Source organism: Lactuca virosa, chromosome 9 (assembly GCF_052849685.1).
Source record: "Lactuca virosa cultivar CGN04683 chromosome 9, Lactuca_virosa_CGN04683_v6, whole genome shotgun sequence".
Taxonomy (NCBI): Eukaryota; Viridiplantae; Streptophyta; class Magnoliopsida; order Asterales; family Asteraceae; genus Lactuca; species Lactuca virosa.
The window spans coordinates 116,653,604-116,725,692 of record NC_136434.1 but is presented as its reverse complement, the minus strand read 5'-3'; the positions used below and the strand labels follow the sequence as shown (position 1 = coordinate 116,725,692).

The window sequence follows — 72,089 nt, the reverse complement described above, 5'->3', positions numbered from 1 at the left end:
ATGTATGTGTGTGATTTTATGTGCTTTTGTGATGAATATGCAACCAAAAGGAGTGATAACTCGAGATCTATGACATGAGAAAGGAAACAAACATAATCTAAGTAATTTTACACTAAACATGTCAAGAATAATAGCTTACAAGGTTATGATGAACATATTCTAACATAAAACTCATTTTAGGGCTTAAATTGTCAAAATACAAAACTTGGGTTAAAAATTGTCAAATCACGGTTTCTTGAGGGTCAAAAGGGTCAAAACAGTTTCTATAATCATTTTTCTGAATATTAGAATTTACAAAGGACTTGAAATGTAAATTTTTAGCTTAATGGGCTAATTTTGGGCTTTTTGGCCCAATAAGCCCATAATTGCGAAAAATGAAGTTTTGAAGGGGCTGAAATGAAACTTTCTGCAAAACAGGGGATAAGAAGCATCATAAAACTATTTCAAAGGTCAAAAATGCTTTTCAATTCCAAAAGGGACTAAAAATGTAAACTTTTTGGATTTTGGGCCAAAACTGTAAAAGTTGCGAAAAATGGGGTTTAAACCGAGAAATACTATTCTGTAAGGGCTGAATCTGTTAACAAAATAAATTTTGGGTTAAAACCATCTTTTCAACAAATTTATGATGCAAAAGTGTCAAGAAATTGTTTTAAGGACTAAAAATGAAATTCTTTTATTTAAAGGACTTAAATTGTTATTTTTATAAAGAAAAGGAAATGAAATGGTCAAACTTCTATTTAGACAAACTATTTCATTAAGTCAAAATACAAACTACGACTACCGACAAACCAAAAGACGAATACACATTATCTCCAAATATCGTGATACACGAAAATCGATCGGTCTCGAATCGATACAACATAACAAACGCTAAGTCAAACCTCCAAACGATACGCGATACCTACGATAAGTAAACTTACAAACTTTGGGCCTATGAGTTTCAAATCACGCTTGTTGGGCCTTGCAAGCCCATCAACATGATCTTTTGGCCCAAAGGGATAACGCTTATATGTTATTGGGCCTTCAATGACCCAATATTTTATAAAAGGACTTTCAATAGTTTTATGGGCTAGTGGGCCAAAGTGTCCCGTTAGAAAAACTAGTAAGGTCACAGTAATCAAATGCGAGTTAGACCATCGTGTCTTTCGCATCCACGACAGCCTCAGGTACTTACGATAGTAGTAGGACATAGTACTCCACTTCTCTTCGTTCGCTAAGGCTTACTATTGTTAAAAATAGACGGAATTAGGACGATATCCATTCGATACGACAATACAAGAACTAATAACTACTAATACCTTTCGATATCGGAAAACGTCGGGTTTTCCGGGAAAATCAATACTACTCGCTCGAAATTTCTATAACAATAATACAAAACACCTTTCATATATATATGTTTTGAAATCATTCATGCATCAACTATGGATCTTCACACTTTGATAAACAAATGTCTTTTCAGAAAATATCGGATTTTCTGGGTTTTATAAACTTTACAAATCATTTTATTTACAACTATGCTTATGAACTCACCAACATTCCATATGTTGACGTTTTTCCAAAATAACTTGTATTCTCAGGTAAGCAGAAGGGTAATACCAAGTATGTTAGATTATTTTGTGTTGGAAACTCTAAAACAATTTGTGTTATGAAGTGTAATATTGGAAAACAATGTACTGAATGTAAACAATATCAGTTGTAATGTGTTGATGCATGGTGATGTTTGTGTTATGATTCATGTATATTCATTGTGATGGTATTCAATTTAAGTCACACGAGCCCCCGGACGTTTCCGCCGTCTGGTTTCGGGGGTGTGACATTACAGGACCCTTAAATACCCGCTTCATATGAAAGTTTGCCATAATAGCAACTTTAGTCCCTCTCCACAATATTCTTTCAATAAAAGCCCATAATTTACCTTTTCAACCCTACCCTCTGAAATTCTTTTCAAGACAAACCCAAAACTTAACCTTTAGCCCCTGACTCCATAAAAACTTCACAACATGAATCTCGAAATTACATTTTAACCCTCAGAAATCAAAATTATATCATTTGGCCTTCCGAAACCAACACCCCACTAATTATTAATTAATTTTGGGCAATAAATAATATAAAATAACAATAAAAATTACTACTCGGATTTCGGGTTTATTATTTAATTATTTTATTTTAAACGGGATGTTACATTACCCATTTAACCCTGGCTTTGGAAATCTCTTTCAATTTAAATCCAACATATTCCAAACAGCCTCTGTCTTCAAAAATATTTACAAACTAAATCCGGAACTTACACTTTTAACCTCCAACTTCTAAATTCTTCACAAATTAGTCTGGGACTTACATTTATTAATTTATTTAAATAAACGGGGCGTTACACTAGGAGCCGATTTTGTGCCTCTCATCCCCTCTCTTAAAGATCATCTCCTTGCCTTGGTGTTTGTAAGCCATTAGAGGTGTGACAATTGTGACACTAAGCTCCAAGGATTGAAGATTCTAGCCAATTGAGCAAGGTAACCATCTAGATTTGATTTATTAGTCAATTTCGAAATATACATGCTAGATCTAGGGTTTTCAAGTCTTGGATGAATTGCATGTACAATAGAGAAACCTAGATCCAAGCTTTAGGGTTTTGCATGTGCACATAGGAATGTTGTTTTGTGTAAAACCCATCAGTATTCTATCGTGATTTATGAATGGGGAAAAATTCAACAGTGATGTATAGGTCTTTAATGAGCATTATGTAACATCCAGTACTCATAAAAAAGGTAATCGTATCAGAAATTAAACGGCTCCCGATAAACCCTTGCGGAAAAATCTACCCAGATCATTTCCATATGGGTCAAACGATCTTGACATAATCTTCAACAAAAATTCGAAAAGATTTGGTTATTCGTTTTATGTTATAAATTTGAAGCGTGATGAGGTGGACGAGATCACAGAGCTTGAGAAGGAGTCCAAGAATGATGGAATTAGGTTTTCAATCAAAGTTTACTAATACAGCTGTGAATGATATCGATCTTGATGATGTCGACGTCTTGTACATTGAATCAGGTAGCATGAAGATTATGATTTTTTTTTATTTTTTTATGAACGTTTGAGTTTAGGGTTTTTCGTCGAGGGTTTTGTGAGAAATTAGGGTTTGTTTGTTGTTTTTCGGTATTGTCGAAGTTCGTCAGTAACAAGTATTTGGTATTGAATGTCATTGTTTAATGAAAGTAGGTTTGTTTTTTCAATTTAGTTGTAGTTAATTGATAGGGTCTTGACTGTGAAAGATTTTGTGTGTGCATGTGTGTATTATTTGAGTCAATATTCCGTTTGTAATGAATTCATATTCAAATGTTAAGTAAGAGTATGAGATAGAGTTTTTGATTATCGTATTTGGTGATGATTATGAAGGATGTAAACAAATAATGCAATAGATTATGAAGGTTGTAAACAGTTGAGCATATAAACAGTGAAATTGTTGAGATTTGTTATGCATTAGGGAAGTTTAATTCATATGTGAGTATATGGAAAACATTAGTATGATTGAACTTGGAGAAATGGAATAGGTATATGATTAAATGGTATATGGTAAAGCTAAGTTGCTTCAAATTAAGAAATTATGTTTTGTATATTTAATATTGAAAACTGTATTCATCTTAGTTCAATACTTTGAGTAATATTCAAAACTGGTATTCCGCTTGTGTGTATGAATGTGTACTATATGAGTCAATATTCTGTTTGGAATGGAATTATATTCAAATGTGAATTAAGAGTACGTGATAGAGTTTTTTTTTTATTATCGTATTTGGTGATGATTAGGAAGGATGTAACAAATAATGCAATGGATTATGAAGTTTAATTCATATGTGAGTATATGGAAAACATTAGTATGATTGAACTTGGAAAAATGGAATAGATTAATGATTAAATTTTATATGGTAAATCTAAGTTGCTTCACATTAAAAAATTATGTTATATGGTTAATATTGAAAACTGTATTCCTGTTTGGCCCATACTTTGATATTGGAAAATAAAAATTGAAGCGATATGGATGCGTGAGTGAATGTTTAATGTATGAGTAAAAAATTGTGTTGAGTATGGTACTATTGAAGTTGTTGATTTTTTTTTTAGTTTGATGCATGTGTATTCACTTATGAATATGTGCAGTTTAATTTTATAATTTGTTTGAAAAATGTAAGATTGATTATGATGATAACAATGTACAGGTTCATCAAGTGTCCGTGTACTTGAAGGAAACAATGTTATGATGAATGTAGGTAATGAAGGGATAGCTGGTGGGGGACGAAAGCTAGAATTACCAAAAAATACTAATAACGGAAAATCAAAGAAGAATGACAGCAGTGATGATGATTTTGTTGAGAGGAAAAAGAAGATGAATTATGGAAAGAATGAGAACAAAATGAAAAGGAAAAGGGTTGAAAAGATAGTTAGGGATAAAAAGGTTGAGCTGAAAGGGAAAAAGGTAATTAGATCTCAGGATAAATGTAAAGAAAGGAAGGTAGGAACAGAATTTCAAAGGTTGAGTACTCGTATGTCTCCAAACTCATTGTATCTAGCAATTAAAAGTTTGTCAAAAAATCAGCGAGAAATGGTATGCAAGATGGGTTTTGGATCTTTTCTGGGAATGAAGATTGATACACTACCCGGAAAGCTAGCATATTTTGTTGTAGATAGCTTCACAACTAGTTCTTGCTCCATAAGGGTTAAAAGTGGTGAAGTGCCCATAACAAACGAGACAGTTGAAGCTGTGTTTGGACTTCCGAATAAGGGTTTGGATTTTAAGACACTGGGTGAATGTGATAAGAATGATCCATTGCTTGAGGCTTGGAAAGCACAATATTGGAAGGGAAATTATTATAATGGGAACTATTTGAAGAATATAAGGAAAACAAATGTTGCGGATGAGATGTTTAAGCTGAATTTCTTGACGAAGACCGTTTTTACCCCTCGATTAAAGATCTATGGGTAAGGGAGACACCGATAAACTTTCAGCTCGACCGGACCATGTTTACCCCTCGATCCAATCACTTTACGAAGACCACACAATGCTACCAAATTTCCAAAAAAATCTTTAAATCACTTCATTTTATTTCTTTATCGTGGATGTTGTTAGGAGACTTCAAATGTGGTTGCAAGGTCTTCCATGTGACTTCTATTGGTCCTTGAAGATGTCATTACCCGCTTACATAAATCTGCAATAATTAAGCTTAAACGAGTAAAATTGTCCCAAACAAACAATGTAATAAAACGTATGAAATGCATGCTAAATATATACAATATGTTGCGGAAATGATGTGTAAAATATGATAAAATGATGTTTAAAACTGAACCTAACAAAATCTCCCCAAACTTAAACCTTTATTGTCCTCAAGAAAGAACGAGTCGGGAATGAACCGGAAAGAAGAAAAAAAAATAAAACTAATAACTAAACTTCTCAAAACTATGCATGGAAAACAAAACATGATCCAAATCATAACCTCATCCATATCAAACAATTAAGAGTATGTAAAAACACCACATGTCTTGAACCAACTTGCTCTTATCATAAGATTAAACATTACAAGATTAAGACTTAATTACTCCTTAGCACGACCCAACAAAATCAAAAGTTAACAACACTTCTTCACGGTCACCGGTATTGAGTTAGCAAATGAAACAAGACAACCTTATTTTTGTCGAAAAGATATGCCATAAAAACATGCTCAACGAATTTTGTTTTGCAAATTATATCAATGACCAAACCCAACTATTTTGTTGACCAATAACAATCTTTTTCTAAAAAATCCCTAAAATTTACCTAGATTTGTTACGAATTTCAAAGTACTTACACCAGTCAAAGTAGTTAGCAGTCAGTCCCAATGTCATAGGTTCAAGTCCAAGTCCAAAGGAATCTTTTGTCAGCTAAACATTTTTTCTAACTTGAGTACATACAATGATGCACATTATTCAATTAGACTATGACTAACATAAATATAAATATATATACCATCTAAATATATTTTCTTATAAATAAAGCTCATGACTTTCTATGAAGTCCATGTAACGGACTTCCAACCAACACATCCAGACCAGACGACCTTAGTGTGCTAGATTTAAAGGAATCCATCGGGTCTACTTGTCCGTACTTCAAAGGTCACGGAGTAGCTTTATTTGAATCACATATTTTTTTTGTTATTATTAAGTTCATGACTTTCGATGGAACCCGTGTAACAAACTTTCAACCCAATCAGTCCCAAACAAGTCGACTTTAGGCAATTAGGTACACCCCTCGGGGTTTACTTATTCGAATCCCAAAGGTCACAGATTAACTTAATAATATTTATTTTTATTTTTATTTTTATTTATTTATTTATTTTAATTTATTTTCTAGGCTTATCTCTTTATATTTTCGTCATTGACTTTTCTATTGTGGACATCTCACGGTCTATTACCATGAGAGGCTTTTAAGACAATTTTATCGGGACTAATGTTAACACGCAAGGACCCGTAAGTATAGTTGGAAACTATGTCCCCAAGCAGTATACTTAGAAGGGAATGGGTAGAAAATACTTTTTAGATCGCTGGAAAGTTCGAGTTACTGGAATATTCTATTATTTTTATGCTTTCCATAGATTGAGTTTAGTTCTAATTGAGCATTTATGAACTGTAAGACCTGGTTTCCATAGGCTAACTTATACCAACAATTATGCTTTAGTATTGAAAAATGAAAACTTTTTCATTTTTCGTTTTCCAGGGGTAGTTTCGAAAGGTGTGTAAGTGTGTGAGAATAAACAACAATCATGCTTTAGTATTGAAAAATAGGTTATTTTTCAAATACATCATGCCCTCAACGCTTTCGCCTATGTAACAACCATAAATTTCACACAAAATTTAAACTTTTAAAATCAACCAAAAGAACCCAAGTATAATTGTTTACAAAACATTTTCAAATAATGAACCATCAGAGTGTCCCAAAACAGACCATAAGGATGAGGAGCGGTACGGTCACGCCTTCGCCTTCCCACGATCTCCTGAAGTACCTGAAACAATAAACTGAAAACTGTAAGCCCGAGGGCTTAGTGAGCTACCCCCAAAATACCAATACCACACTGAGATACCATATCAACAACAGATCAATCAACAACATGCATACTGGGCCATTGGCCTGACTGGACCGCCCTACAGGGCCTATAGTCTAACTGAATCTCTACCGAGCCTTCGGCATGACTGGACCGCCACGTGGGCCTACAGTCTCCTCGGACCGCTCATAGGGTATGTTGGCCTTCATCACAAAGCAGGACCGCCTCCACCCAACCAACAAACAATTAACCATGTGCGCATAAAACATATACTGGCATAAACAAGTATCAACCTGTCTATCATACTGATCATCGATCATAGTAAACTCACATAACTAGAGCACCGACCTAACAGGTCACTAATATACCATTCCCTACGAAACATAAGAGCATAATAAAGATGTTTATCCTGTTACCGATCTAACAGATCATAATCACATATAGCATACCATCATACAGATAACAACTAAAGGGCCGGCCTTGGTGCCGTAGACCATATCGATATAGTGAGGATAACTCACCTCGCAGATGTCAACTCGAAAGGTACTCAGACTCTCGGATCACGCGACACCGGATCCACCACCTATCATCATAGCACAATATAATCATGAGCCCTTATCCTTATAAGGTACTCCTTAACCCACTAGTCAACCCCTGACCAAAGTCAAAGTCCTTAGTCAAGGTCAACAGTCCATGTTGACCTCAACTCGTCGAGCACCCTCAGCTACTCGCTGAGTTCCTTAAAGTACTTTCCAACTCGCCGAGTCGTCTAAGTGACTCGTCGAGTTCCTTCGATTATCGATCACTCTAAGGCCACCCGTCGAGTTTCCTCCTCGCAACTCGACGGATACACACGAAAACATGTCCTGGAGTAAACTCATCCGACTCGCCGAGTTGTTCCTCAACTCGTCGAGTCTTATGGCAATCTTCCTCGGACTCGCCGAGTTGTTCAACCAACTCGTCGAATATACGGCTATCTTCATGTGACTCGCCGAGTCAACCTTGCGACTCGCCGAGTCCATTCAGTCCTTTTTCCATACAGACCTATTTTGAGCCATGCAGCGGCTCCAAATCACAGATCCAAGCTTTTAGGGCATGCTTATCACGTAAAGTTGCAAACTTTACGTGCATGCATGGCTTTAAAGGCTCTAAATGCCTATTCTAAGCTCTTAATGAGGCTTCATGCCCAAGAGGGTCCTCAATCACGACCAAGACTGTGACTTTATGATGCTAGAACTCAGAGAGGGTCCAGATCTGAAGTTACAACTTCAGATCTAGCCTATAGCTCAACTTATCAACCTCCAAAATCCATAAAAACCCTAAAACTCAAACAATAGAAGAGGTTATAGGGAGAATGACGATTTGAGTACCTCTGGAAGATAATAACCGAGATAGTGTTGATTCCCACACTCTAAATGCTTCAATCTTCTTCTCCTCCAAGACTTCTCCCTCCAAGGATTCTCCCTTTCAAGCTTCACACACACATACAAGGCACACACACCCGATTAGGGGATCTCTAGGACTCTTTGAGACTGTAAAGAGGTCCAAGGGAGGCTAAGGTCTCTTTAAATAGGGGTGAAAACCCCTGGAATTAGGGTTTCGTCTGCCAGCTCCTACTCGCCGAGTCCCAAAGTGGACTCGTCGAGTAAGTCACTAAATCTGCGATCTCAACCCGCTGCTACTCGACGAGTAGGGCAACCAACTCGTCGAGTAGGTCTTAAACCAAGAAATCTATTTAAATAATACCTGAGTAATCGGGGCGTTACACCTTTTTTGCAATTTTTTTTTAATAGATAATTAGATTTAGTTCGATTGTGTATATTCTTATTTATCATCCTACTCAGAAGATTAATACAAATATCAAAATCAAAAGATTAAGAAAAAAAATTAATGTATTCATATGTCATAATCTTGTATCAATAAGAGAATAAATAAATCATTTGGGTTGTGGTGACTTGGTAAGGCATGTAGAATATATGGTGGATAACATATTGACCCATGTTCAAATCCTGGCACCACTCAGCCCTTGTGGCCATGGAGGTTCGCCTGCAGTGACTCCAGGGCATGAGGCAAAGTCTCATGTTTGCAGCGAGGGATTAATGAGTGCGCGAAAGGTGGCCCGGAAACCCTCGTTAAGGAAGTTCCTTTTAAATAAAAAAGAGAATAAATAATAAGAGGATAAATAGAATGAAAAATATAAGAATATTTAATTTTTCAAATAGTAATAATCTAAATATCTCATATTCTTTAATTTCGAATAATTCACCGTAGGGCTAATTTATTTATTTTTAAAAAACCACTATCTCGAACCACACAATAGCCAAATTAACCCGCTGACCTGGTCTTTTGGATGTAACAATGGTTAACAAAATCAATCAATCATGTCTCATGCAAGGAATTCAACATCAAAACTTTAGAGCATTGGGTATGGGCCGGTGTTATAACGCCTTCTTACATGCCACATCAACCTTAACACCACCATAATACCATGTAGGAAATGATGTTCCAATGTTATAACTTGTTAAGAGGTAGAAAAAGGTAGAAAGAAAAAGAGAGAAAGAGAGAAAGAGGAAGAAAAATGATTTTGATTGGTTCTTATTCCCGTTTTGATATGTTGTAACGCCCACAAGATGCAACACAACGAGAAGGAGGGGCAGTGTACAACGAGATGCAACGTTGTTTTGGGCGTCCACCTCAGCCACAACGAGTCTCAACGAGACCCATACACTTAGGGGTGAGCATTTGGACCGGTGGACCGGACCGGACCGGACTGTTTTTTTGGACCCCCGGGCCGGTTCTCGGTTCTAGGAATCCATCTCGGTCCGGTCCGATTTTTACCGGGTTTAGAACCGGTTGGACCCGATTTAAAAAAAAATTGTAATCTGTGAAAATTTTTAAACAACCATAACTCATTCGTTTTAAATCGGATTGACACGCGGTTTTTTCCAACGTTTAACTTACAGTTTGTAGATGAATTTAGACTATAATTTTCTTGATTTTGGTATAGTATTCAATGAGTTACAGACTTTCAAAGTTGAGCTATCAAAGCTGAAAATTTTCAGCTTTTTAGCAACATTTTTAAAATTTTGTAATCTGTGAAAATTTCTAAACAACCATAACTCATTAATTTTAAGTCGGATTGACATGTAGTTTTTTCCAACGTTTAATTTACAGTTTTTAGATGAATTTAGACTATAATTTTGTTGATTTTGGTATTATATTCAATGAGTTATAGTCTTTCAAAGTTGAGCTATCAAAGTTGAAAATTTTCAGCTTTTCAACAAGTTTTTTAAAATTTTGTAATCTGTAAAAAATTTTAAACAACCATAACTCATTCGTTTTAAGTCGGATTGACCTAAAGTTTTTTCCAACATTTAGTTTACAGTTTGTAGATAAATTTAGATTATAATTTTGTTGATTTTGGTATTATATTCAGTGAGTTACAATCCTTCAAAGTTGAGCTATCAAAGCTGAAATATTTCAACTTTTAACTATCATTTTATACTATAATTTTGACTTTTATGTATCTTTGATAGATAAATCATATGAAAGAGATCTTGGTGAACTTGATTTATATGTCAGTTGATTTTATTTGGAAAATTAATTTTGCAACTTATAATATTATAACATCAAGGTAGATTAGTTATGCATGAAACGGAAACATAATCATTTTTATAAGTTGTATCGTATCAAACCTAAAAACTTATTTTAACGACTTGTACTCTATGCAATTAAAGTTGTATCGGTCCAAACGAGTCCAAGAACCGGAAAACCCAGACCTGGACCTGGACCCGGACACGGACACGACTCATCCAGTCTGGTCCATGGTCCACAATATTCTCCATAACCGGTCTGGTCGGAGTGCCGGTCCGGTCCGGTTCGGTCCAAATGCTCACCCCTACATACACTCTTAGTTTTCATGCTAATATATTAAAGTAATCTCGTGTGAGAGATGCAACAGTGAAACATTATTAAACAATTTTTTTAATGAATGATTAAAATTATAATTTTTATGTAAACACCAAATTATTTATAATTATTTATTTAGAAGAACAATATTCAGGGAACTCAACCATTATGCACAGTGGCGGAGCTTCAATATTTCATTTGGGGGCCGAAAATATAATTTGTATAAAAATTGGTGAATAGAAGGGGGGGATAGTCAAAATTTTATATTTTTAGACTAAATATGTATAAAGTTAAAGCATAGAGACTATTTATGCCAAAAAAAATCAGGGGGCACAGTCCCCTAGCCCTTGAAAAGATCCGCCCCTGATTATGCATGCAGTCCATATAAAAAATTCAAAAGCTTTGACTTATTTTGTATTTTTGTCGCAACTAATATAAATGGAACATGTTTAATTTAGTTAGTCAAAATTCATATATCGTTATTGCAAAAGTAGGAAATATAAAATGAACAAATTACAAGAAAATCATTACAGGGGATAAAATTAAAAAAAAAAAAAACATTAACGTGCCGTAACAAGCAAGTTATCTCCATGGGAATTGTCCGTCGGTAAAACCATCATATTCGTTCACCTCCATTTTCCAAAACATTGAAAAAGATCCCATACTTTCTAAATTTGGCAACATATTTTTAATAAAAGAATTACTAATCTAGCCATTTTTCTTAATTATCTATCTAAAAATAGCCAAAAAAAAAAAAAGAAGATTTTAGCTAAAAATAGCCCCCCGAAGAATAGATGGCTAGCGTTAACTACGGTCAACGGGGTGAAGTCTACGGTTTTAAGGCAATGGTTACTGTTTTCTGGTCCGTCTACTCTTTCAGGGCCCATCGGCTCATACTATATAATGCATTGATTTTCAGATTAGGTCATTTTTACTACTTTTTCTTTGGTTTTTTTACTGTTTTCTCTCAATTGAGCACCCGAAGAACAACGAAGTACATCTATTTTTTATCGAAATTTTACCGTATTCTTGATTAGAAGTAGTTTTTGTACAAAGGGATAACTTTAAAAAAAAAAAAACGACAAAAATAGTAAAACCGTAGGTTTCAGAAACATACGGTGTACAAGTCCACAATGCACAATTTGTGTAATGTGGACTTGTACATTGTAGGTTAATATGTATAAAATTGTATATATGTTACGATTCATTGATTTTTTTTCTAAAAACAAAAAAAATTACCGAAACCATAGACTACGGTTTGGGAAACCGTAGTTCGTCGAGAAGAAATCGTAGGTTATAAAATAACTTACGGTTTTAGATTTTCAAAATGAAAAAAAAATAATAGTTATAGTTAACCCAAAATAGTAGACTATTTGGCGAAACAGTAGCCTATTTTAATTACCTACAGTTTCGTGGGCTATTTTTGGATAGATAATTAAGGAAAATGACTAGATTAGTAATTCTCTCTTTTTCACTCCAACTTTTTAAAATTACTATTTCTTTGGATATAGCTTTGATTTATATTTATTAATTTTTTTTAATATACAAAATTGAGATATTAACATAAATAACCATTTTTTTTTTTTATTTTTTGAGATTTTTATCCATTTTTTATTTTACGAAATGATCTCTTAGTTAGTGTATACAAATTAAAATAATTAAAATATACAATGTGCATTTTTTGCATCATTTTTTTTGTAAACTCTCCATTTTTTTTTGTAAACTCTCTGTTTATGTTCAAAATGGTCATTTAAGTGTATAATATGAACAATTTTCCAATCAAATGAAAGATACAAATCTTATTGACTTGATTAGCAAAAATTCATAAGCCACATTATTATAAAACAGTAACCAAACACACATATTAGACGATGTATTGACCAATCCTCCCAATAAAAATATTGATCTTGATATTGACCAATTTGTATGATTTTCTAATGTAGTCAGACAATCCCAGTAAGTGATCATCAACCAAATCGTGTATGAAGAAACTCAAATGATCCTGTAATGGTTAATTCCAAGAATCTTGAAATACAGAGAAAGAAAATTGATTTATCTTCGAGTCATTGGCAGATTTGTAAAGAGAATTCTTATACACTCCAAAGAATTCAACATCTTTTCCGATTCTAGTTAATCAAGTCGCCATAAATTAAATTCTAAGAATATTCATAAATGTGATCATTATGAAATTTATTAAAACACAACCAATTATATATGTATAATAGAAAATTTACTATATTATTTTTACTTTTAGAAAACCCTTTATATAAATTTTTACCTTTAAAATTTTTTTACAGGTTTTTAAGAGAAATGATCGTTTAAAACCTAATGTGGCATGCATTTTTGTTTTTCTATTACGACCTCAATATTAATTTGGCTAAAATCAATTAGTTAACGATGGAAATTAAATGTAAAGTTCCGTATACATAACACGATCAAGAAGAAAGATATGAAAATAAATATAGAGTTCGAGGTCTTTACATGCCATTGAACAAATGGAATGGGATATGTTTGCTAGTTGATATTTTTTAAAAACTTGCAATTTGTTTTTCTTTTTTGAAAGGTAAAAATTAAGTTTTTTTTTTTTAACATAAAGCATACTATACGAGTTTTTCTGGAATATGTATGTACAATTCGTTGTGTGTATGTATTATTATTTTTTTTTATGTATTTTGCTCTATTGAATATTAAAGTAAATGACTCAACTTTTTTACATTTATCGAAATAACCACGAACTTTGAAATGAGGCATTTCCATTGTCCGGATGAATATAATTTGTAGTTTCTCTCGCTTGCAAAAAACCCTTGAAGTATATTTCTTTTTCTCTTCAATCTTAGATATTTTACTATTACAAGTTATACGATTATGTCACATTTTATGACCTTGTATTCGAATCCACTTAGGTTTGGTAGTTTTTTATATTTCATTATTAATGTACCATTTTAGAGAGGGGAATCCCATATTTCGTATTTGATAGTCGTTTATTGGTTATGTTATAGTATTTATTCCGGACTTTGAATTGTTAAATTTCGTACTCTAAAATGTGGGAAAGAAAGGTTAAAATGTATTGAGTTGTATATAATCACTGAAATGACAAAAAAAGTACATTTAAGTTTAAAAATCATTTAAAATATTTGATTTTTTATAGGGCTAAAAATCTCAGGTTTTGGAACACATTCGCTGAAAAAAAAATGAAAAAAAAAACGTATAAAAAAACTAATTTTTTTTTTCAACGATTTCATATAAAAAGTAGTAATTTTTAATTGTGTAAAGTCAAAAAAAAATATTAGATATCTTAGAATATTTTTCTATATATTTTTAGTTTTTTAGGATTTCTTTTAGGTTTATGTATTTTCTATTGATCGTTCTTTTTTCTCTCTATCTCTCTCCCTCCTACCCTCTCTCTCTCTCTCTCTATATATATATATATATATATATATATATATATATATATATATATATATATATATATATATAAGTTTCAGCCTTAACATATCAAAAGGTAATGTCAGAATAAAATGTAAAAAAAAAACTTATTAATTTTTATGTGAATATCCCTGTCTTAATTCCTAAAAATGTCCTATTCATACCAAAGGGAAAAAAAAACCTATATATAAACCAAATATCAAATTACCTAAAAGTTAAAAGGTCATATTAAGAGAGAGTAATGACTATTAAAATAGTTGGAAGTTGATAGGCGTTAATGTAGAAGCATTGGTTTTGAGACATGACAAAATAAAGATCGAGTTTTTATGTTGAGACACAGAGACCTACAAGTTATTAGTGTACTACGTATGTTTGGGAATTCACTATACATGCATTTTCAATGCCATCCTATTCGCATTTTCCCATAACAATTACTCCGTAGTTATTTTGTATATAACATAGACTTTAAATTTTATTTATTTTCACTAAACCAAAACGTTTACCAATCAATATATAATTAAACGAGCTCGAGCACGAGCCTATGTCACTAAGCTCGATTAGGCTCGCGAGCCTAAACGAGCCTTTATATAATATAATTTATTATTATTTTCATATATTAAAATAAAAACATATTTGGGAAATTAGGGATTTAGGGTATTAGTAAACGAGCTCGAGCCGAGCTTAAGCTTATTTAGGCACGTCAAATGAAAAACAAGTCGAGCCCGAGCCTGAACCGAGCTTGTATAGTTCTTTACGAGCTCGAGCCGAGCTCAATACAAGAAAGCTCGAATCGAGCCGAGCTCGAGCTCGAGGCTCGTTTGCACCCCTAATTGTAGTAATATGTTTTTTTAGGAATTTTCTTTATACACACCAACCTACTCTACACACCAATCTAACGTGTGACCTATTTTTAATGATAGCCTATTTTCACAAATTCCTATTCATATCCACGTGTGTCCGTGTTTGTAATTTCATTTTGTGATTTTTTTTTTCTTTTTATATCATTGTTTGACCTTTTACCTTTAATCAAATGACAAAAAATACCCCATTCATTATAGTCCTTTTTTCTTGTTTTTTCTGTTGCTCAAACATGTTTTTTTTTTTCTTTTTCTTCACTTGATGCAATTTTTTTTTTATCGTTACTCATAATTCTCTCTAACTTTTATAGTTATATTAACTATGTTAATAACGTCACTTTTTTTTTTATTTATCTAGTTTTTTATTTTTTATTTTTTTGTGTTCATATGAGATTTTTTATGAAGAAGTGAAAGAAAAAAATCTTATACCATTTTTATTAATATTAACGATAACATTTTAAATTCTAAATTTAAGAAACTTTTTATATTTATATGAGTTTTTTAAGGTTGAGACTATACATATACCTCTCTTTGTTTAAATCCTATCCCCTATTGTTTTTATTATTTTTTTAGGGTATTTTTTGTACACACCAATCTAATGCACACCTATCTAGTTTTAGCCATAGAATTTTTTGTACTCTAGAATCTTGACTAGTTCTTATTGGGAACCTCATGAGTCTGCCGTTTTTTTTTGTCTCCATTTTTTTTTCTTGTTACATTATTTACCCACTTTTTCTAATAATATAATTCTCTTTTGTTTTTTTTTATATCGTTGCTACTTTTATTTGTAATGTCCTTTTATAACTATTTTTTATATATTAACTATGCTATACTTTATAACATATTTTAACTACGCATATATAAAAACTAAACGGAATACGTAAACAAATAATATTAAACAGTGGTCCGACAAGGCGGCAACTCGGTAGCTGAGGGTGGTCCGACGACGACAATTTGGTGCTTTCGGTGGTCTCGAGAAACGACGACGTCATATAATTTCTAATCTTTAATTTTTTTTTATATTTCAGTAAAAATAAAGTTGCAATATAATATGTATTTAACTCAATATTATTAATATAAAATTATTAATACTAATTAAGTTAGTAAAAAATATAATTATTAAGTGATGATTTATTGATTATGTAATAATGAACTAATAATAAAAGTTGGTAAAATAATAATTATATTGTTATATGATTTAAGAATTAAAGTCATTATAATTATATGATAATAATTACTATCGTTCACCTAAAAAACAAACGTAATATATAGGTTGGTGTTTTGTAGAGTGGTTTGTCCAAAGTATAACCCTTTTTTTTATAGGCGTTCTTGATGACCTCTTGAAACTATGGAGAATTTTAATCTTAGATATTTTTCATTAAAAAAAATTAATTCAATTATAGGCCTGGGGCAGTGGGGGTAGCTGCCCCCACAACAAAAAATAATAATTAAAAAGTAGTTTTTTTTTTCAAAAAATATTATATTTTAACCATTCAAAATTATATATTTTGACTCTTCAAAAAAATTTACCCCTATAAAAAGTTATAAAACAAAGTTTTGCCCCCATTTCGAAAAAAATTTGGGTCCGCCCGTGATTAGGGGTGTTTACGGGGCGGTTCGGCTCGGATACTAATAAAATTGTTAACCGTGACCACGGGGCGGATACCTTGCAAACACTAACTGAAACCGAACCGTATTGCTAAAAAACCCGAACCGTATAAAGGCGAGTAACCACGGTTCGGTTCACGGGTACCCGCTAATTGTAAAAAATAAAAATTATTCAAAACTACAAAATCCTTTTCAACCATTTTATTCCTAAAATCAAAAACTCACATAAATTAATAAAAAAATAATGCTATTAAAACATATATTTTACGAATAAGATAAATAAAGTTGATAAAAAAACCATACATATACACTTTAACATTTATGAATCTAATAATTTAATAATCGCGTCTAATTGAGTTGCAATCCCTAATTTTCGTGAGGATTGTGTGGGCAGTGGACAATTGAGTTGTATTTGAAATTTGCAATTGTTGTTTGCTTAATGCATTAATTTGAATCTGGATAATGGAAATTAAACAGAATTATATATATATATATATATATATATATATATATATATATATATATATATATATATATAACGGTTCGGTTCGGATATCCACGGATATCTAAATATCCAAACCGAAACCGACCCGTAAGTACACGGTTTTTTCGGTTTTGGATTGGCCGGATCGGCTCGGTTTTGCGGTTTTTTTGCACACCCCTACCCCTGATTATAGGGTAGTAAAATATCATAATATGGAAATATTAGTTAATTAGATAACGAGATTTTTTTTTACAAATTCTATGTTTAGTAATAAATTAGTTAAATAGTATTTTACTTTGGTTTTTTATTTTGGGTTTATGGTTGTCGAGTGAAATTTCATACATGATGTTTATGATAAAAACCTTGATACAATGAAAATATGTATAGTGTTTCGTGATTGACCTCCCTAATAGATTTATGATAGGTTGACATGGATCGTTTAGATGATATTGTTTACTTTTTTTAGGTGTTTGTCGATTATGTAGGAGTAAACTGCAAGAATGATCATTATGGTTAGCAATTTTTCATGTTATTATTTTTAAAGAAAAAAAATAACACTTTTACCCTCCATTTTGCATTTATATTAGTTTTTATTATTAGTTACTTATCTTATTGAATGATATATATAACATCCTTTCAATAAACCACACCAAACAGCTTACTTTTTCTCTTCGTATCATTATTGTGCTATGGCTACTCAAAATGTAGGATGCTACTTGCGAAATATATTTGCTATCAAACATATTGACAAACGAACTTTCTTGTTTTGGTTTGTAATATGTTGGTTGATTTTGTTCGGTATAAATTTAACAAACTTAATTAAGATCATATACTTATTTGACATTTACGTGATTGTTACACTCAAGTTTATCAAATTGTTTTAGAAATTGACATTTGTGACTCTTATACTTTTTTACCATTTTTTAAACTATCATAACTTATGATTTTAATCGATTATAATTAGATTGTGTGATAATGTTCGATACATAAATAATTAGATAATAATAGAATAATAATCATATTAATGATATTTGGTACGAGTAATTTAGTAAATTTAACCTAATTTACCAGATTAAAACAAACGTGTTAAATCCATAGATCTAAGGGGTGTTTGTAATGCTTATTTGAAAGGTTTTTAGTTTATTACGGTATTAGTAATAAAATGTTTTAAGTATTTGAAAAAAAAAATCATAAACAACTATTACTTTAAATAATAACTATTTGATAATTTATTTGTTTATTACACATATAAACATAATTGTTAAATATTAAAAGTTAATTTATTAGTTTATTATATTTTAGTATTAGAAAAAATAATAAAAACTTTTTTTTTAAATTCTATTTTGATACAGATATACTGATAAAAACTTTTACTGGGGAAAACATATGTTGATTTACAATAAAACCCTATAATAACAGTGTTTTAAACAAAAATCTTTCAATAAGAAGAACCATACCAATAAATAAATAACTAATAATAATAATAATAATAATAATAATAATAATAACCATGACGTCTCAAGACCACACTTGCAATTTACTCTAAAATCAATTAATAACCATTCATTTTCGATCTTTACACTCTTTGATAAGTTTATTTCTTTATTTGAACCAGGTGCATTCGTTCTTTGGTAATAAGTTTCATGAAAGGTGGCTGATAAGACCGAGATTGATCAGCAGCGAATTCAAAGTGTTATCTATGGATCAAAAAGAGTTTCTGGATGCATCAATCTCACAAGTAGAAACAAAGTAAGCGGTATGGGACTGCAGTGGAGATAAATCCCCCGGTCCAGATGGATACACGTTTAAAGTGTTGAAAAATAAATGAGAACCGATGAAATATGACATTTGTAGATTTGTACACCATTTCAAGTCCTGTGGAATATTTGCTAATGGCTGCAACTCATCCTTCATAACCCTCATTCCGAAAATGAAAGATCTGTTAAACCTTGGAGAATATAGACCCATAAACCTTATCGAATGTATGTACAAGATTGTGGCCAAAATTCTTTCCTCAAGACTCAAACGTGTTGTGGGAGCGGTAGTGGACGAAATACAATCAATATATATTGAAGGTAAACATATCCTAGAGGGTCCTTTAATCATAAATGAAGTATGTTCATGGGCCAAGAAAGCAAAAGAAAAATCTTTTTGTTAAAGGTGGATTTTGAGAAAGCCCTTGATTCTGTGAATTGGAATTACTTGGACTCGATCATGGAACAGATGGATTTCAGTTGTGAACGGCGTGGGTGGATACAAGGTTGTCTCACATCAGCTAGAGCATCAGTGCTAGTCAACGGCTCCCCAACGGAAGAATTCTCTATCACCAAAGGGGTACAACAAGGTGATCCACTCTCTTCTTTTCTTTTCATTATTGCAATGGAAGGACTCAACATTGCATTGAAAAGTGCATTAAAAAAAGACATCATTCAAGGTCTTACGTTACCGCATAATGGTCCTACTTTATTTCACCTAACCTATACTGTTGATGATGCAATTATGGTGGGTAAATGGCCCGAGGTTAACATAAAGAACCTGGCTAGAATTCTCAAATGATTCCACATATGTTATGGTCTGAAAGTAAACTTTTACAAGTCACGTTTATTTGGCATTGGTGTGATGGAATCTGTCACACCCCCAAACCAAGGATGGCGGAAACATCCGGGGGTGGCGGACTTCATTTGTAGTATCATGGCAACGAGTATATAGGTGAGCATAGTAAATACAACCAATCATAAATGTAATCGGAAAAAGGTTACATGGTTTCAAGGGTTACATGTTTCATCAATTGATTACAACATAATGTCAAAATAATTGTTTGACGCCTTAGCGTCCCATCCTCAAAAGCTGTTGATTGTCTGTTTCACTGATTTCTTGAGAATACAAGTAGTTTTGAAAGAGTGTCAACAATTAAGTTGGTGAGTTCATAAGTATATATGTTTGAAAGCTCTTTATTTATTCTCTTGAAATAGTAATCATGATTGTTGTTTCAGAAAATCCAATATTTCCTAATATAACTGAAAAGTAGTTTTAATATCATAAAACCGTTCTGTGTAATTACTGTTCTACTATATAGTAGTGTAATATAATTTAGTTTATAATAAAACTATTAGTATAGCCCGGTACTTTGTAGTTGTACCCCTTTAATGAAAACCCGGTACTTTGTAGTTGTACCCCTTTAATGAAAACCCGGTACTTTGTAGTTGTACCCCACTTAATGAATAACCCGACACTTTATAGTTGTACCCCACTTAATGAATAACCCGACACTATATAGTTGTACCCCACTTAATGAATAATCCGACACTTTATAGTTGTACCCCACTTAATGAATAACTCGTCACTTTATACTTGTACCCCACTTAATGAATAACCCGACACTTTATAGTTGTACCCCACTTAATGAAAAACACTTTTTGTGTAAATGAAGCCTTTATTAATGATCTTGTAGTGTAATGAAGCATAAACTATACCTATTATAGTTTATAAAATGTTTGTAATGTAGTGAACATAACTATGCCTATAACAGTTTATCAAATGTTTGTAAGGTTAGAAATCCTTTTGTTTTCTGTTTAATACCTATTTCCAAGGTAAAATGATTTGTAATATAACAACACATATTCACATATTGATGCACACCTTGCTCAACAAGTTACAAGGTGCAAATGAAATTGTTACCATATTTCTGCCTAATGACTTTTTTGTCCCTAATCTTATAAAAATTATAGAAAAATCATCAAACATCGAAATCATAATCCGTAAATTATGAGAGTTTGGAAATTGGGTCTAGCTTGTTCATAATTTTTGTTATGATTTTTAGTGACCTCTAACTTGTGTGAAAATGTCCATATTCACAGACTGGTCCGAAGTGATTTCTGAAATGATAGGCAGTTTTGTAAAAATCGCCATAAATTGTAGAAAAATCATATGGAGATGTACAAGTAGTCATTTTAAAGGTATAAACCTGAACTATTTGTATATAAAACAGTTTTGAAAACTAAAAAGTTTAAGATGTTCAAAATTGTCCGTGAATAAAACCAAACTTTTCTGTGAAAAGCTGATGAATGAGTTTAAGTTATATTAAGGTGTTTTAACTTGTATCCCCCCCCCTAAAACTAGAAGAAAATATGAAAATGTAGGGGTATGAACTCACCTTTATTGATTTCAGTAGTTGGATGATGAAGAAAGGAAGTTTCCAAGTCAAGAACACTTGGGAAATGCTTTGAAGATTTGAAGATCTAGCAACAATTATGATGATATTTGTGTAAGGAATCCACGACTTGAGTGAAGAAGTGTGAGATAATCGAGTGAAGGATGAATCTACTTACCGAAATGTGGATGAAAAGCTCAAATTCCCTGGAGAGTCTCAAAATTTTGGAGAGAATATGAGAGAGAGAAAAGTGCTTAGCTTAATGTGTAAGTGAAAGAGGGTTAGAAGATGTGAGAAGAATATGGACCCTTTGATTGTGTGGGGATTAGTGAAACTTGTTGGGGAAGGTTTAAGGGTACAATGAATAGGTGAGGGCTGATGTGAACAGTGACATAAAGCATCAATAGTAAGCTAAAGGTGTCATAACTTTAAGCAAAAGTCAAGGAGGGTACCTTTTTGTACTATGAGTTTATACTAAACAATTATAAAGATTTATGTGTAAGAAGAAAGTGACTACACACTCACTTGCTAAGACGATGATCGGACAACACCTCGTCTATTAAAATAATTTTCTGCGGTGAAACCGGGACGTTTTCTCCAAAACCGGGCTTCACGCGGGCAGAGTTTCGGCTCGAAAACTATTTTTCTCGGGATCTTCGGGGCTTCGGGACTTGCTTCGGGTCTCGGGATTAATATTGGGGCTTCGGGGGTAAAATTTGCCAAATAGAAGAAAGTATAAGGGGGGAAGAAAGAAAATTGAGCAACAACACCTGGAGGTCTCGTGATCATTTTATAGGGCTGAACACTCGAGTTACGCTGGGCGTAACTAAAGATTACGCTGGGCGTAATCTTTTGTCGACATGTACGTTGGGCGTACGCCTGGTACGCGGGGCGTACTGGGTGGATCAGATCTGCTGACTCACGGATTCGCGTATTATCCGAATTTATATTAAAATTTATATATTTTAATGATTTAAAAACTTCAGAAATTCATATCTTCCTCATATGAGCTCCGATTTCGACGTTCTTTATATCCACGCGTAGGTGAGACTATGCTCTACAACTTTCGTTTAGATTCCGTCGACTAACTTTGAATTTATTTTTAATATTATATTTTTAACAGGCCGGGACATGAAATGTCCATTAAAAATTCATAACTCCTTCATCCAACGTCCGTTTTCGTCTGTCTTTTTACCGTTGCACTACAATCAACGAGACCCTCGATTCTCGTTTAGATTGTTTCGGCTAGAAATCATTCCATCTCATATTCGAGTTTCGGGCTGCATACTGCTAAGCTGAAACTTAGAAAAATCATAACTTCCTCATACGAAGTCAGATTTGTACATTCTTTGTATGCACGCTCTCGGTTTAACGAACTCTACAACATTCGTTTAGATCACTAAGGCTAAATATCGCTCTATCGTAAATTCACATTTTACGTCGCGCTGTGTCATGCCGGTTCTGTCGCGAAACTTCGACAAGTCATAACTTCTTCGTTATAACTCGGATTTCAACGTTCTTTATAAGTATGGAATCCTTGTAACATATACTACAACTTAGTTAAGAGTATTCATTCTAAATAATATTCTATCAAAAAGTCATTTTTGACGCTTAATGTCTCTAAATTGACTAACTCTGATCTACGGGCGTTACAATTATCTCCCCCCTTAGGATGATTACGTCCCGGAATCATCAACGAAATAGGGCTTGGATAATGATTTCATACGTTATCTCTTCATCCTAAGTACTAATCGTAACTTCTATGTTTCCTCGAAAGAGTATTTAACTGTAGGGCTTCTTGACTGCAGACGATGCTCAATCATGCATCTGCTTTTCGTACTATGTTGGACTTTCAATCCTAACCTTCAAGTTACAAAACAAGTTCTTATTATGGACTCCTTCTTCTTCTTAGGATAAATACTTTCCTTTATCTATTGTAACAGACCGATGGGTCGTGCTCTACTGACCTCTCATCGTACGATGCGATGCTTAGATTCGGTCTTTTTAGAGTTAAATTCCAGAATGGAATATACCTTCCTTCATATTCTAATGTGATATAATCACCTTTTAGTATGTAGCATCTCTAGCTACAAACTTCTTTAATAACGAACGCGATACTATCGATCACATTAATTTCAACCTTTTGACTTAAGTTAGATGTTACATCGAACTTGGTTCTATGAACCACGTAACATACTCATCGTAGTCGGACTCAATTTGATATGACCACTAGGGTCGGAATAACAACCATCTCACCAGTCATTACCGAAACAAGGGTAATGACATACTTGAATAAAACGGAATCAATTACTAGTTTCTTGGTAACCTTGTGACTTTCCCTGATCCAATTGTGAGTCATGTGCTTCCGGTAGTATATGCATCTACTACCTTTCACACCTACTCGTACTCGTCCCAAGTATTGTCTCGCAGTCCCCAAGTCCTAAAATCACAAAACAATTTAACACATACGAAAGTGTCCAAATAATCATAAACAATTTCCCTAGACTCTACTAGGACTTCTTCATTGCGTATCTTCAATCATCAGTTCTATTTCAACTCGATTAGTGATGGAAATACCAGATGATGGGGCGACTTTAAGAATTTCACCAATCGTTCCATCATCCTGCCAATCGAAGGTGTACTTCCGACGTACCGTACTCCTCTAAGCGTACTATTATAAGACATATTCTAAAGGCAAGATACCACTCTTACGATATCTTCCGATAGGTGTCATTCACTATCATAAGCCTTTTCATTTCCTCCATTTACTCAATTCTCTACGTGTCTTCACCATAGCCTTTTGTACACCCGAGCAGACGTTCGGTGTACTAAGTGAGAATTCAAGATAGGAAAGCTTCATTTACGATAAACGTATAAATCTCATTATCACTCTGAAACGTTTACATGCTAGTTCTAATATCGTAGTCATACGCTTAGAATCCTACACACATAAGGTTTCCAGATCCGGTCGGAAACAGACCATGGATCCGAACAAATAATAGCATCAATATAGCTATCACACAAAACATTTAGCACATAAAAGCATTTTAGGCATCATTCCTAAAATAAACTAGTGTTTGTGTCAATTTAGGTGTACTACCTAACATATTTTAGACACACTCCTTTCGATCATTACTTAGCATTCTAAGTTTAAGTCTAGAAATTTCCTACAAATTCCTAGTTCGCTTAAACTAATGCTCTGATACCAACTGTAACATCCCCAATTTCACGGCCAGAAAAGACCGATTTGTTTATGCTTTGTTTTTAAAATAAGAGAAATCTTTTAAAGAAAACAGTTGCGGAATTTGTTCCCAAAACAAAATATGATAAGAATTTATCAAAGCATTTCTGTAAAGAAATGTATTTTCATTATATAACAAAATCTCGGGATGTCCTTTTCAATACAGACCAAAAGCATAAACAGAACAAAATAGACCTTACAACAGTTATTCATAACTACTGGCCTATAATCCAAAATCTCTCGTTATGTTAGCCAACTTATGCTCTCGTGCCATAACCTGTAATGCAAAGAAAACTGAGAGGGTCAGGCTTGGGAGCCTGGTGAGCATATAGGGTTTTCAACCCACAATAATATAATTATTATATTTAATTATCAAAAAATCAATCCAATTACCCACCCCCATTATCTTCATTTATTTCATAAAGATTTACCCTAAGAACCGATTACCCTTCTCCCATTCATTCCTAAGGATTGCCCTAAGGAATTGGCACAAAGTTTAGTACTGCCAAGGTTCTTAGATTACCTCTGGTGAACACGCAGTTCACAATAATTAATGAACGCCTAGTTCAAAAACACCTAATGAACACTTAGTTCAAATATTCATGGTGAACACATAGTTCAAAACATCTAGTAAACTCTTAGTTCAAATATCTAATGAACACTTAGTTCAAATATCCCTGGTGAACACATAGTTCAAAACATCTAGTGAACACTAAGTTCAAATATCTAATGAACACTCAGTTCAAAAACACCTAATGAACACTTAGTTCAAATATTCCTGGTGAACACATAGTTCAAAACATCTAGTGAACTCTTAGTTCAAATATCTAACGAACACTCAGTTCAAAAACACCTAATGAACACTTAGTTCAAATATCCCCGGTGAACACATAGTTCAAAACATCTACTGAACACTAAGTTCAAATATCTAATGAACACTCAGTTCAAAAACACCTAATGAACACTTAGTTCAAATATCCCTGGTGAACACATAGTTCAAAACATCTAGTGAACACCAAGTTCAAATATCTAATGAACACTCAGTTCAAAAACACCTAATGAACACTTAGTTCAAATATCCCTGGTGAACACATAATTCAAAACATATAGTGAACACTAAGTTCAAATATCTAATGAACACTCAGTTCAAAAACACCTAATGAACACTTAGTTCAAATATCCCTGGTGAACACATAGTTCAAAACATCTAGTGAACACTAAGTTCAAATATCCCTGGTGAACCCAATCACCTAAGGAACACAGAGTACGAAAGCTCTTAGTTCAAACAATGTGATAATAATGTATATCTCGATCATGCAAAACCACTAATATTATTAACACATATAAATCATATTTCTAAAACAATCTATCTCATCCCGTCGATCCCCACATACTGACCCTATACAATGATCTTACGACATCTAGCCTAAGGAATCGATATGAACCACAAACTGACGAGGCTGCTTTGGAAATTCCCTAGCAGCAAACGAGGATCAATAAAGACATCAAATGAGGGGAATGGAATAAGTTTCACCACGAACCTTCGTTCGTAAAAGAAAGAACCACAAGACAATTAAGTCAGGGGTAGTTATCTAGATAACAATGCCTAGGCGTGGTCCGAATATCGTGAGGTATTTTACCCCCAGACTCTCCCTATCCAGCATCGAACTTTGCCTAGCAGTGGTCTAAATATCATTAGGTACTTCACCCCCAAACGCACCCTATCCGGCAATACAACACCATACATACCTAGTAGTGGTCTATTACCGATACACTTTATTCGGCAGTCTACGAAGTTCCCTTAATTACTTTGTGAAAGGAAACGTTGACACATGAAGCTCGTCCGATCACTTCATAAAAGAAACGTTGACTCCAAAGCTCTTTCAACATAAACAGTATGGAGAAATACTAATAGAGTACTCCCGTACGCTCCCGTAACCGGCACACATTAGCGTCAAAAAGACTTTGTACATGATAGTACTTCTGGCACATTATAGTACTCTGGTATGCGAAGGACTCATACCCGAGAACATAATAGTACCCTGGCACAAGCAGCACCCAAGACACAAAGCTTTAAAAAGGACTTCGTACATAAAATGTACTTCTGTACGTAGGACGTACTCCACCGATCATCAATCTCACCCCACACGTACTCTTAATAAGAGACTACCCAAAGTCCAAACTTAATTGAACTAAACATCCCATTTTAAGTCTTAACCCATCACTAGGCAAACCTACAATACTTATAATCAATTTCCGATACTATCTCCGTTTAGGAAATGCTAACTAGTGTATACTTAACACAAAGTTTTAAGTAATAATATCATATATACATATCTTAACACATATTGGACCATAACTGGTTCGCACGTTGTATATCATCAATTATATATATAACACATGTTTTGAGCAATAGCAAATATTTCACACACACACACACACACACACATATATATATATATATATATATATATATATATATATATATATATATATATATATATATTTCATACTTTAATCAATACTCGTATTAAAATCACGTTCATAAAAGGGACTATGCACATGATACCTAATCGGATGAACACATAGTTCAAAAATACATAATCCGTACTCCCGGATCTTAAATTTACCTCATTACCCAATCCATATTCCCGGATCTAAAACTAACCTCTTGATCTGATCCATACTCCCAGATCTATAACAAGTTTATCTCTTTACCCTTTTATCTCATGATCCAACCCATCTTTTATCACATACCAACAATCTCATCTACCCATGTTCTACCCAACATATTTGCAGATATAAAATAGATATACAGTTTAACTCATTAAAACCTATATAATTCGTCCATTCCACAACCATCTCAAATTAACAACAATATATACACACATAGCACGTATTTCATAGCAAATACTTAATATTTATGTGTAAGAAGAAAGTGACTACACACTCACTTGCTAAGACGATGATCGGACAACACCTCGTCTATTAAAATAATCTTCTGCGGTGAAACCGGGACGTTTTCTCCAAAACCGGGCTCCACGCGGGCAGAGTTTCGGCTCGAAAACTATTTTTCTCGGGATCTTCGGGGCTTCGGGACTTGCTTCGGGTCTCGGGATTAATATCGGGGCTTCGGGGGTAAAGTTTGCAAAATAGAAGAAAGTATAAGGGGGGAAGAAAGAAAATTGAGCAACAAAACCCGGAGGTCTCGCACTCCTTTTATAGGGCTGAACACCCGATTTACGTTGGCCGTAACTAAATATTACTGTAACGCCCCAATTTCGGTATGTATTTAAATATCTACTTTTCAAGTTTTCAAGAGGAACTCGACGAGTTAGTAGCCCGACTCGTCGAGTAGAGACGGGATAAGCACGTGTTTGGAACCGGCTACTCGGCGAGTCCATATGCTTGGACTCGGCGAGTCCGCCAGTCTGGATGAAACCCTAAATCTAAGGGTTTGCACCCTATTTAAACAACTTTTTGTGCACCAATCAGCCTCCCTCACCCACAGAGAGTTCCATACTAAAACCCTAGTCGTTCCTTGTCATTTTTGGTGTGATTTCTCATATTGTGCAAGTTGTTGGTGCATTTAAAGCTAGAAGAAGAGAAAAGAAGATGAGGAATCAAGGGGGAGCAAAGTAGATCCGATTTCCTTGTTGTATTACAGTCTTCCTTGAGGTATCAAGCTCAAACCTTTTTCCTTCTTCAATTAGATCTCTTATTTGGCTTGTTTTTGCCATTTTTGGCTTGGTAGTAGTATAGAGAACATGTGGTGATGAATAGCCATCAGATCTACCCATGTCTGAGCTCTAGAATCTCAGATCTGGTGCCTTTATGGGACCATTCTTGTATAAAATCCCTAGATCTACACTTTTGGTCCCTTTAGAGCCTTTAAACCTTCATTGATGCATAAACACACGTAAAATTGGAAACTTTACTTGTGAAACAAGACGTAGGAACCCAGATCTATAAGTTGAATGCAATGGAATTGATCAGAATCGACTGTATAGTGTTTGCATGCAAGCGACTCGGCGAGTTGTTCTTCAGACTCGGCGAGTCGAGTCGCGAGTCCCCGACTTTTCCCCTTTTGAGTTATGCCGAGTGGAACCAGTGAGTTGGAGGTGGAATCAGTGAGTCGGAAGTCAGACTCAACAATGGAGGGACTCGGCGAGTCAATGCCCTGACTCGGCGAGTCATTGCCCTGACTCGGCAAGTCCAGGGCAATCTTCTTGCCTCAAGAACAGCCTCGACGAGTTGTTCATACTCCTCGGCGAGTCAGACGAGTTGTTCATACTAGAATGCTCTTATAATGAAGGAGAACTCGACGAGTTGTTCATACAACTCGGCGAGTCAGATGAAGATAAACTGTTTATTTGTATCGAGGAGGAACTCGTCGAGTCTATGCCAAACTCGACGAGTAGAAGCGGGCATGAATGAGAAATAAGAGTAGGGACTCGACGAGTTGGCGGCCCAACTCGACGAGTCGGGTCAACTGTACGTTGACTTTGGCCAGGAGGTTGACTTTGACCAGGGGTAAAATAGTCATTTTACCCTCAGAATAGTTATCAGTAGTTGATTGAGTGTGTTTATGGGGATTGTAGCCGGGAGAGACCGGAGCAGCAACAGACAGTTCCCGAGTAGAGTTTCAGCAGCCAGCTTTCGAGGTGAGTTCTCCTTCCAGTAGGAATGGGTCTACGGCCACAATGTCGGCCCGTCTAGTTAGCAGTAGTTCAGTGTGCTTGATGTCTTTGTGATTCAAGCATGTCCTTGTGTTATGTGTTCCGAACTTCGGTCCGATGTAGTGTGCAATATATGTGTTTGTGCTAGTTGATATGTTTATGCTATGCTATGTTATGCTCAGTCAGTTTCCGGACTTCGGTCCGATGCAGGGGACAAGGTCCCAGTTAGTTCCGGATTTCGGTCCGATGCAATTAGTTCCGGACTTCAGTCCGATGCAGGGGACAAGGTCCCAGTCAGCTTCCAGACTTCGGTCCGATGCAGTTTCCGGACTTCGGTCCGATGCAGAGGGCAAGGCCCTGGTTAGTTCCGGACTTCGATCCGATGCAGTCTCCGGACTTCGGTCCGATGCAGTGGGCAAGGCCCAATATGTGTTTATATGATTGTATGGTATGTGGTAGTCTGGGGGAGCTCACTAAGCTTTGTGCTTACAGTTTCAGTTTTGGTTTCAGGTACTTCCGCAAGCAAAGGGAAGGGCTCGGGATGATGACATTGCACACACCACAACTTCAGTTTTTATCCTGGGAGTTGGTTCAGTTTTTCTTAGATAGGACTTGACACAGTTTTGATACAGTTTTTATCACGATATTTTATTATGGTTTTGAGATATTGACGTATGATTTTTATTTTATGACATTCGATGTTATGGTTTTAGTATTATTTAAACAAAAATTTTTGGGTCGTATTTTGGGTTGTTACAATTACGCTGGGCGTAATCTGTTGTCGACATGTATGCTGGGCGTACGCCTGGTACGCGGGGCGTACCGGGTGGATCAGATCTGGTGACTCACGGATTCGCGTATTATCCGAATTTATATTAAAATTTATATATTTTAATGATTTAAAAACTTCAGAAATTCATATCTTCCTCATACGAGATCCGTTTTTGACGTTCTTTATATCCACGCGTAGGTGAGACTATGATCTACAACTTTTGTTTAGACTCCGTTGACTAACTTTGACTTTATTTTTAATATTATATTTTTAACAGGCCGGGACAGGAAATGTCCGTTAAAATTCATAACTCCTTCATCCGACGTCCGTTTTCGTCTGTCTTTTTACCATTGCACTACAATCAACGAGACCTTCGATTCTCGTTTAGATTGTTTCGGCTAGAAATCACTCGATCTCATATTCGAGTTTCGGGCTGCATACTGCTAAGCTGAAATTTAGAAAAATCATAACTTCCTCATACGAAGTCAGATTTGGACATTCTTTCTATGCACGCTCTCGGTTTAACGAGCTTTACAACATTCGTTTAGATCACTAAGGCTAAATATCGCTCTATCGTAAATTCTCATTTTACGTCGCATTGTGTCGTGTCGGTTCTGTCGCGAAACTTCGACAAGTCATAACTTCTTCGTTATAACTCGGATTTCAACGTTCTTTATATGTATGGAATCCGTGTAACATATACTACAACTTAGTTAAGAGTATTCATTCTAAATAATCTTCTATCAAAAAGTCATTTTTGACGCTTAACGTCTTTAAATTGACTAGCTCTGATCTACGGGCGTTACATATACTTTTAATTAAGATAGGTAATTGTACAATAGTAACGATAACGTAAACCCTAATATACAAGGGTTAAATGAGTTGACTGGTTTGACTTATTGACTTTGTTTGACTTTAGATTGACCGAAAATTGTCGTTTGTCACAGAATCGGAGCTACATTCCCAAGCTCAAGTGATAGGTTGCCTCAAGAGCTCATTACCTTTCAACTATCTTTGAGTGCCAGTGGGTGCAAATGTGGCGTTGAAGAAGAATTGGAGACCGATAATAGACAAAATTTAGTCAAGGCTTTCCACGTGGAAAGCAAATACTCTATCATTTGCTGGTAGACTAACGCTAGTCAATTCGATGCTCAACAGTCTTCCATATTTTTACTTCGCTCTCTTTAAGGCGCAAAGTGGCATACTTGAGGAGCTTGAAAAAATGAGATGCAAATTCCTGTGGAGTGGTAATGATTCAAACTCATGGATACATTAGGTGTCATGGACTAAAGTCGTTGCATCCAAAAAAAGATGTAGGTTTAGGAGTCGGGACGCTAAAAGCCCAAAACATGGCTTTACTGACCAAATGGTGGTGGAAACTTTATGAAAGAATAGATGATTTATGGAACAATTACATCAAGAGCATACACAATCTGGAACGAAAACTTGTCACTATGTGATAGCAAAAGTATTGATGTGTGGGGTATGGAGCAACATAGCTAAAATCATTAAAGCTCTTCCTGAAGTTGACATAAACTATTATGAACTATTTACACTTTTGCCCGGATCCAATGTAAGGATATTATTTTGGAAAGACCGTTGGTGCGGGCCTCTAACACTACAAGAGCGTTTTCCTAGATTATATGAGATGGAAACGGCAAAACAGTGTTTGGTATGTTGTAGCATCAGGTTTTCTCGCTGGCACTGGAAGTCACACATTATGGATAAAGAGATTATGGATGATCTAGCAAACTTATGTGACATGCTTCATGGGGTCAATACGCAACCAACACAAAACGGATTCCGCTTCAATTTAAGTGCGGATGGTAGATATAACGTTTGCATTTTACTCAATAAAATTGATCTCAATCTTAATCCTTGCAATGGTTATAAGCTATGTAGGCTGAAAGCAATACCATTGAAAATCAGGTGTGTTGTTTGGAGGGCGGCTATGAACAGGATACCTGTAGCAACAAACATGGAGGATAGAGGAGTTATAGTCCAATCGAAGATTTGTCCCTTATGCGATATGGTTTCGGAATCTTGTGATCATTTGTTAATTAAATGCAATGTGGCGGTGGAGGCTCGAAAATGGATCCTAATTAAAATGGTGTGGTATTCTTGATTTTTCGTTTGAAAATGTTACTGTATTCCTTAATTTCGCTGCGACTTGGGGGAATTGCCCCAGGAAGAGAGAAAGGGTAACAGTGGCGATATATGGACTTTTATGGTTTATTTGGTTGGCTAGGAACAATAGAAGGTTCAAAGGGATTCACACTAATCCTACAAAGATTGTTGATGAGGTAATTTTAGAAAGCTACTCATGGTTCAAGTTTAGAATTAAGCTTGTGAAATGTAGGTGGATAGATGAGATTAGCTTTGTTACTCATTTCTATTTCAGTTTTTTTTCGCTTTGTATTGTTACCCTCGTTTTAGTTACCTGCTGATCGAGTGGCTTTTAATATATATATTTGTCGTTTCCAAAAAAAACAATTTCTCAATGAATTTTAATCCTTTCCCCTTTCTCAATTCTTTTTCTTTTTTTTTTTGAAAAATCTCTTGTAGGCTTTTTGCTTTAATTTCTATTTTGCTAACACAGTAACACGTAAACATGAATTGAATTGTTAGAATTTCGACTAATCATGGCAAATGAATGTTAAAGACCGAAGCAAACTTAATAATCTAATTAAATACTTAACACTAAAAATGTCACGCTCAAACTTTATAATATGATAGTAGTAACAACAATAAAATCCAAAATCCATAGGAATAAATGTCGTGTATGATCCAATGTTTTAAAAACCGGTTTGAACCGGCCGGTCGAACAAGTTGGACCGGAAATCGGTGGAGGGAACGGTTCAACTATCACCACTTTTATGTCGATTTTTGAACCGGATTGAACCGGCCGGTTTTTAGAAAAAACCCGCTTGAACCGGTCAAAATAAACCGGTTGAACCGGTTAAATCGAATAAAAATGCATGAAAAAAAAATCATTTACATAATAAACTTTGGAAATTTTTTTCCAAATATATTTAGTTTTCTCTAAGTAAAAAGATATGATAAATGTTATAAAGTTTTTTGATATGTTTGTATTCAAGTAAAACTATATTTTGTTTTGGTATATATATATATATATATATATATATATATATATATATATATATATATATATATATATATATATATGACGTATATGGATTGCTGTAAAATACTAAAACTTATGACTATGTATTATTTTAATGTATTTTAATTCATCTACAACTTATTTTTATTTGTATTTTAATGTTTGAACTTGTAAACATCAAATTAATGATTTATATATGTATGTATGTATAAAAAAATAAGAAAAAACATGAAAAATATTGAAACCGGTTGACCCGGCGGTCGAACTGGTTAAACCGGGATCCGGTCATCATCCCGGTTCAACTAAAAAACCGGTTTTTAAAACATTGGTACGATCAATCCATGAGATAGAAAAATTGTTTTTATAGATGATTTCGGACTTATAAAATCTTAATCTTTGAATTAACAAGTAAGATTTACCATATCCGCTTAAGAAACTTTAATACATATCCGACACATGCTATCAAAATTTTAAAAGGTAAAAAGCCCAACATCACATGGTTATTCAAAAATTTATCAAATGACCATGTTTGGTTATAACTTCCTGACTCTTAAAATGGTAATTATATCAACTCGTTTTAATGTCAACATTAGAGGTCAACTTGGAAATACTATCAATAATTTAACATGGTTTGAAATTTAGTCCTTCTATATGGAATTTCGTATCTCAATCATTAGAAAACTCAAAAAAAAAATGTTTAATAAATTAGTTAACTTGTATTTCTTATTGGATACATATTTCCATATTTTTTTAATTTGTGGAACAATAAAAATAAATAAAGAAATGTTTGAAACTCAACAACTAACAACTTGAAGTAATGAGTGTAAGTAAAAAACTAAAAATGCAAATCAATATATTACATCTTTTCGAAACCTCATATAAGATTTTTAGAACAGAATGAATACAATTAATTAGTTGGGAATATTTATTTTTCCATTTGAAACTAAAAATAAAAAGCATTGAAAATAAATGATAAACCCCACAAGTGGAGCGGAGATCATCAAATCTACGGTGTTTTTTTGGATCAAGGGGATATAAATGTCGGCATATGGAATGATTGGATGGTGTCCCGTTTTGGAAATTTGTAATACCTTATGTCCTGTTTTGTTATTTCTCTCTTTTTGTTTTTGCTAGACTCTGTCCTTTTGCTAGTTTCTGGCTAGTAGGTTGGATTCTTTTTTAATAAATTTAATAAATTTGCCGTTTTCAGAAAAAAAAAAATTAAATAAAAAATAGTTTTTATGTAGGGGATGATTCATTCACTGAGTTTTTTTATCAATCCAAGGAAAGAATAATATGTGGACAATTTTACCTTTATATTAAATTTTAGATGTTAAGAGATAAATAGCCTTATTTTTAGAAACTCTAAACGGAGGCATACCCTACCACAATTATATCATCATTTATTAATTTATAAATATTAAAAAAAACCAATTATACCTTTTCTATCATGTGCTTATTCTTTGTATTTGTTTCTTATCTAGAGTTTTATACCATTTATTTTAGTATTTAATTTATTTATTTCTTCGTTACCTATTGTTCACGTGTTCACATCACTAACTCAATTTTTAATTAAAAGTTTATACATATTAATTATAAAACTACTACACAATGAACAATTTAATATAAAAAAAATATAACATAAAAATAATGTCTAGAAAATACCAATCAAATATTCAAACTAATAATACATATCAAATATTCAAATTAATACATATCAAATTTTCAAACTACTCATATGTCATATCATCACTTGAAAAGGTTGGATATGTATTTAAATCAAATAAGTTGTTTTCATTATTTATATAACTAATATTATCATATACTTCAATGTTAATTCGAAAGACACCGGTAGAACTCGAAGTTTTTGGTGTTTGAGATGATTCCACAAGCTCAAATCTTGAAGGGTCTCGTGTGGTAGAACTTATTCCTTTTTTCTTTTTTGATTTTGGAGGTCTATCCTTCGGTCGACGGATCATGAGCTCAAACAACGTATCAAATTCAGTCAAAAGCTTATTAATCATAGAAGTAGCAAATTCTTTCTTACTTAAAGGCCACATTTGATATCTTGAAGACAACTCAATAAGCAACTCATCAAATTTGTTAACGCCATCATTATGTGAATCATCTTCTGAATTCAAGCGCAATGTATCAATCCTCCAATGTGGATGAATGAGATCTAATGAAAGTTTCATTCCCTGCAAATGTTGTATCTTATGAGCGCAAAGGAAGACCCATGGTTGCCATAAAATGGCCAGTGCAAGGAGCCATTGTACCTAAAAAACAAAAATAGTTATTAAAGGTTAATGTAAAACTTAATGTCGTGCAATAATGTAAAATTATACTCCATCCGTCCCAAATTAATAGTCCATTTTTCCTTTTTTGTTTGTCCCAATATAATTGTCTACTTCTAAAAATAAATATCATTTTTACCAAAATCCCATTTATTATTAGTAAAATTACAATGAAATTAAATTCAACTACCATAGAATTAAATGCAACAAAAGGGTATAATTGTCATTTCATTTAATAAAGTTAATGGTAATTAATGTTTTCTTAATCTGTATGTTTTTTGTTTGCGGACAATAATTTTGGGACGGAGGGAGTATATCCTTTGTGAACATTATCTTTTTTTACTTTTTCATATTGTATATGTATCTCCTTTAATGCAAAATGAGATACATGATATAAAAGCTCTCTAAAAACATTAAACAGGTGTGTCACACTTAAGAAGAACTTTGATTTTCTCATTTACGAGTTTCACTTTAATCTCACTGAATTCATGTCTGATTGCAAGACAAATATTTTCTGTAACACCTTCAAACTCTTCAAATAAGGCACTAATCATTGATAGATTATTCAAGTTGTATGTGGTTCGAGAGACTGTCGGAAGGTTTTGATTTTTCTGACGTAAAGAAGAAAGAATTTGTCTTGGGGGTATGCCAGAAAGCGTCATGTTTTTGACACTTTGTACGTCCTCCGGTGATAATCGACGGAATGATGGATGACCAGAGACATCTATAGCCAGTTCATGATTGTGAGTCAAGTTTTTTGCCTTAAGCACCCAAACACCATCATTTCCCTTTTTACCTGCAATCTGGAAGGGGCATTTAATCAAACGAGATCCAATGTTCTTCTTTTTTTTATAGCCAGTTCATGATTGTGAGTCAAGTCATGCACTTTCATGAACTTACGTAAACTATGAATGAACATAAAGTTAATAATGGTTTAATTGTTTTGAGATGAAAGATAACAATTAAAGTCGAGAAAAGATACAATCGTAATTCCTTTGTGGCAAAACAAAATCAAAATCAATAGTCATGGTAAATATTTTGACAGAATTAAATCAAACATCAATTTTAGATTTACCGGTTGAGAGTGGGTTGAAGAAGAAGTCGGTGAAGCAACAGCGCCGGATGAAAAAGTGTTGGCTGAAATAACGTTGCCGAGGGAAGGAACGCAAGTTGAAGAAACAGCGCTGTCATATGTTTTTTAGAGTTTCCAAACATATGCGTTTTTTTTTGTCTCTTAATTATATACCTAGAAATTAAACTGAGGGTATATTTGTCCATAAACTTTTATTTTTGTGGATGGATTAGAAAAGTCCGTGGATAAATCAGGCGCCTTTATATAGAACAATTAAAGTCGAAAAGACAAGAATTATTTCCCACAACTCTCGTGTGTCAAGAAGACAAAACCTCATTTATGCAATACTTCATCTTTCGACACACTATACAAAACCCAAATTAGACCGGAACTTGCCATTGTCCGGATCCAGCTGGCAATGTCAGTTGGAGCAACACTTTAAAGACTCGGTCAACGTTTTCTATTTTATAATTATTAATTTTTCTTATAATTAATTTGCTACTATCCATGCAAAGAAATATGGAATAAAATATCCAATTCACATATATATTTAAAAATTACGAATCTACCACATTAGTAAAAACTATAATCTAATAATTCCATTGAAAAATTACGGAATTATAAATTTATAATTACCTATTTCCAGTGTACGAATTGGATCGTTTAAGAGCTGGAAATGGTTCCCTTTTTGTCTCAATTAAACTCCCACTGAAATATTCTTTATCCTCCGTCACAATCTGTTTTTTAATTCTTCGGTTTTTCCTCAAAACGACAGCGTCCTCTACTGTTGCTTCCTCTGATCCGGTGTTTCTCACACGTGGCAGCATCCTTGACTTGTAATGTGAAATCAACGAAAAACCCGGGTTGTCTTTTCCGTATTGATCTCCTTCGTCTTCTTCTCTGATTATTGATCTCCTGCGACGGCGTTTATCGTCAGTTTGAGTTGAAGCGTTGGCCGCGAGTTTACCGGCGGAGGAATCGCCGGTGTAGACTTTATATTCGTGGAGGTCGATTGCGCTCCATGACTGATTCCTCCTACGCCTAACAACCGGGAAATCATCATCACCGGATTTTCCATAGTCCGGCGATAGCGTGTTTTTCGACATGGATGACACATGTGCCTCAGATTTGGAGTTCAACGAGGCTTCACCGGCTACAACGAGCTCCGATCCTTTCAGAACGTACTCTTGGCCATGTGCTGGGTAAATGTAATCATTCTCCGCCAAATCGTGCCATACGAATCCGTTTTTGTAACTCCTATAACACAGAATTTGAATGAATTAGCTTTCAGGAAGCAGTAATTACATACATATAGCCAGAAACTCATGAGTCATAATCATTTTCAGGGTCTACACATATCGTTGAACTAACCTGAAGACCATGAGTACAATGCTGCAATTCCTTTTCCTTTCCACGGAGGGAATTCAGGCGATCGATTACATCTGCAAGACATTTCCCGAATATTTTCAGCAGATTAAAATTTTTATCATAAGATAACTTAAATGCAGCTATTCCTTCTCCTCAGAGAGAATTGAGGTGATTGATTACATCCAGAAGATTTCACCAAATCTATAAGAATACATCAGATCACAACTTATTCTCCTTAAACCTCTCTATGGAGCAACTCAAATAACAAACAGTTGCTAATTTTTTGACTCACCTCTTGCAGATAAAGGCCGTCGGAGGAGGAGAGAGGAACCTCGATAAAATGAGGATGCTCAAGGTTACCATTCCTGGAGAGATAGTAGACGACGGCGACTCTACGTGGTCTATTTATTGTTCGGAGGTGGTTCCGTCCAAACTTTGGTGTGTTCAGGGCTGCGTTGAGCACTTTTAGGATCCTTCCATTTCTTAGACATGTGGTGAAGCTCCGTCGTAGTCCTCCCGGACCTCGAAATCGCCTCCATTGAAAAATCTTCTTCTGGAAATGGGTGAAAATGGAAGAAAGAGAGATGTGTTTATATGTGTCTCTTGTGTGTGTGAAAGGAGGGAAGGTGTGCGATTAATTCAAAATTGGCGATGCAGACGACAGACTACCAAACAAAAAAGGACTTGAGGAAGGCCGTGGCTACTCTGCTCTGGTGCAACTTATTATTGTTTTTAAAGGCGTATAGTTACAGAATCCAGAAAGAGTATGCTTTAGCTGTTTGTACATTGTGAATTAAAAATTGTACGGGATTTTGTGATGGTATTCTTTGAGGTCTGGCTCATAGGCTAACGGCCTAAATGTTTTGCTTATTTTGGCACTTTATTTGATTTACAAGATAATTTCTCAGCTGTTTAAAAACTATCCAAAAATTCAAAAAGATGTTTAGATTCATTAAATAAGTCAAATCATTATGAGGGTATTTATTTATTAATTATACTTACACACATTGATTAGATTTAAACAAAAATATAAAAGATATAATGTATATCGCCCATAAAATATTATAAAGTAAAATTTTAATATCATATTTAAACTATATGCTTTAAACTTGTAATTATATAAATAGTTTTTTTTAAATGACAAATACAAATATTATAATCTACTCCTAAACTAAGGGGTCGTTTATTTACCTCTTAATTGCAAAATTAAGAAGTGATGTCTTAAAATTTCAGATTCAGAGCGTTTGTTTGCGTATTATATTTTACCTTTTAAACTTAAAAATACCTCTTATTTTTTCAGATGTTAAACAAAGTCTGAAAAATAAAAGAAACACCCGTTCTTTCTATTTGCCCTAATCGACCGCCTCCTTTCTTTCCTTCCCACATCGGCTGCCATCGCATCTTCTCCCCTCCATTCTGACGCCTGCGACTGCTCCCACCGGCGACGCCAGCGACGCCGCACACCGACGACGCCAGCAACGCCGCCAGCCTCCGCCGCCGACTGCAACTTGTTTTCTTTCTTCCGCCGACTGCAGCAGGTTCGGTTTCTTCCTTCTGTTTCTTCCTTTTTTGCGCTGGAATTCATTGGTCTTGTTTGTTCCTTCTTTCCCTTCAAAATTGAAAATCAAAAATCGAATTTATTATGCTATAATTTTCTGATTTGTTAAACCAAAATTAATAGTTGATGTTTTGCTAGATTTTGATGTTATATGCTCCATTATGATGTTATATGCTCGATAGTGATGTTATATGTTCCAATCTGAATGTGTTCAATGGATATGATCAAATATTGATGCTGAATTTTGATGTTATGTTTGATTCAATGTTGATGCTGAATTTTTGATGTTATATGCTGAATTTTGATGTTATATGCTGAATTTTGGTGTTATTTTGATGTTAAGTCTAATGTTTTCATGAGTATTATGCTGAAATTTTGTTGCTGAATTCTTACTTCTCTTTGATGTTCATGAAATATCCATTACTTTTTCTATTGTGCATTTGTTTTGTTGAAGTAGTTGTTGATAATGTGTCTTTATATTGCTTAAATTGTTGTTGAAGAATGTGTATTTGCAATGCTTAACTTGTTGCTAAAACATACATTTTTTTGTTGAATTGATCAAAGAAATGGGAGAAAAGAAGGATATGATTAGTTGGAAGGTTGAAGGTGTAGAGAAAGCGTTTCTAGAAGCTTGTTTACGTGAAGTTACAGTTAATGGATGGGAAAGAAGTAGTTTGAAAGCACTATCTTGAAGGAATGTTGCTGAAACATTAAAAATTGAACATAACTTTATTGTCGACCAAAAACAAATGAAGAACCGCTATGACTATCTAAAGTCAAAGTTTGGTGTTTTTTTGAAGTTAAAAAATAAAACCGGCAATGTATACAATTAAACAACCAACACCTTCAATCTTTCCAAAGAAGAATGGGAACTAGAATCGAAGGTATTTTGTTTAGTTATAAAAATTATATTATCATTTTTAAATAATAAAATATTTGATCCAAACAGTCAAACAAACATGCGGATTCTTTGAGACGCACGACACTACCGTACCCCGACCTTTGCACACAGTTGTTTGAAGGCGCGACTGCGACAGGCATTCATAGTTGGGGGCCAACTTCTACCCTTCCTCGTCCTACTCAAGAGTCAAGCCAATATAGTTTGCATGACTTTGATGACATTGATTGCACTCAACAAGAAACTGTAGGTCTCAGTGACGAGTCATCCGCTCAATCAAAAAAACAAAAGACTACAGATACGACAAAGAGTCAAAATAAAAGTAAAGATAAGGGTAAAGATAATGGTACATATGCATCCAATTCAAGATTGCTTGAAATCGGGGAAGATATTGCGCAGTTGCTAAAATATTTGTGGAAAAGCATTCTTCTTCAAATTTGGATGCGTGTATGGAAAAATTGGAGAAGTTAGGATGGGGAATATTTGATCCAAGATACACTACTGTTGTTGCTCTTTTTGGTGAAGGTGCGGATAAGAGGCACGTGTGGTTAACCATTGATCCAGCTATTTGTGAGAATTGGGTCAAGACTGTTAACCATTGATCCAGCTATTTGTGAGAATTGGGTCAAGACTGTTGGAGCACATTATGGAATGTTTCGCTAAGTAGATTTTTTGAATGTTTAGATGGTTTTTTTGGATAACTAGATGTTTGGTTTGAACAAGATGGTTTTTTTGGATTACTTGATGTTTGGTTCGAACTAGATGGTTTTTTTGGATTACTTGATGTTTGGTTTGAACTAGATGGTTTTTTTTGGATTACTTAACATGAATGACTTGATGTTTTGGATTAATTTATGTTTTGGATTACTAGATTTTTATATGATATGAATGACTTGATGTTTTGGATGAATTTTTATGTTATATGTTGTTAATATAATTGTTATGTATTTTCAAAATAACAGATTGCTTATGGATTCGGATGAAAAATTTGCATTTTTCATGTTACTATGTTGCTATTGGTTGAATCTAGCATCCAACATAATTGGAAGGGCAATTGATAATGATTCGGAAATGAGCGGTCATCAACATACACAAGAATTGTTACATGGAACATCTACACAATGTCATGAGCTGATGCGTCTTTCACGTGAAGCATATGTACTTTTATTCAATCAATTTAGACGAAACAATTGGTTGCAAAGTAGTAGGCATATAAGCGTTGAAGAAAAGATGGTTATGTTCTTGACAACTATAGCACATAATAAACGGTTCAGGAGTATCAAACGAAGGTTTCAACACTCCACAGAAACAGTTCATAGATGCTTTCATGAGGTGCTAAATGCAATGATGATTTTTGCGAAAGAAGTTATAGTGCCAACGAATTCTAATGCAACCATGAATTCCTCAGAGAAGCATCGTAAGCTAAAAGAAATCTTTCCTGGAGCAATAGGTGCGTTAGATGAAACTCTTGTATATGCAGTCGTGCCTGCTGATCAACAAACTCGCTATAGGGGAAGAGGAAAAGGTGAATGCTTTCAAAATGTTTTAGGAATTTGTGATTTTGATATGATATTCATATTCGTATGGGCCGGTTGGGAGGGTATAACACATGATTCGCGAGTTTTGAAAAAAGTTGCATGTAACCCGACTTCAGGCTTTCCGTTCCCTCCTCCAGGTTTTTAATTCTTTTTAAATTTATTCTAAAATACGATATTAAATTTCTATATATAATACTTCCTTCACTCATGTGTATAGATAAATATTACCTTTGCGATGTTGCATACACCAACACTCGTGGATTTATGACTCATTACCGCAACACGAGGTATTGGTTAGCCGATTATCGACGGCGACGTGCGTTAACTAAGGAAGAAAAATTCAATCATGCACATGCGCAACTCATAAATGTTATTGAACGTGCTTACAGTGTTTTGAAGGCGAGATTCCCAATCCTAAAGCGAATGGATCCTTTTCCTTTTTCAGTGCAAAGAGATATAGTCGTTGCTTGTTTTGCAGTCCACAATTTCATAAGGAAATGCGATATTCATGATGAGTTATTTAGGGCGTTCGAGGAGAACAATGCTCAAGCACAAGGGGGAGAGAATGATGGCGAAAACGTACACGATATGGAATGGGGTTTACAAGGAAATGAATACATGGATAATTTGCGTGACCAGATTGCGAATCAATTGGGGTGAAATTAAATTTGTAGGATTTTATTTGGATTTTAGTATGATTCTTTGGATTTAAAAATATTTATGTTTGATTTGGATTTGTGTTTAATTTTGATTTATGCTAAATTTGGATTTTATATGGTGTTTATATTTTTTTTAATACATATTTAAGAAATTTATTAGGTTATTTTCTAAATAAACAGTTGAATTCAATAAAAAATAAAACAGAAGGGTAAAATGGTCATTTTAATATTTCAGCACAACAATTCAGATGTCCCAACCAAACAGCATGTTAAACATTCAACTCTTAAAATTTCATACCCTCTTAGAAATTCAGACCTCTTAAAAATTCAGATCTTAAAAATTCAGATCCTGCCAAACAGCCCCTAAGAGGGTCTGAAATTTTAAGAGCTGAATGTTTAACATGCTGTTTGGTTGGGACCTCTGAATTGTTGTGCTGAATTATTAAAATGACCATTTTACCCTTCTATTTTATTTTTTATTGAATTCAACTGTTTATTTAGAAAATAACCTAATAAATTTCTTAAATATATATTAAAAAAAATATAAACACCATATAAAATCCAAATTTAGCATAAATCAAAATTAAACACAAATCCAAATCAAACGTAAATATTTTTAAATCCACATAATCATACTAAAATCCAAATAAAATCCTACAAATTTAATTTCACCCCAATTGATTCGCAATCTGGTCACACAAATGATCCATGTATTCATTTCCTTGCGAACCCCATTCCATATCGTGTACGTTTTTGCCATCATTCTATCCCCTTTGTGCTTGAGCATTGTTCTCCTTGAACGCCATAAATAACTCATCATGAATATCGCATTTCCTTATGAAATTATGGACTGCAAAACAAGCAACAACTATATCTCTTTGCACTGAAAAAGGAAAAGAAGCCATTCGCTTTAGGATTGGGAATCTCGCCTTCAAAACACCGTAAGCACGTTTAATAACATTTCGGAGTTGCGCATGTGCATGATTGAATTTTTCTTCCTTAGTTAACGCACGTCGCCGTCGATAATCGGCTAACCAATACCTCGTGTTGCGGTAAGGAGTCATAAATCCATGAGTGTTGGTGTATGCAGCATCGCAAAGGTAATATTTATCTATACACATGAGTGAAGGAAGTATTATATATAGAAATTTAATATCGTATTTTAGAATAAATTTAAAAAGAATTAAAAACCTGGAGGAGGGAACAGAAAGCCTGAAGTCGGGTTACATGCAACTTCTTTCAAAACTCGCAAATCATGTGTTATACTCTCCCAACCGGCCCATACGAATGTGAATATCATATCAAAATCACAAATTCCTAAAACATTTTGAAAGCATTCACCTTTTCCTCTTCCCCTATAGCGAGTTTGTTGATCAGCAGGCACGACTGCATGTACAAGAGTTCCATCTAACACACCTATTGCTCTAGGAAAGATTTCTTTTAGCTTACGATGCCTCTCTGAGGAATTCACGATTGCATTAGAATTCGTTGGCACTATAACTTCTTTTGCAAAAATCATCATTGCATTTAGCACCTCATGAAAGCATCTATGAACTGTTTCTGTGGAGTGTTGAAACCTTCGTTTGATAATCCTGAACCGTTTATTATGTTCTATAGTTATCAAGAACATAACCATCTTTTCTTCAACGCTTATATGCCTACTACTTTGCAACCAATTGTTTTGTCTAAAATGATTGCATAAAAGTACATATGCTTCACGTGAAAGACACATCAGCTCATGACATTGTGTAAAAGTTCCATGTAACAATTCTTGTGTATGTTGATGACCGCTCATTTCCGAATCATTATCAATTGCCCTTCCAATTCTGTTGGATGCTAGATTCAACCAATAGCAACATAGTAACATGAAAAATGCAATTTCTTCATCCGAATCCATAAGCAATATGTTATTTTGAAAATACATAACAATTATATTAACAACATATAACATAAAAATTCATCCACATTCATATGATATAAAAATCTATTAATCCAAAACATCAAGTCATTCATGTTAAGTAATCCAAAAAAAACCATCTAGTTCAAACCAAACATCAAGTAATAAAAAAAACCATCTAGTTCAAACCAAACATCAAGTAATCCAAAAAAACCATATAGTTCAAACCAAACATCTAGTTATCCTAAAAAAACCATCAAAACATTCAAAAAATCTACTTAGCGAAACATTCCATAATGTGCTCCAACAGTCTTGACCCAATTCTCACAAATAGCTGGATCAATGGTTAACCACACGTGCCTCTTATCCGCTCCTTCACCAAAAAGAGCAACATCAGTAGTGTATCTTGGATCAAATATTCCCCATCCTAACTTCTCCAATTTTTCCATACACACATCCAAATTTGAAGAAGAATGCTTTTCCACAAATATTTTAGCAACTGTGGCAATATCTTCCCCGATTTCAAGCAATCTTGAATTGGATGCATCTTTACCCTTATCTTTACTTTTATTTTGACTATTTGCCGTATCTGTAGTCTTTTTTTATTTTGATTGAGCGGATGACTCATCACTGAGACCTACAGTTTCTTGTTGAGTGCAATCAATGTCATCAAAGTCATGCAAACTATATTGTCTTGAATCTTGAGTAGGATGGGAAAGGGTAGAAGTTGGCCCCCAACTATGAATGCCTGTCGCAGTCGCGCCTTCAAACAACTGTGTGCAAAGGTCGGGGTACGGTAGTGCCGTGCGTCTCAAAGAATCCACATGTTTGGAACAAATATTTTATTATTTAAAAATGATAATATAATTTTTATAACTAAACAAAATACCTTCAATTCTAGTTCCCATTCTTCTTTGGAAATATTGAAGGTGTTGGTTGTTGAATTGTACACATTGCCAGTTTTGTTTTTTAACTTCAAAAAAGCACCAAACTTTGACTTTAGGTAGTCATAGCGGTTCTTCATTTGTTTTTGGTCGACAATAAAGTTATGTTCAATTTTTAATGTTTCAGCAACATTCCTCCAAGATAGTGCTTTCAAACTACTTCCTTCCCGTCCATTAACTGTAACTTCACGTAAACAAGCTTCTAGAAACGCTTTCTCTACACCTTCAACCTTCCAACTAATCCTACTTTTTGGTAGGAGAACTCTTCCTATTACGTACGGATAGTACTACTACTCTTTGTATCCTTCTTTTCTCCCATTTCTTTGAACAATTCAACAAAAAAATGTATGTTTTAGCAACAAGTTAAGCATTGCAAATACACATTCTTCAACAACAATTTAAGCAATATAAAGGCACATTATCAACAACTACTTCAACAAAACAAATGCACAATAGCAAAAGTAATGGATATTTCATGAACATCAAAGAGAAGTAAGAATTCAACAACAAAATTTCAGCATAATACTCATGAAAACATTAGACATAACATCAAAATAACACCAAAATTCAGCATATAACATCAAAAATTCAGCATCAACATTGAATCAAACATAACATCAAAATTCAGCATCAATATTTGATCATATCCATTGAACACATTCAGATTGGAACATATAACATCACTATCGAGCATATAACATCATAATGGAGCATATAACAACAAAATCTACAAAACATCAACTATTAATTTTGGTTTAACAAATCAGAAAATTATAGCATAATAAATTCGATTTTTGATTTTCAATTTTGAAGGGAAAGAAGGAACAAACAAGACCAATGAATCCGAGGGCAAAAAAGGAAGAAACAGAAGGAAGAAACCGAACCTGCTGCAGTCGGCGGAAGAAAGAAAACAAGTTGCAGTCGGCTGCGGCGGAGGCTGGCGTCGGTGTGCGGCGTCGCTGGCGTCGCCGGTGGGAGCAGTCGCAGGCGGCAGAATGGAGGGGAGAAGATGCGATGGCAGCCGATGTGGGAAGGAAAGAAAGGAGGCGGTCGATTAGGGCAAATAGAAAGAACGGGTGTTTCTTTTATTTTTCAGACTTGGTTTAACATCTGAAAAAATAAGAGGTATTTTTAAGTTTAAGAGGTAAAATATAATACATCAACTATTAATTTTGGTTTAACAAATCAGAAAATTATAGCATAATAAATTCGATTTTTGATTTTCAATTTTGAAGGGAAAGAAGGAACAAACAAGACCAATGAATCCGAGGGCAAAAAAGGAAGAAACAGAAGGAAGAAACCGAACCTGCTGCAGTCGGCGGAAGAAAGAAAACAAGCTGTAGTCGGCGGCTGCGGAGGCTGGCGGTGTTGCTGGCGTCGTCGGTGTGCGGCGTCGCTGGCGTCGCCGGTGGGAGCAGTCGCAGGCGTCGGAATGGAGGGGAGAAGATGCGATGGCAGCCGATGTGGGAAGGAAAGAAAGGAGGCGGTCGATTAGGGCAAATAGAAAGAACGAGTGTTTCTTTTATTTTTCAGACTTGGTTTAACATCTGAAAAAATAAGAGGTATTTTTAAGTTTAAGAGGTAAAATATAATACGCAAACAAACGCTCTAAATCTGAAATTTTAAGACATCACCTCTTAATTTTGCAATTAAGAGGTAAACAAACGACCCCTTAGAAATTCAGACCTCTTAAAAATTCAGATCTTAAAAATTCAGATCCTGCCAAACAGCCCCTAAGACTTTTAAATTTGTAATTATATAAGTAGTTTTTTTTAAACAACAAATACAAATATTATAATCTACTCCTAAACTAACATTTAATTCCACCTATGTCCGCCATGGGACTTGAACCCTTGATCTCAAAGAGGGAGGGCACCACCTGATGCTGGGCTAGAAGCCCTTTGGTAATTTTATAAATAGTTAGTTATCAATTTTTTTAACGAAAGTCACGACCCTCTAGCTTACAAATAACGGGATCTTAAATCATATGGCAACTCATATCAACAAAATCATAAAGTGTGTGTACGAATAGGATACTTCAAAACTCTTTTCAAAACTGTACCTAAATTTTTATTGAAACAATATATATTTAAAAATGATTGTCATGAACGGCAAACAGATAACATTGTTAGTTACACATAAAAATCAAGTCACATGATATGAAAGCCAAAACCGATACATCATATATAATATCAAAACTGTAGCCAAAAGATGATGTATAATATAGAAACCAAAACATAAAGTATAATATAGGGACATGTACAAGCTAGTTATCAGGGGCGGACCTAGGGGGTCCATGGTGGCACCGGCAACCCCTGACTTTTCCGGCCGTAATGGAAAATTTTTCGAAATTTTTTTTAGCACCGTGCAATCCTTGATTTTCCCATACACCCCCTACTGTGAAATAATGCGTCCGCCCTTGCTAGTTATAGATAAGAATACTTAGTTTTACTCTTGTTATTAAGTAATTTATGTTTACCAAATGTTTCTTAGTCACGATGACTCCGAAACACTCAATACTCATCACTAGAGTATCAATGAAGGTAAACGGAAGCGAACCTAACCCAAAAGATCAAGATACAAAGGCATGTTAAAATCCATAGAGGTCACATAACCCACATGGATTAGAACATTAAAACCATTAGGTCCTTGCACCATAAATTCATAGTTTTTCTTATCAGGGCAATATACTTTTCTTATGAGTTCCAATACTTCAAGTGTGACACCAATGGACTATTTAAGCACTTAAAAATAATTATGAAACTTCTAAAACAACTCTTGAAGCGATAAACATGATGATTTACATGCATAAAGTGGATATTAGATGACTAGAAATATCAAAAACTCAATAGAAGCAACAATAGAGACATGGTCTCAACATTGACATTTTCGCTATATAAGACTTATAACTTGACAAAACTATAAATTTGGTCCTTGTGGTTTGTAAAAAACTGTGTATAGGATCCAAAAAGTTTCTGACTTGCATGAATAGTCCAAAATCAAAAATTTCCTATGTTTTTTGTCCTAAAATTAAGAAAGTTCTGTAGTTTTGGTCCTTGGAAAACCTAAAAGGATGGTTTTGCCCTTTTGTTTTTTATTTTGTATTTTTTTTTTCATATTTCCTTTAATAAGTTATTAATTAATAATAAAAATAAAAGAACTTGGTCCACCCCCACCCTACATGTACTCTCTCTCTCTCTCTCTCTCTCTCTCTCTCTCTCTCTGATCTTCTTCTTCCCCAACTTAGGTGTACCTCAAACTAAACCCACTTGAAATTAAAAACACACAAATACATGAACACACACTATACACACGATAAGTGTGTATTTGCATTTCATACTTTGCAAATCTAAACACAACCGATTTTTCTAATTATCATAAATCAATTAAGAGGTCAAATTTAGTTTTTTGTGTTTTACTAAGAAAAATCAGGCACACTTATTGATCAAATGGAAATGCTATTTTGTTCATGTTCCCAAGATCAACATTAAACAAGATCATTTCCTAAGGCAATGATGGAATTCGACAATCCTAAAACGTCGTCCACTAATACGGAAGCTAGAACAGAAAAATCAGATGCAACAAAAATTTGCAACCTAAAACACCTGCAAAAGCCTTCAACTTACTAGAACTATATTTCTTTTTTATCACCATCAGAATCCTCCATACATCGTCCCCTTCTTTCAAATCCCTCTTTCGTTTTGTCACACCCCCAAACCAAGGATGGCGGAAACGTTCGGGGGTGGAGGACTTCATGTACAGTATCATAACAACGAGTATAATAGTGACCAAAGCAAATACAACCAACATAAATATAATTGAAAAAGTTACACCATAGTATAAGTTTACATGTTTCTAAATCAATTACATTATGTTGACAAAAATGAAATGTTTGACCCTTAACGTCCCATCCTCAAAATCAGCTGATTACCTGTTTTACCGATTTCCTGAGAATATAAGTAGTTTTGAAAGAGTGTCAACAATTAAGTTGGTGAGTTCATAAGCTTTTGAATGTAGTTTTGAAAACCTTTCCTAGTAAAAGTAGTGTCTGTACTAGAAAAATCCAATATTTTCCTTAAAGAGTGAATTGTAGTCTTAAACTCCAAAGACTGAATTGTACAAGTAATTTCCATACTTATAGTAAAATATGCAAGTTTAAGTTTACATAAACTTGTTTGATTTAATGAAATCCCCATAAATCCTATGTTTTGTTAATATTCCATGTGAGTTATTATAATCATGTTATGACCTAGATGGCCTACCACGACGTTCTTCAGGCGTCGGAACTGTTATGACATTTGTCACCTCAGACCTGCCGGTCTAGCTGTTGCATGCAGCTCATGTGTGGGTTTGTCAAGCCTAATATAGATCTATACACAACTATCACGCTCTCCCTACATGAGACTCTGGTTACAATACAGGACTTAAAGTGTTTTACTTGAAAAGTAACATGAAGCGAATGTCTCACAATTTAATCATTAACGGATTTACGTTTAGTGAAATAAAAACCCTTTTTGTGTAAATGAAACCCTTTTGTAGTAAGTTTGTCATGTAATGTACATAAACTATACCTATTATAGTTTATCAAAGTTTGTAATGTAATGTACATAAACTATACCTACTATAGTTTATCCAATGTTTGTAGTGTAGTGACATAAACTATACCTATAATAGTTTATCAAATGTTTGTATGATTAGAAAACCCTTTTTTGTTTTCTGTTTGATACCTATTTCCAAGGTAAAATGACATGTAATATAACAACACATATTCACATAATGATGCACACCTTGCTCGGCAAGTTACAAGGTGCAATTGAAATTATTACTATTTTTCTGCTCAATAACTTTTCTGTTCCTAACCTTAGAACAATTATAGGAAAATCATCAAAGGTCCAAATCAAAATCCATAAATTCTGAGAGTTTGGAAAATGTGTCTAGTTTGTTCATAATTTCTATTATGATTTTTAGTGACCTCTAACTTGTGTGAAAATGTCCAACTTCACAGACTGGTCCGAAGTGATTTCTGAAATGATAGGCTGTTTTGTAAAAACCACCATAAATTGTAGAAAAATCGTATGGAGATGTGCAAGTAGTCATTTTAAAGGTATGAACATGAACTATTTGCATCTGTTACAGTTTGAAAATTAAAATTTTTAAGATGTTCAAAACAGTCCGTGAATGGAACTAAACTTTTATGATGAAAGTTGTGGGTTGAGTTTAGTTGTGTTCTTGATGTTTGACTTGTATTCTCCCCCATAAAACTTAAAAAAATATGGAAAAGATAGGGGTATGAACTCACCTCGAATGATTTCAGTATATGGATGATGAAGAAAGGAAGTTTCCAAGTCAAGAACACTTGGGGAAATGCTTGAAGATTCGAATATCTAACAACAAATATGATGATATTTGTATAAGAAACCCATGATTGAGTAGAAAGGAAGTGGAATAATCACGTGTAGGATGATATTACTTACCAGAAGTGGATGAAGAACTTGGGTTCAGCCCTTGAAATCTCGAGTTTGGAGAGAGGAAGTGAGATAGAGTGGGTTTGCTTTGTGGTGAAGAGTGAGTAGTGTGGGAGGAGAGTTAAAAGTTTTTCCTAGATCTTAATTATTGTATCTTGCTGGAGAAGGGTGGTTAAAGGACAAATAGTTGACTAGCTAGAGGTGAATAGTGACGGGAGGTTGTCATAGGGTGGGTATGGGAGGTATCTTGTGTCATTGCTTTATGGAAAAGTCAACACTCTACCTCAATATCTTACCCAATAGATTTTAATCTTGAATAAAGATTTCCCTCATAATGTGATTAAATTATGAATATATGGGGTCTTATATGTCAAAATATAAGTTTGGGTCCCACGTTAAAATCATGAAAAACGGGCTTAAAACGAAGTAGGGGTCGAAAACCGGGTGAAATGGGCGAAATCTGCGAGGCCAGCAGTGGGAGTTCGGTCCAAGAGGTTGAGGACCGAACCGAACTCGGTCCCAAATGTCTTTGAACCGAACTGAGGTATCAGAACCGAACTTACGCGAGGTGAACCGAGAGCAGTTGGAACTGAAAGGGAAGGTTTGAGGACCGAAGGCGAAGTGCAGCATCCGAACCGAAGGCGCCGTAACCGAACTGAAGGTGGGTTCGGTCCGAGAGGGGTCTCGGTTCTAAAGGGTTTCGGTCTAGGAACTTCGGTTCCTAGGGTTTCGGTCCCTTAAAACTAGTTTCGGTTCTATAAGGCTGATTTTCATTTAAACTTCACGTTTCCAGTGGTTTTTGGCTCCGTTAAGGGTCGGGATTGGTGGGTTATGAGCTCTACAACATTCCTATGGTGTACATGCAAACCCTAAAGCTTTGGATCTAGTTTTGTCTAATGAACATGCAATAATCATCCAAAGCCATAAACCCTAGATCTAGCATGTGATAATAAAATAACATATGAATTAGGGTTTGGATCTTACCTTGATTGTTATGTAGCAATAACAATCTCAATTCCTTCTTGTAATTGGCTTCTAAAAGCTTAGAGTCACAAGTGTCACTCCTCTAATGGCTCACAAACACCAAGAGCAAGATGATGACTTAGGATAGGAGAAGGAGGCACCAAAATTCGTCCAGAAACCCTAAGGAATCATTCACCACGTTTTTGGTGCTCTAGGGGTCATTATATATGTGAGGCTATTAGGGTTTTGAACTAGGAAACCTTAATCTGACTGCTTAGGCCCTAAGCAGCCCATGGACTCCCTTTAGAACACCCCTTGGCCGAATTCCTTATGGGCTACCCATAGAATTCGTCCAACCTGTGTTCCAAGGTGATCCATAGCCCAAATGCAATCATCTTATAATTACAATTCCAGTCCCCTAAGTTTAATTAATGTCTTTTAGTCAAAAAATTAATTTCCTAATTAATTCTTGACTAATATTAATTAAACAATAGGATTTCTCCTTTAATATATTAATCATATAATATATTAATAAATCATAATTAATATCCTTCTCCATAAATCATCCTATTAAGTTGCTTTGGTAAAGGCAACCCAAAAGGACCATGCTCGCAATCGGGTCAAGTATATACCAAAATAGTTATGGGCTTAGACACTAATCCAACAGTCTCCCACTTGGATAAGTCTAATAACTATTCTGCGTATGACTTCAGATCCTGATCAGCAACCGTAGCTTTCAAAAGCCGCTGTCAACTCTGATCTTATCAGATATGCGTCCTTAAGATAAAGGATCATATATTCCTCCATTCTAGGTATCGTATAGACGTGAGACATGGATTGAAATCATTCTCTCAGTCTATGTGTTGTTTCCCGATTTCTGATTTATGACGACTGACTAATTGAACAAATCAAATAAGTCCTGGCCCGACCGAGCACTTTCCTTTGTCATCACTAAATCATCGAGGGGCCCACAAATATCACTTTTATCCTACATTGGGTAAAAGGAACGGATAAACTTCGACTCAATGCTCGCTTGTACTCACTCACCGAATTACACACAACAATACATTTTATAACACCAAGTTACTGGTGCGTTTACATATTATCAATGTGCAACCGTGTCACACCCCAAAACCGGAACGACGGAAACGTTCTGGGGCGGAGGACGTCATGTTTAGTATCACAAGACATGCATCATAGTAAGCAAGTAATAAACAACCACTTCATTTGAAAGAAAGTGTTTACAAAGTATGTGATTCACATAATATAGAATACATAGCAAATAACAAAAAGGCATGAAGCTATACTGCTCCATCTTCTGAATCCCAGTGCGCGAACCTGTCTACTGGTCTCCTGAGAATACAAGTTATTTTGAAAGCGTAGATCAACATTTAAGCTGGTGAGTTCATAAGGTTTTAGTGATGTAGTAAGTAGTAAGAAAGTTTGTAGAAAGTTGTAGTAAGTTATAGTAAGTTGTAGTAAGTTCTGTTAAAAAGTTTTCCTATTCCTCCAGAAAATCCTATATTTCCTACTTTGATGAAAGATAAGTAAAAATGACACTACAGTTCTTTCTATGGGTATTAAATGGATACAAGTTATATAAAACCCAGAGGAAACAAACAATCGGTTGTGTGTATCTGCCCTAAGCCCACAACCAAACAAGGAACAACAAATGAGGCGGAAGACACACATCCCATTGTTTGTTACATCCTCGTTGTATATAACCCCTGCGTATTCACTTGGTACTCATGGAGTTAACTATAATAGTTCCTTTATATTTAATGAAAAGATCCTTTAAGAAAACCCTTATTTCTTATAATAAAATGATAACCACAGTAGTTTCTGTTGGATTAGTGTCTAAGTCCATAACTATAATTGGTATATACATGACCCGACCCGACATTGTCCATTTGGGTTGCATGGCATCAGAACATTTGGGTAGACCTTTTAATGAGAAGAAGATATTTGTGACATATTAATATATTATAAGTTCTAATATATTAATATGAAATCATATTATTTAATTAGTATTGATCAAGAATTAATTTGGAATTAATTTAGTGATCTAAAAGAAACTAATTAAATATATGGGGATTGATTGTGTAAATCATTAATTCTTATATATGTGGGCTTGTGATCCATGATTCTTTATGTTGGGTTTAACCCATGTGGTGGCCCATGGATACTCCATGGAGGTTAAAACCCATGGAGCATAAGGAATGGGTAAAGTCATGGGTTACATGGTGTAACCCTAATAGCCACACTATATAAAGACCCCATTGGTTGAAGAAATTGGCACTAGTGCATAATATAGAGGGCAAGCCAATTTCTATGAACTCATATCTTCTCTCATGGTTATTCCAAATGTTCATGGTGTTGTGTGAACCATTTGAGGTGTCACATTTGGGGCACTAGGCTCTTGAGCTCCATGGAATCAAGCACCAACAAAGAGGTATGTAATTCTACTAGTTTTATATTACTTGTACTTCATAATATGCTAGTTAGGATAATACCTTGGAAAATTGATATTTGCATGTATAATAGAGAAAACATAGATCCAAGGTATTTAGGGTTGCATGTACACCATAGGAGTGTTAGAATGCTCAAAACCCAACAGTGGTATCAGAACAATGGGTTGTTTTCTATTATATTTGATGCAAATGTATTTTTTTTTCAAGTTGAAGAAAAAAAAAGAAAAAAAAACATGAAGTTTGTCATATTTTAAGATAATTACTTGATTTTATGAAAAACTAATTATTTTTAAAATTTGAGTCACTTTACTACAAGAATTGAATTAGGTCAATTTATTAAAAGATAGAATGATATGATTATTTTATTTGTTTTAAAAGTTTGATCTAAATGTTTTTAAGGAGTTACAAATTTTGTTGTAAAATTTTGGAACTCAAAAGTTTTTTTTTAAAAGTTATGATCTTAAGAGTTTTGAAACTTCCATAAGTTATGGATGTGAAATGTCTCATTCATTAAGTCTTTAGGTTATGAATTCCAAGAGTCTTCAAAGGATAATTGTCAAAGTTTCAAGATTTGTATTAGTTTATATGATTATCTAATTTCTTGAAAATTGTTGATGTGAATTATCTTTACTTATGAGTTTAATCTAGACGATAGAAAAATTATTTGATTATTGTGTTAATTGGAATATTTGATCTTAATGGTTTTTATGAACTCCATAACTTGTCCTCAATTTATGGAAAGTGAAGAATTTTTCTTTTTAAAGTGTCATTAAGTCTCATAGGTTATGAAAATGGAAGAGTCTTTATTTTTAATGTCATTATAAAATGATTTAATGTCTTCCATAACTTGTCCTCAAGTTATGGAACTTGAAAAGTTTTTCATTAAACCTTAATTAAACTCATAAGTTATGAAAATCCAAGAGTTTTGAAAAGTTTGAAAACTTACCCTCAAGTTTTGGAATTTGTAAAGTCTCACACACATTAATGCTTTAATTCCAAACTCTAGAATTTTAAAAGTTAAAATTCAAACTTTATGGACTTCATTAAATTAAATAAAGTGTTTAATCAAAAGAGTTAATAATTCCATAAAGACATGGTTTAAGTTTAATTAAATTAAGAGTATAGTTTAATTAATAGATTAAACCACCAAGTATTTTAAATGTTTAAAATACACCCTTATACTATATTATAATTTTAATTGTATAGATATGTATAAGATTAAGTCAGTCTTACCATTAGTAGGCCTCATTCACAAAGCCAATCTATAAGGGGGTATAAGGTTACTGCCTATAAAATGGCAGTTTAATGGGTGTCCACTCTCGCCCACCGCTTCCTTCACTGGTGGAGGGTCGTTAGCCGAACGGGTAGGATAAAGACTATAATTCTCCCTTCATTAAAAGTATAATGATAAATACTAAGTAACTAAACACTTGTAAATTCCCAATCTTAGTTACTTAGGAAAATGTGAAAAGGTGCTAACCCATGAAATTGCACTTTACACCTTGTTAAGTCATTAGTGGAGCGTGTGTATTTAACCGACACACTAACCTGGGACTAACCAAGTGTGGCAAAGGGTAACTTAAATTTATCATAGATCGGTGGAGCGTGTGTGGTTAACCGACACATCGATTAGGTGATAAATATTAAGGGTACCAAGTATATTTGCATGGTTATTCACACCTTGTTTGTGATCCTCGGCATCCCAGTCACAAACTTGAGAGGGCACAATCGAGATTCAAACATGCCATTGAAAATTCAATGTATCTGAAAAGATCTAGGAGTTTCAAATCCAATTAAAACTTAATTATATTTCGTTTTTCATGGTGGAAATTGGTAAATCGTCATTTACTTACCTTCAACTATTTTATAACTCGGATTACGGCATCCCTCTTCCAGTTATAAGTAGGTTGTTGGGTCCTAGCCTTAATATTTCATATTGGGTGTTATATTAAGGACTTTAAATCAACTAACTTGAATTTCTACCTTATAGATGTCACCTTTAGACAACTATGGTCTTCCCAAATCTTTAGGAACAAGCTTCCTAATGAAGATGATATCCCAAATGACAACCAAGGTGAAAGATCAATCCCTTTGTTGTGCATTAGTGGGACTGGAAATCATACTTCGCTTCCTCCACCTCCTCCAATAAATCTCCCTATCCCACAAGTTTCAAGACTTGATAAGCTCTAAGTCACTCAATCCCTATTGGCAAGCAAAGTCTATATGTGTTTACATCTTAGAGGTTAAGTCACACATTGACAAGCCGGGAGAGTCGGGTGTCGAAGTCTCGAGGTAGCTGGCTGTTGACTTGGTTCTTTAGTCACTCCCTGATGACAGATCACGACATGACCCTTAATGATCTTACCTATTTGCTTGATGATGCTGAATCAGCAATGATTTGGAGCATTGGTAAAGCAAATTAGATTGGAAGATCTACTTCCCAATCCTATTTGGACATTGACAATGGTGACAATGGAAGTCCAGAAAACTTTCTCTTCCCAATTGAAAGGGATCGGCCATGGTCAAGTAGTTTGACCTAATGGTAAGGAGAATGTCTAAGTCTGTGATAGTCTTGTATACCATTTCCAAAGAGTCCATATATTTCTTTTGCCAATAAAAGGGACATTGGTTGCGAAGCTGTCCAATTTACCTGAAATTTCATAAGGAAGGTAAAGTCAAAAGGTTTGACTTGGCTTCGGGTAAACTCCATTATCTAACTCTATTAAGTCTCTTTTTGAGATTCTTAATACATGATGTAATGTAATTACATTTTTATGTTTTGGAAGAATCAAAGGAAGCTTATAGTATGATTATGCTGATTCTGATCGCGAAGATGGATTTCGATCGCATGGTCCGATGATCAGAATTTTAAGCTGCTGCATAAGAGTTATGATATATATTGCTTAGGAATAGACAACAAAATGTTTTTCATATGTATTTGCATTGTAAGGATATGTTTTTCCGCAAGTTTTTAAATTAAAAAAAATTTTGTTTTATTTATTTTAAGTATCCTTACAATGACATTTGCGAAAAAAAATTGTTGTTTAAATGTTTCCATTGATAAGCAATATTGGAAAATAAAATTTGATTCTTTCATTTATGGTAGTGTCATAATTTACCAAATAAGGAAAGATTCTCATCACCCAAGTTTCAGTTGGATAGAAACTTGGAATCATGCAAGTTGTATTGTTTGATGAATGAGAATTTCATCTTTGGGAAATTAAGACTAAGACCTTGTTCACAGGTATGTGTAAGTCAAGTGAAGGACTAAAGGATTGGGTACACTTAGTTGTGTGCTGGTCAGGTCCACCACAATGGTTGATAAGATTATTCGTTATGATTTACTAAAGTTTAGTAAATATGGTTATGCTTACAAGTTTAAGTGTAATTCTGAAACATTGGAAAAGTTTCAATGTATGGCAGAACGGATAAGAAGAATCAAATAAGGCAGAAAGATAACAGTTTCTCCAATATGAAGAGATGGAAGAGTACTTGAGTATCTTGTTTTATGATTATCTTAGTGATTATGAAACCATATCACAATTGATTCTCTAAGGACACCTTAGTGCATTTGTTTGACTAAGGAGAGGAATCATGAATTGTTGAAATGGTTAAATCAAAAGATGAAACATACTTCGTTCCAAATCAAATCTTAGAGTCATACTCCAAGATTGAGGCTTGAGTGACATAATCTTAAGAAAGGTTTAAAACACTTGTCAAATGTAGAGTAAAATGTTTTCTTACTCTGGTACATTTGAAATTGGTAATTTGTGATATTTTGGATAAAATAAAGACCAACTAAGGCCAATTGTGTGAAGTGTTTGTCTTGATAAGAATTCACACTAACTCTTGAATATTTGTTTTGTCAAGGAATGGTTCTTGACAAGAGAGTCTTATATGTCAAGAGGACAGTGGGAGTCTAAAAGATCCTGAAATAATTTCAAGAACTAATCAAGAGTATTGTTAATCACTAGCCCACGACCTTCAGTCCATATGTGTTTGGATTTGTCACTGACCTTGTCTTGTGATTATGGTTATGACAAATTCACATGGATAGGAACACTTACACCACATAAAATCTAAGTGTCATAAGGTTTCTCTCCTATTCATGAAAATGACGGTGAGGAAACTCTTTCACTAAGTAGACTTTAAGTAGATAGCAATTGTGATATTTACATTCTCAAAGTCATTAGTGGAGCGCGTGTGGCTAACCGGCACACTAGCATGGACTTGTGAGAATGACAGAAGGTCTAAACATTATGATTACGACATCCCTCTTCATAATTGTTTAGACAAACATGTGAGCTATCTAAGGAAAGGTGTATGATTTTGATAAGGTCTTATCAAAGCATCCCGTATCAAAAATCTGAACTTTGGTAAGAAAGTCAATAAAGTATTGTTTTTTCTAGAAGTCCAGCTGATTTCTGAGTACATGTCAAACCTAGTGGGAGCATAAGTGTTATGCTAGTAAGATAATAATTATTATGATAGTGGGAGCATGATGATTATGTTGCAAGTTAGCAATGTTAATTATAGAAAACAAAAGTTTCAATTCACTTTGAAAAGTTGTTTTCCTATAATTAAGGGAGAGGATTTTATACTTCATTCCAATTCTACAAGCTTAGATTGAGATTTTAATCAACTTTAGTCAAGGATGTATATGAATGTTATGTTGGAATGGTTCAACATAAGGAAATTCTATATATGTTGTGTTCTCAAAATTCGATTATGATTACGGCATACCTCTTCATAGCTCGAATTGTGAGAACATGACAAATACAATTTTTATAGCATGAATCATGTCCCATATGCTTTGGATATAGGTTTGATTACATGTGCTATAATATTTATCCATTCTAAATTTTCCAAATGCCTAGGACATTAGGAGGGAAAAAGGAATAGAACTGGATATGACTAAAATGATTAAGCAATTGTCGAGGACAATCTGAGGTTTACCAAAGATTGGTTTCTCATGGACAATTGGAAGTATATAGTTAGGACCATATTGACATATTCTGAAAAGAGGCAACTCTTGTTTAGAAGTGATAGTCAAAATGTTAATGTGGAATTGTTTCCATAGGTGGAAGCTATTCTTTGAATTTGTGTAAGATTAAAGAACTTAATGCAAAGAAGGATGTTCAAAGGAATGTACCTTGAATTTGAGACTTCATTTCCATGGAATTGCTTTCCATTGGAATACTCTGTAATGTCTGTTGCCAAGCCTTTGTGACTTCTGTGCATAGTCATTACAAGGGGATCACTGCATATAAGTTTAGAATCTAATAGATTATAGTAAATGGCAAGAGTTTGGTATTCTTACATTTATAATAAGGATTGGAATTGTGAAATAAGCATCATTGAAATGTTGTCAATCGATCTGTTTCACAAAGAGAGGACCATATGTAAACATAGTGTGCATACTTGGAGTATGGCATAGCTATTGTTTAGACAAACATAGTGTGCATGCTTGGAGCATGGCATCACTACTGTTTTAATTCAAGTATTAAGTTGATTAATCGAAACATAAATAATGAGTAATCAATATGGTGCTTAGATAAAAGGTGTTTTTATTTACACTCAAAGTGTTGGGGCCATATTTGATTAGTATTATTCTTATGTTTCACTTTGCATGTTTTGACTTCCAGAATAACTAGGTCATTCTTCCTGAATGATTAAGTTATTCAAACCATCCACAGTCAGCCATATGTTGGAAGTAGATATGAATCAAGACTGTCATGAAGTTGGATTGTAGATGTCCAAGATGTTGGACATAGCAAGAGTTGCTACAAAATTCATGAGTGCTCATAAGTTCTGAGTATTGGATTCAACCCACGCTCATTTGAATCACTTCATGGATTTTATCACGAGTGATCATGAGACGATAATATCTTATATTCTTCAAACCTAGAGATATGAGTTGGTTATACATTGATTGCACGAAAACGTATTGGTAACTCGATGTTATAAAACGTGCCTTTGTGTATGATTTAACTAGTAGTCAATACAAGCATATGAGTCGAAGTTTAGCCATTCGTTTTACCTTTAAAGGGATAAAAGTGATATCTGTGGGCCCCTCGATGATTTAGTGATGACACCCTAAGTGCTTGGCCAAGCCTGGACTGATTTGATTTGTTCAATTAGTCGGTCATCATAAATCAGAAATCGGGAAACAACAAATGGACAGAGAGAATGATTATAATCCATGTCTCAGTCCATATGATATCTAGAATGGAGGAATATATGATCACTTATCTAATGGACGCGTCATTGATTTGTTCAGAGTTCGACAACAGCTTTTAAGAGCTACAATTGTTGGTCAGGTTGTGAAGTTATACTTGCCAGGCCCGGTTTTAGGGGGGGGGGGGGGGGCAAGAGGTGCAGCCGCACAGGGCCCCGAAAAAAATAGGGCCCAAGTTTTAATTAAATTATATATTTAATAATCAAATATATATTAGTTTATTCAAGTTTTTTGCATAAATCCTGTGTAGCTCAATTGGCATAAGCACGTCCACATCCTCTTCTTTTCAAACAAGCGTACGGGTTCGATTCATGTCCACATCATTTTGACGTTTTTAATTCAATTTACAGTTTCGACCCTTATTTTATACTATATAATTCATAATCAACCCTTCCTTTAACAAATAAGTTTTCAAAAGTTACACAATTAACCATTAAACGTTTTATAAAATTCCATATCTTCCTTTTTAATTAATTTGTTTACTTTTAAGTTTTTCGTAACGACAATTCACTGTCTTAAGTTTGTTTATCTTATATATTAAAAAATTATATTTAGGGCCTCATGTTTCTTCTTAGCACAGGGCCCTTAAAATCTCTGAGCCGGCCCTGATACCTGCAATAATAGTTATTTGACTTATCCAAGTGAGAGACTGTTGGATTAGTGTCTAAGTCCATAACTATAATTGAAATATACTTGACCCGACCCGGCATGGTCCATTTGGGTTGCATGACATCGAAACATTTGGGTAGACCTTTTAATGAGAATAAGATATTTGTGACATATTAATATATTATAAGTTCTAATATATTAATATGAAATCATATTATTTAATTAGTATTGATCAAGAATTAATTTGGAATTAATTTAGTGATAAAAAAGAAACTAATTAAATATATGAGGATTGATTGTGTAAATCATTAATTCTTATATATGTGGGCTTGTGATCCATGATTCTTTATGTTGGGTTTAACCCATGTGGTTGCCCATGGATACTCCATGGAGGTTAAAACCCATGGAGCATAAGGAATGGGTAAAGTCATGGGTTAAATGGTGTAACCCTAATAGCCACACTATATAAAGACCCCATTGGTTGGAGAAATTGGCACTAGTGCATAATATAGAGGGCAAGCCAATTTCTATGAACTCATATCTTCTCTCATGGTTAATCCAAATGTTCATGGTGTTGTGTGAACCATTTGAGGTGTCACATTTGGGGCACTAGGCTCTTGAGCTCCATGGAATCAAGCACCAACAAAGAGGTATGTAATTCTACTAGTTTTATATTACTTGTACTTCATAATATGCTAGTTAGGATAATACCTTGGAAAATTGATATTTGCTTGTATAATAGAGAAAACATAGATCCAAGGTATTTAGGGTTGCATGTACACCATAGGAGTGTTAAAATGCTCAAAACCCAACAGTTTCTTCTATAATCACTTAGTTTATACTAGTTATATATAATCTAATATCGAACAGATAGTTAATTGTGTGAGTCTGCCCTAAACCCATAACCAAACAAGGAACATGGAATGAGGCGGAAGACACACATCCAACTACCTATCGGATATTAATTATATATAACTTTGGTGTATAAACTAAGGTATTATAGAATTAACCACCTAAGGTCCTTTAAGTTTTACTGGTTTAATAAAATGGATTAAACCCTTTACTGGTTAAGTTTCTAGTTTTGTATTCAAAAGTTCTTTGTTTGAAAAGTATGTTTTGTACTAGAAAACGGTACATTAAATTAGTGTCCTATGACCTGACCCATACATGGTACCCCTTATGATTACTTGGTGTACAAGGAACATGTACCTAGCTAAGCTCGGATAGATAGTAGGCTGGGTGTATCTGCTCTAAGCCCACAACCAAACAAGGAACAGGAAATGAAGCGGAAAGCACACATCCTACTACTTGTCGGACCCGATTAATATATATCCCTGAATGCATACACTAAGGAATCATAAAGTTAGCATTATAGATCCCTTTCTACTGAATGTATTAGACTCGACTGTTCTGTGTGTCGATTGTAAAATGTAAGTTTTCCCTAGTTTATAACTATCTTGACTAGAAAATAGTTTGTATTAGCTTTCAAGTGGAACTGCCACTTACTGAAAGTTATGGGAATTTATAAGTACGCAGTTGTCTTTTGAACTGACATTCTGCAGTACTAATTACCTTAAAACACGTTTGTTTTAGTTAGGTTATAATGTGAAGGCTAGTGCCCGTACTATACGCTCTCCCTGTCAAGAGATTCTGGGAACCAAACGCGACCTCTGCAAACAATTGCAAGCCGTGTAATTCACATTAAAGTTTATGTGATCATGTATACCCAATATAACTATCACCTTTTGTTTAGAACAATGAGTTAGTGATTCATTGGTATAATTAGATCTAGTAAGTTGTCCCATGCTGCAGCACCTTATTATGTTCGTTCTGATATAGTATCTTAGTATGTTCTCGTTATAGTATCTTAGTATCTTCTCGTTATAGTATCTTAGTATTCTCTCGTTATAGTATCTAAGTATTCTCTCGTTATAGTATCTTAGTATTCTCTAGTATCTAGCATCTTAGTATCTTCTAGTTATAGTATGAAGTGAACCCCTAAACTAGACCCATTATAGTTTACTAGTAATGTACTTGAACTGTTGTTGAAAAGACTCATTTTTCTACTAAGTTATGCTTGTACTTTACAAATGGAGTTTTGTTAAACTATAAAGTAACATAACTTTAAAAGAGTTTTTGAAATGTTTTGACAACTTATAAATGACATAAGTAATCTTTTGAAAATATTTATAACAAACAATTACACAATTTTCATTGTGTTCAACGTGTATTCCCCCCTTAAAAGCATTTAAAACAGTTTAAAAGATTGATTTCGGGGTATGAACTCACCTTATGTGGGTGATTCAAACGAATATGCGCGTAAGGATGAGAAGTTCCACGAATGAAGTCCCGAGACACAACAAGTCCTAAATGACATATAATGACATGTATTGGCATGAATATAGTGTTTATAAGCAACTATATGAAAGGAAACGCTTTCCGGGACTAGGAAACAATTTGACCAAGTGTTGGAATCACATGTGATTCATCTAAAGGGTGTTTATGGCCAAGGGTTTGTGTTCACGGCCATGTGTTTACGACCAAGGGAGTTTATGGCCGTAAACTCATGGTCAAACATGCATAAGAGGGTGTTTGAAGGCTAGGGAAACTTGAGGGACCATTGCTCTACACAAGGATGAGAAAGACCAACTTAATGGAGGGTGTTGAGGTGTTTACGGCCACACCATAAACTCTATGGCCGTAAACCCAGCAAATGTCCTTATTTTGGGTCTTAAAGGAAAGGAGTTTCAAAGGTTCAAGTATCCCAAAGGTTAGCAAGGGTCTAGAAGTGTTTAAGGCTCAAATCATGACAACTACAAGGGTTTACGGCCAAAGTGTAAACTCCTGGCCGTAAACTCTCTTTGATGATGAGTTTGATGAAGTTTTAAGGCTATGGTCTAGTGTTTAACATGCACTACTAGATGATAGATGGAATAATCACCCTTTTGCAGCCCTTAGAAGAGTTTTCGGCCACCAAGAACAAGTGTGTGTTCTTGGTGTTCTTGGTGAAAGTTGAAGATCTAGCAAAATGTTGATTTCAATGGATGAAATCAAAGAGTGATTAATATGAAGGAAGGATAACAACAACTATAGGGAAGAATCACTTACATTTATGAAGATCGGGAGTGAAAATCTCGATGATACTTGAGAGAGAATGGGAGTGTTCTTGAGGTGTAAGTGAAATAATGAAGGAAAAGTGAAGGAATGGTGACTTATAGGGGAGTTTACGGCCATACCGTAAACTCTATGTTCTTTGGCCATGAACTCCATTTTGGTGGTGTTAAGGCTTGAATGCTGCACAGTGTCTCTAGCAGGTACATTCTAACACTCATTCCTTAAGTGTACTAGGATTAAAACTCCTTAGAATGACCTTTATCAAGGCTAGAACTCATTAGAAACGAGTTTGACACTCGGTTGAGTTGAATGGTTATACTATACAAGACAAGAATTTTCGGGTTGTCACATCATCCCCCCATTAGATAGAATTTCGTCCCGAAATTAGCTTTCTTAGCAGTACTACTGGGGTTGCGCTCCTCTGATTGGCAGAATACCCACTCGTAGACGTGGCACTTTGCCCTACTGTTCATGATAGGATTCATACTCGGTCCATCTATCATTACTTCGTGTATACAAGTCGTATATAATTAGGATTAGTAAGACGGTCGAATGTGCGACTCTGCCCCAGGTCCACAACCAAACAAGGAACATGAGATAGGGTGGAAACACACATACTAGATCTGCATAATCATAATTATATACTACCCTCGCGTATACACTTAATAGGGATAGGTGGGCTGTATTCGTCCTTAACCTCTGTGCTTGAACTTGGTCTGCTGGACGAGTGGTATTTCGGAAAGTTCTGCGGACATACGACGACAAGGCTTCGAAGGACAAAGTACTCTTCGCACGAGTATTTCGGGGTTTAGAATACGAAAGACAAAACTGAGGTTTAGGTCGGACTGTCGTTACGAATGACGAAGGTTTCGTGAACTTGACGTTCGAGGCGATAGAAACATATGAACTTAGTATGGTGAGGACCATGCCAACTCATGACGAAAGATAGCAACGGACTCTTTACTGAACAAAGTTTGGCCGATTTGAAAGAAATGTGTGTTATACGATGATGTACTTCCCCAGTGTGCTCGAAAATGTACTCTTTGTAAATGTTCTAGTGCTTTCTATTTTCCTCTTGTTGTTAACACTTCTACGTATCGTACCGCGATGTGCACATACATACCGCGAGCGTGCTTTGTTATCTAGTATTGATACTTTAACTATGATCCTCCTTGGTACCATTACGATCGCCTGGAATATACAAGTTATGAAAAATTAAGATGAATTGGACGGTCGAATGAGTAACTCTGCCTCAAATCCACAACCAAACAAGGAACGGGAATTAAGGCGGAATCACTCATTCTAAGTCTGTAAAATCTTAGCTATGCACAACCCTAACGTACATACTAAGCCATCATAGCTTCTCAGAACGGATATCTTAGTTCTTTTGAATACTGTGACCTACTTCATTATGTGAGTTATTATAATTACTTTTAAGTGTTATCCCCAAGTTTTAATCTTATATAAATATAAATTAATTTTTCAAAGCAATTACTATTTCGAAAACGTACCGCTGCTCGATGGCGACTCCGAGGTCGATTCTCCTGCGGTGATCATCAGAATTCTTCCATCCGCTCTTGAGTTCCTTGTTATCGGGCAGTCCTCCTGGTAGTGTCCAGTCTCACCACAGCCATAACAGGCTTGGTTTTCTTCAACTCCGGGGACTTGGGAGATCGGTTGAGCCGGTGCCCTGCAGAAACGGACTGTGTGTCCCTTTCTGTGGCAGTTCAGACACTTCATATCCCGACATACTCCGGTGTGGTGATAGTTGCACTTTCCACACTTCGGGAGAGTTCCATCATATCGACTGGCAGGTGCTGGAGTAGCAGGTGTTGTGGCGGCGTACATAGTACTCGTTTGTTCCTCCTGCGGGGTGTCATGTGTTGTTCGCTTCTTCTTGCTCTTGTTCCCCAACTTCTGGCCATGGTCCTCTTCCCTCGATGGCTCGGGAATGGGGACTTCCACACCATGGAGGACTCCGTGGTCGATGAGTCGATGAGCCAGGCGTTTGACACTATCTAACGAGGCTGGGTTAGAAGACAATACATCTCCGTGGATCGGGGCAGATAGACCCCATATGTATCTTTCTATCTTCTTGCTCTCCGGGGTAACCATCCCGAGGCATAGAGCTGCTAGGTCGCTGAACCGGTCAGTGTAAGTCACTATGTCTGAGCCGACCATAGTGAGCTCCCACAGTTCTTGTTCCAGCTTTTGAACTTCGCCCAATGGGCAGTACTCTTCCCGCATTAACTCTTTCAGGTTCTCCCAACCTATTGAGTTAGCCACTGATAGGGTCAGTGACTTAACATGGATGCTCCACCATGTTAGGGCTCTGTCAGAGAAGGTGCAGGCAACAAACTTTACTTTGCTCCCTTCAGGGCACGAACAGATTTCGAAGACCGAATCTGTTTTCTCGAACCATCGCATCAGAGCGACGAATCCACCATTTCCATCGAAGGAATTGGGTTTGCAGTTCATGAAGTCCTTATACGAACACTACCTTTGGTGTTCGTGAGTAGCTCCGGGGTTGGTTAGGTGGGTACCGCTACCAGATCCGAGGGTACTACCTTCGCCGAAATGAGCTAGAGCAGTTGCCACTGCGGAGGATATTGCTCCTTGAAGAGCAGCAGGATCAAATTGCAGCGGTGGAGTTGGAGTTATCGGAGTAGTGCATCTGTTTGATCTGCGAGGAGGCATCTTTGCAAAGAATACAAAGATGAGACATAATGAGTCTAAAGCAATGGACACAAGCCGAAATCTGAAAAGACAAGGTTATCCTAGTTCTGGGTGTATCGGGTCCTGACTTCCATAGGGTTCTAGAATAAATCATAATTGAGTCTATACCTAATAAACTTTATGAATTTGGAATGGATATCCTCGAATGAATATATGTTGCCTGTATAACTGTTACCAGTTGCATGTAAGAAAATAATCCTAACACATAATGTGAGCAGTGTTTCCACTAACTCATTAAGTTAACAAGATTATTATTTATTAGTGTGACGCATAAGACGTTTTGGGTTACTTCGGTTGATCCTTCTTTGAAAGCTCCTCATGAACTTGCTCTCGTTTCCTCCTGACTCTTCTGTTGTCTACTATGAGGAAGTGGTTACATCTATCTGGGTTTATGAATTTGGAATGGATATCCTCGAATGAATATATGTTGCCTGTATAACTGTTACCAGTTGCATGTAAGAAAATAATCCTAACACATAATGTGAGCAGTGTTTCCACTAACTCATTAAGTTAACAAGATTATTATTTATTAGTGTGACGCATAAGACGTTTTGGGTTACTTCGGTTGATCCTTCTTTGAAAGCTCCTCATGAACTTGCTCTCGTTTCCTCCTGACTCTTCTGTTGTCTACTATGAGGAAGTGGTTACATCTATCTGGGTTTGTCGTGCGAGAATGGAAGTGACTAAAGAATCTATGAGATTTAAGTGAAACATTATGGGGTGATCCTTACAGAGTCCTCCTATAATTGCACAATGTATACAAGTTGTATATAACTTAAGACTAAATAGACCTTCGAATAAGTGATCCTACTCCAAAACCACAATCAAACAAGGAACAGGTAGTGAAGCATAGATCACAAATTCTAAGTCTATAAATTCTCAATTATATATATCCTTGGGAGTATACACTGTGAGATTATAGACCTATCCATAAGGGTCTTTTAAGTTATCACATAAGTTATTTGTATAGTGCCTAAAATAATCCTATAGTATTTTAATGTAATCTACTTGGTATGTTTTAAACTTGTTATCGCGTTATAGTATCATAGAATACTCCTATGGTATTCTAATTCTAATGTACTTGATCTAGTATTCTCTTGACTTAGTATTAGGTAAGTTTTAAGACCGTTGCAACACCACATCACTCCCAAACACATGTCAGTCACATCTCGAATGAATATAGTTGATCGGGCTACATTGATTCTAGCTATGATTACATAACTGTCCAGGTTTGACCATAGTTTTCAACCTTTAACTTCTTATTTTATGTTCTTCTCGTGATACTTGTTCTAGTATGTATATATGTATTAGCAAGTATGTATACTTTTATAAAGTATCATTATATATTTAAAATATATTCTTATCCAGAGCACTTCGGCCCCATTGTATTTATAGTTGTATATCTTTTATCGGTTGATATACTTAGTTCTCTATAAACGATGCTCTGATACCAATCTATCACACCCCAAAACCGGAACGGCGGAAACGTTCTGGGGCGGAGGACGTCATGTTTAGTATCACAAGACATGCATCATAGTAAGCAAGTAATAAACAACCATTTCATTGGAAAGAAAGTGTTTACAAAGTATGTGATTCACATAATATAGAATACATAGCAAATAACAAAAAGACATGAAGCTATATTGCTCCATCTTCTGAATCCCAGTGCGCGAACCTGTCTACTGGTCTCCTGAGAATACAAGTTATTTGGAAAGCGTGGATCAGCATTTAAGCTGGTGAGTTCATAAGATTTTAGTGATGTAGTAAGTAGTAAGAAATTTTGTAGAAAGTTGTAGTAAGTTGTAGTAAGTTCTGTTTAAAAGTTTGCCTGTTCCTCCAGAAAATCCTATATTTCCTACTTTGATGAAAGATAAGTAAAAATGACACTACAGTCCTTTCTATGGGTATTAAATGGATACAAGTTATATAAAACCCAGAGTAAACAAACAATCTGTTGTGTGTATCTGCCTTAACCCCACAACCAAACAAGGAACAGGAAATGAGGCGGAAGATACACATCCCATTGTTTGTTAGATCCTCATTATATATAACCCTTGCGTATTCACTTGGTACTCACGGAGTTAACTGTAATAGTTCCTTTATATTTAATGAAAAGATCCTTTAAGAAAACCCTTATTTCTTATAATAAAATGATAACCACAATAGTTGCTTCTATAATAACTTAGTTTATACTAGTTATATATAATCTAATATCGAACGGATAGTTAATTGTGTGAGTCTGCCCTAAACCCACAACCAAACAAGGAACAAGGAATGAGGCGGAAGACACACATCCAACTACCTATCGAATATTAATTATATATAACCTTGGTGTATAAACTAAGGTATTATAGAATTAACCACCTAAGGTACTTTAAGTTTTACTGGTTTAATAAAATGGATTAAACCCTTTACTGGTTAAGTTTCTAGTTTTGTATTCAAAAGTTCTTTATTTGAAAAGTATGTTTTGTACTAGAAAACGATGCATTGAATTAGTGTCCTATGACCTGACCCATACATGGTACCCCTTATGATTACTTGGTGTACAAGGAACATATACCTAGCTAAGCTCGGATAGATAGTAGGCTGGGTGTATCTGCTCTAAGCCCACAACCAAACAAGGAACATGAAATGAAGCGGAAAGCACACATCCTACTACATGTCGGACCCGATTAATATATATACCTGAATGCATACACTAAGGAATCATAAAGTTGACATTATAGATCCCTTTCTACTGAATGTATTAGACTCGAATGTTCTGTGTGTCGATTGTAAAATGTAAGTTTTCCCTAGTTTATAACTATCTTGACTCGAAAATAGTTTGTATTAGCTTTCAAGTGGAACTGCCACTTACTGAAAGTTATGGGAATTTATAAGTACGCAGTTGTCTTTTGAACTGACATTCTGCAGTACTAATTACCTTAAAACACGTTTGTTTTAGTTAGGTTATAATGTGAAGGCTAGTGCCCGTACTATACGCTCTCCCTGTCAAGAGATTCTGGGAACCAAACACGACCTCTGCAAACAATTGCAAGCCGTGTAATTCACATTAAAGTTTATGTGATCATGTATACCCAATATAACTATCACCTTTTGTTTAGAACAACGAGTTAGTGATTCATTGGTATAATTAGATCTAGTAAGTTGTCCCATGCTGCAGCACCTTATTATGTTCGTTCTGATATAGTATCTTAGTATGTTCTCGTTATAGTATCTTAGTATCTTCTCGTTATAGTATCTTAGTATTCTCTCGTTATAGTATCTAAGTATTCTCTCGTTATAGTATCTTAGTATTCTCTAGTATCTAGCATCTTAGTATCTTCTAGTTATAGTATGAAGTGAACCCCTAAACTATACCCATTATAGTTTACTAGTAATGTACTTGAACTGTTGTTGAAAAGACTCATTTTTCTACTAAGTTATGCTTGTACTTTAAAAATGGAGTTTTATTAAAATATAAAGTAACATAACTTTAAAAGAGTTTTTGAAATGTTTTGACAACTTATAAATGACATAAGTAATCTTTTGAAAATATTTATAACAAAAAATTACACAATTATCATTGTGTTCAATGTGTATTCCCCCCTTAAAAGCATTTAAAACAGTTTAAAAGATTGATTTCGGGGTATGAACTCACCTTATGTGGGTGATTCAAACGAATATGCGCGTAAGGATGAGAAGTTCCACGAATGAAGTCCTGAGACACAACAAGTCCTAAATGACATATAATGACATGTATTAGCATGAATATAGTGTTTATAAGCAACTATATGAAAGGAAACGCTTTCCGGGACTAGGAAACAATTCGACCAAGTGTTGGAATCACATGTGATTCATCTAAAGGGTGTTTATGGCCAAGGGTTTGTGTTCACGGCCATGTGTTTACGACCAAGGGAGTTTACGGCCGTAAACTCATGGTCAAACATGCATAAGAGGGTGTTTGAAGGCTAGGGAAACTTGAGGGACCATTGCTCTACACAAGGATGAGAAAGACCAACTTAATGGAGGGTGTTGAGGTGTTTACGGCCACACCATAAACTCCATGGCCGTAAACTCACCAAATGTCCTTATTTTGGGTCTTAAAGGAAAGGAGTTTCAAAGGTTCAAGTATCCCAAAGGTTAGCAAGGGTCTAGAAGTGTTTAAGGCTCAAATCATGACAACTACAAGGGTTTACGGCCAAGGTGTAAACTCCTGGCCGTAAACTCTCTTTGATGATGAGTTTGATGAAGTTTTAAGGCTATGATCTAGTGTTTAACATGCACTACTAGATGATAGATGGAATAATCACCCTTTTGCAGCCCTTAGAAGAGTTTTCGGCCACCAAGAACAAGTGTGTGTTCTTGGTGTTCTTGGTGAAAGTTGAAGATCTAGCAAAATGTTGATTTCAATGGATGAAATCAAAGAGTGATTCATATGAAGGAAGGATAACAACAACTATAGGGAAGAATCACTTACATTTATGAAGATCGGGAGTGAAAATCTCGATGATACTTGAGAGAGAATGGGAGTGTTCTTGAGGTGTAAGTGAAATAATGAAGGAAAAGTGAAGGAATGGTGACTTATAGGGGAGTTTACGGCCAGACCATAAACTCTATGTTCTTTGGCCGTGAACTCCATTTTGGTGGTGTTAAGGCTTGAATGCTGCACAGTGTCTCTAGCAGGTACATTCTAACACTCATTCCTTAAGTGTACTTGGCTTAAAACTCCTTAGAATGACCTTTATCAAGGCTAGAACTCTTTAGAAATGAGTCTGACACTCAGTTGAGTTGAATGGTTGGACTATACAAGACAAGAATTTTTGGGTTGTTACAAACCGACTCGCAAGATACAACTCACACATCTCGGTTTCAAAAACATAAGATATCATCGTCTCACCAATCGCTCGTGATGAAATCCATGAAGCGATCCAAGTGAGCGTGGGTTTAATCCAATGCTCAAATCATATTCGTA

The 72,089-nt window shown here is 34.8% G+C and overlaps 2 protein-coding genes and 1 pseudogene across 3 annotated transcripts; 1 reads left to right on the top strand and 2 right to left on the bottom strand.

Moving 5' to 3' along the window:
* Nucleotides 1-19,466: 19,466 nt before the first annotated feature.
* LOC145139694 (secreted RxLR effector protein 78-like) lies at nt 19,467-19,901 on the top strand. The gene has a single exon (XM_079073427.1). It carries the CDS (start codon nt 19,467-19,469, stop codon nt 19,899-19,901), a length of 435 nt encoding a protein of 144 aa, XP_078929553.1.
* Nucleotides 19,902-37,254: 17,353 nt separating this feature from the next.
* Nucleotides 37,255-38,667, bottom strand: LOC145136058 (protein SOSEKI 5-like; annotated as a pseudogene). Its single transcript, XR_013720198.1, has 3 exons — nt 38,334-38,667; nt 38,045-38,119; nt 37,255-37,934 (listed from the first exon to the last, which is right to left on the bottom strand). The product of XR_013720198.1 is annotated as a protein SOSEKI 5-like (transcript).
* Nucleotides 38,668-43,462: 4,795 nt separating this feature from the next.
* Nucleotides 43,463-44,595, bottom strand: LOC145139693 (uncharacterized). Its single transcript, XM_079073426.1, has 2 exons — nt 43,890-44,595; nt 43,463-43,809 (listed from the first exon to the last, which is right to left on the bottom strand). Exons 1-2 carry the CDS (start codon nt 44,593-44,595, stop codon nt 43,463-43,465), a joined length of 1,053 nt encoding a protein of 350 aa, XP_078929552.1.
* Between the last annotated feature and the right edge of the window lie 27,494 nt (nt 44,596-72,089).

Bases quoted from the DNA above. Each gene is read 5' to 3' on its own strand.
- LOC145139693 (XM_079073426.1), bottom strand. From the start codon at position 44,595: ATGGATTCGGATGAAGAAATTGCATTTTTCATGTTACTATGTTGCTAT. The intron at 43,810-43,889 runs GTTTTTAATTCT...TCATGTGTATAG, and splicing joins CTTTCTGTTCCCTCCTCCAG to ATAAATATTACCTTTGCGAT.
- LOC145139694 (XM_079073427.1), top strand. From the start codon at position 19,467: ATGGGCCAAGAAAGCAAAAGAAAAATCTTTTTGTTAAAGGTGGATTTT.